Raw genomic sequence first — 72,089 nt, forward strand, 5'->3', positions numbered from 1 at the left:
CCAACCCTCCCAGTCAGTGCTGTGTGTCCTCTCCCTGTGTTGTGATGGGTGTAGCTGTTGTCCCCAGATGGACTCACTGCAGGGTGGATGAGAGCTAAATTATCATTAGATTTAGTGGAAAGCTAAACGCCGCCATGCTAAAGTCTGGAGTGAGCTTAACCCTTTACGTTTACGTGTCTTAAAAACACACGATGCAATAGATTCAAAGTTGCATGATTTTATGTGAATGAAAAATGCATTTTCACGACACTTAAAGAGGGTGATTTGCCTTGTGTTAACGGAACTGTACAGTGCTTCCTGCAACTGGCTGCTATGCTAAATGCTGTTTTTTTTCTGTATTTTGTTTTTAATAGGCTCGTTCTGTACAAATGAAAAAGCTACTTATATGGCAACAGACTCTGAACAAGAAACTCATAAAAGTTTGCCAGTTCCAAAAGGACTCAAAACAAAATAATAAAAAGCAGACTATGCTGCTAGTAAACAGTTATTCTGCCAGTAGTTGTTTATGAAGTTTTGATTTCATTCCAGTAATGAATCCAGTTTTAAATAGCAATGCTATCAACCCAAAACATTCAAAAATCATGAGTTTTTAAAAATAACTGATGGGCTCTCTGTCCTCCAGTTTCTGAACCTTGAGGGTGCACTTGCTTCACATTTTTAAGATTTTTTTCTCTCTCCATCCCTGTCAGCTAGAAATGTACTTTTTAAAAAAAATGAAAGATGAGATTCTCATGCAATCTCTTGAGTCCAACAGTTTGGGCTTTTAGAAAAACATCAATATTGCAAGAGTTGGCAACCTCTTCATTTCTCTTAAGGAGCCCTATTGAAAGACTGCAAATTGCATATGAGCTGCACAAAGAGATCTACTCCACTGCATTGGTGCACAAAGAAAGTGCTTGAGCTCTTGAGCATAAGGACTGCTTGCGGGAGTGCCTGCTACTCTAAAGAGGGAGTGGAGGGAGGGAGTAGGGAGCAGGGCGGTGGAGTGATCTCTCTAGTTTCATTTGCAATAAGCATCGCAGCAGACAGGTAGAACTATAGGAAACATAAACATGCTGAGCAGCCTGTGTTAAACACCCTGGATTAATTGTTTGCCTAGTAGCCACTTGGCCTCAATTTGCCTTCCTGAGTTGCTGTTCCCTGCCCAGTCTAGGTCACTCCTCAAACATGACCCTCTTTCTTCTGTTTCACCCATCATAGTACAAGCAGAGCTGGCCCGATTCAGAGACGCTCTGCTCCTCAGGAGCCATTCTGCCTGCCAGTGGAATGCTGCTTAGTGAATTTCATGCCTAAATGTTCCTGCTCTAGGAAGGAATATACCCCTTAAAATAAACTGCTTGCAAATAATATACATCAACTTCAAAGACCCAATAAAAATGTATTCCTCTGTTTTAAAAATAATTAGAATGATTAATTATTATGCTTTTTTCTTTTAACCAAAGAGAACAACCCTTGTTGTACTCCACATTGCTACTAAGGCAATATCAAAGTGCATTTTTATGGCTTTTATCAATCTTTCATTCATTGCTTAGTGCATATTCCTTCCACAGGATCAGCCATAGCATATCCTCACAACAAACGGTCTGATTGAGGACTGCAGTTGCCTATCATTGCTGCATGAGGTAGAGCAATGAAATGTTTATTAACTAATCTATACTGTCCTCCCGAAGCATAGATTTTTGGTAATAGAAAGTTCAGTTTAATGCGCTAATAAAGTACAATCTGATATACACTGTGCTAATTAATCTAGAAGGTTAATGTGGGAGTCGGATCTCACATTTTCAGCAACTTTTCAGACTTCATTCTGAAGTATAACTTCATGGAGAAAGGAGAAGAATTGTATTTTACAATGCAAGATACATTAGAAATAGTGGCAGTGTCTTTTCTTCTTTATACATTTAAAGACTGTCTCATATTTCTATATGTCAGTTTTCATGACAAGAGAAGGATGCAGATTTAAAGCTAGAACAGAATGCCCTTAAAATCAGCTGCCTGGGGGAGGGTAGTTTGAACTGGTCATTTTAAAATGTAGGTCTGTTGCAAGAGAAGCTAAACTGGTAAAGTTGTTCTTGTAATGCCAATATAAGCAGCATAGAGTTGCCAACTTTCTAATCGCACAAAATGGAATGCCCCTGCCCCGAGGCCCCGCCCCCACCTCGCCCCTTGTCCGAGGCCCTGCCCCCCGCTCACTCCATCCCCCCCCCTTCCCTTCATCGCTCGCTCTTCCCCCACCCTCCCTCACTTGCTCATTTTCATCTGGCTGCAGCAGGAGGTTGGGGTGCAGGAGGGGGTGAGGGCACCAGCTGGGAGGGGCGGGCTCTGGGGTGGGGCCAGGGATGAGGGGTTTGGGGTGCAGGAGTGAGCTCCGAGCTAGGGGGTGGAGCCAAGGGGGTAGGAGTGTGGCCAGGAGTACAGGCTCTGGGCTGGGGATGTGGGTTCCAGGGTGGGACCAGAAATGAGGGGTTCAGGGTGTGGGAGAAGGATCCAGGCTGGGGCCAAGGGGTTCAAAGTGTTGGAGGGGGCTCCAGGCTGGGCAGGGGGTTGGGATGTGGAACGGGATACGGGCTCTGGGCTGGGAATGCGGGCTCTGGGGTGGGGCCAGAAATGAGGCATTCAGGGTATGGGAGGGGGCTCCAGGCTGGGGTGCAGAAGGGGGTCTGGGCTGATGGCCCTCTAACACCTGGCTGGGAGTTGGTCTGTTCCTTGTTCCTGAGAAACTGGTTTGGGCCTGCTTTTCTTAAACTTGGAGCATGTTACAGCAATGTGAAACAGTAGAATCCTATACCTTTACATAGAATGATGATACACATATTTAGCAGGACAATAATGTTCAGCGAACTATGCATTTTCAAGTGATACGTCATGAGGCATACTGTGTACAAAATGTATTCTAGTTTTGTAAAAGTGGTGACCATAATGGTATAGACTGTCACAATGGGATCTGTACATCCTGTGTCAAGTGATACTTATTTCATCTACTCTCTAGAAGTCTCTTATAGTCCTCACTGTCTGTTTAGGTTTTCATACTGTACCCATTGCTGTGGTGTCTGAATGCCTGACCATTGCCTTTAGCTCTGCACACCAGCAATCCCCATTTTGCAGCTGAAGTATCACCGGACATTTGTTTCTGGTACTCAGGAGTTAAATGGTCAATGATGTTGAATAATGGAAAGCAATTTCATTAACAACATTATATTTAAAACATACAGCGAATTTAATGGTTGCGAGAGGTGTCAGACTACCAGGATAAGTAGCTTCTTCTTCTGCTCACAACATGAGCAAACACGGGACAAACTTCCCCATCCTGTGTCCCAGCCATGTGCCTCTATCTTGATCTGCAGAGACTGCGGTGGGGGTGAGAAGGTAATTCAGTCTCTGTGGCTGTTCAGTCATTGGCCTCTCTCCTGACAATGTCAATTGCAAGTGGTGTTTTTTATGTTGTCCACAGGGTGCAGGAATAAGAGTGGAAGGCTTGAATTGGATAACCCACGTCCCCAAGAATTCAGAGTCCTTGGCGGTGGGCAAGTGCTGGCATAGAGGGCAGGGCTGGCCCGAGGATTCAGGGGGCCTGGGGCAAAGCAATTTCGGGGGCCCCTTCCATTAAAAAAAAAGTTGCAATACTATAGAATACTATATTCTCGTGGGGGCCCCTGCGGGGCCTGGGGCAAATTGCCCCATTTGCCCCCCCTCTGGGCAGCCCTGAGAGAGGGATTACAAATGTACTTAAATAAGCAATCCAAGCTTTAAATCATTTCAATGGCAAGCAAAAATTTTTCCCCTTCTCCAGCATATAAAGTACAAGGGCTGGTTGGTGATTTTTTGACAACAGGATTTTCACTGAAAAGTGTTAATTAGTAAAAACTTAAACTGTTTTGGGTCTGTTTTGATGAATCTCTCCATTTGAAAACGTGTAAAAACATGAAGTTTTAATAATGCAATTAAGTTTCATTTAAAATTTGAAAGGTTTTGTTTTTACAATTTAGTTAACTTTTGCTAAAAGAGGTTTTTAAAAGGTCAGTCTAAACAAAGCATTTTGATTGACCCAATCAAAAAAATTTTGTTTTTGTTTGCCTCGTCGGTTTGTGAAAATTTTCAAAATGTTGACTTTCCAGAACTCCAAAAGTCTAACACATTTTCTAAATCCAGACTCCAAAAAGTTTTCCAACCCAGCTCTGTAAAATACCTCAGGACTTGAACTGATTTACACAAATGGAATGTTATCTATATTAATCTTTGTTCTGTTTAATTCTTTCTGCCCATCTCCGTGTGGAACAGGAGCAGTAATGGCATCGCTTTCTTGCCTACAACTCATGTTTAAAGAGATATTGCCAAGTTGATTAGACCTCAAAATCTAGGTTTTTGTTTTAAACAGACTTTTTTTTTTTAAATGCACAAAATCAAAGCCCTGGTGGTAAAACACATACGCACTTGCTCATAGGTGCTGGAACTGGGGGTGCTGCTGCACCCCCTGGCTTGAAGTAGTTTTCATTATATACAGGGTTTACAGTTAGGTTCAAGAGCTCTCAGCACCCCCACAATAAAAATTGTTCCAGCACCCCTGCATGTGCTTAACTTTATGTGCACCTCAGTAACACTATTCACATGGGCCAGGATAAAGCCCAAAGTAATTAAAAAAATTAAATCATGATGATAATTCTCCAAAAAAGAGAAGAAAAAATTAGATATTTCCCTGGAGTGTTAGAAACCCAAACACACAAGCATTTAGCTACTACGTGAAAATAAGACAGTAAAATTCTTTTTTCACTTCTCTTTCATGTTATTGTAAGCCAACAGCATACATGGTGAAAATTAGTTAGATTTTAAGATTTCTTTGGATTTAATTAAGTTTAGGGGGCTTATTAGGAAAGGAATTGTGTTTAAATGTCTGGTCTTTATTTTTTTTAAAAGCCCTTAGCGCTAGCAGTTCTCTGGAATGACAGGCCCCCAACCCTGTAGTTATAAATAACTTGCCAGAATTTGTCTAATTCTTTTTTTCCCCCCTTGCCTTTTTAGGGCAAAGTTAAATAAAGAAACTTTGTCTTTTCACTCATCAGATGTGCACAGGTGAGCTGGGCGGCTTCTTCTTTGGTGCATGCAGGAAACCCACTAAATTACCTGCTGACTGAAGTCTCCATGCAAAAATAATTCAGAGATGAATTTGTCCATGTTGGTCTGCATGTTAAGGGTTAAATAGAAGTTCTTTTTGAAGACTTAGCAACCGGGCACCTGTCATTTCTCCAGCTGGTTGGCATGTTAAGGATTATTGTCACTCTCCACTCCCCCCTCCTCCCTGTTGCACCTGCTATCACTTGAATTATGGGCATTTCATACATAGTAACTTAATAAGGTTAAGTCAGACTGTAATAGAACACGCTGACACTCCAATAGGGGATTAAAGCAGCTTTATGAGTGCCCAAGGAAAAGGAGCTACATTTAAGGGAGAGGCATGCCAATAGCGAAGCAGCTTTCGGATTTAATTACTTTAATTGTCAGTGCAGAGTGTGTAGCCATATACTATAAATGATATGAAGTTAATCTGACTGATACATTGCCATTAACAGTCCTTGATGTTTTTGATCACTTGTTCTGTTCACCAATTGATCTCTGGTTGGAGGACCACGTCCCTTCCTCTCTAAATGGTATTTCTGGGCCTGCTTGTTGACCTCTCCTCTGTTTGTGAAATTACTGTTCCATTATCCTCCTGTTTCTTCTTGGGTCTTGTTGGACATGTCTAGGAGTGAGACTTGGGTGTATGGGCAGGAGAGGGAGGATGGAAAGTCTATTGTAGACTGAACTGCTCAAAGATTTATATGGATGCCACCATTCAGGGCATTCTGACAATAACCATGACTCCTCTTCTCCAAAGAGTGACTTGGTGTTAACACAGGGGAGTGTCTCTCCAATTGCTCCGTCTCCCAACCCCAAGAGAGAACCACTTTGATCCAGATGAAGCAAACCAACCCCCAAAGAGAACTATTTTTTCATAACACTTTATTTTATGAAATACAATATACAGAGAAAATAAATTAAGACTTGAGTAGTGTTGTGAATGGGATTTGAACAGCTTGGTAGAAAGGAAAGACTTTATAGCCACAGACTGACCACAGGGATTTATTGTCACATTTTTCAAGGGGATACATTGCTTCATGGCAAACAACATGGAAAGAGAAATAATCGGGCTTGATACCTGTACAATTTATTCCATCTAGCTTGCCTCAAATGTTCGATTTGTGAAGCATGAGTATGATTGAGAGGGAGACACCTACTGATTTAAAAAAGAATTGCTGTGGTGGGAGGCATATAGTACAGTCCGGTGTGGTTTCCATATTGATGGTGCTTGATGGAGAAGAATTTTACTGAGGCAAATCTCAAGTGCATTCTGGTCTTCAGAGTCTAGACTTTTTCTGGTAAGGAGAGAAGGAAGAGTTAGATTCCATGACATCTCTTCTCTTCTAGAAGCAAGACTTACAAACTGACATGCCATGCATTTTATTTCTTAGTTTTGGATCTCAAAGTGTCTTATTATTTGTGGTAATGTTGAAGATTCATGTACTAACTGGAAATGTTTCTCTCCAATGATGAAATAACCATTGGAAAAGTTGTTTTTAAATAACTGTTTCATTTAGCTTCAGGAGCTATTATCTGTAATTCATACAGGTATTTAAAGTTCACTGCCCTCCCTTTCATGTTAATCTACACGTTTGTTGAAAGAAGAGGTAGGATACAGTAAGTCTCAAGTAGCTGTTTTTATATGTTAAGCTCTTGTATGTCACAGTGAAGATACAGGTCACTACTTAAGCCTCAGCAGTTTTATGTTAAGTGATAAGTTTGATATTTAATCATTTCACAGATTGGGAAGGCTGAGGTTAGGGGACTTGCCCATGGTCATACCACAAGTCAGTAGTAGAGCTGAGACTGGAACCAGAGAATTCTGACTCCCAGTCCCTTTCTCCTGCCACTGGACAACACTCCCTCCCCTTATTTGTATAGTAGGAGTCGGGTAGTTATCATCACTTGGGAACCACTATCCATTACTGCTGGCTGCATGCAGATGGAAAGCCACTAAACAAAGCGCTTAAGGGAGAGAAGGTAAAACATGCAAATCAGAGGGACATACCGTATTATATTTTGTGAAATCCATTTAAAGAGACATGATGTGTTTTACAAATGCTGTGGAATAATGCAGATTTGATAGAGAGTTAGTGGGGTGGGGGAGTGTTATTTTAAAGGTATTTCACAGATTAAACAGTTTCGAGGAGCGCAAGGCACTAATGCTCCATTTCTTTTAAGATAAAATGTAGTACTAATCAGATTGAGCTGCTGATAGATTGTAATACAATTATCTTAGTCTTCAATGCTGTGCAAGTCAAACTCCCCTCCCACTACACCGTGACACAGCTGAATAAGTTCCAAATCAAGAGTTGCCGTGAAGCATTGGCTTTGGTTAACTGTACTTGCAGTCAGAACTCTTCCAAAGTAAATAAGAGACTCTGGTCCAAGTTTAGTCTTGGCCCAAACAGAAGCAATTTATGTCGTTGTTGAATTTTAGCCCTTTATTTTCATATCCTGATTTCTGGCTGAGCATGTTGAGTGCAACCGTTTAGCAATCACTGCTAATAAGCTGTCTTTTGGAGTAATCCTTTTCATTGTACCTTGTCTAACTGATGTATCTAGAAGGCTCATTGACTCACTGATTATTGGCTTAAAGGATTTCACCATTAAAAACAATCAGTTATGAAACTTTCTGAAAGAAGTACCAAATGTATAGAAGAAGAGAGTGCTGAAGTTATTGACTGTTAATACCTACCCTCATAGTTGATGCAGCCATTAGAGTCTTCCTGTCCTTTTAGCAGTTCTTCTACTTCTTCCTCCGTCATCTTCTCCCCTGAAGCACAGACAGAATTGGGTTTGTTTCCACATTCCATAGACTCTCATAAATCATGTTAAACTTGCATCCATGCATCCTCTTTGCTCTCTTATCATGAGTTCCTTCTATCCTCAAAAATGTTTTTTGTTTTTGTTGTTTCAGTTGTGGTTCACCTTTCCTTGTAAGGTCTCCATCCACACACTCAAAAAGATTGTACTCACTATCCAATAAGACGTGGAAGCTTCTGCCATTGGCCAAATAATTTTGTCCCTGAAATCTACAGCATTGTCTCATGTCCTTTTTTTTTTTTTTTTTTTATTTAAATCTCTTAGACTGAGCCTAGAAATAGTAAAAATATTTTTGCCTTAGACTCTAGACTGGGTTGTTAATCTTCTGTCCTTTTATGCTACCATTTACTGTAGAATACTCGCTAGTCTCACTTTGTAGTCCTATGCCTGTCTCAGCACTGATTGTAACACCCCTTCCCTCTCTGTCTTGTGCCCTACAAACAATGCTAGCTCTTCTGAGTCCCTCGCTGAAATGAAAATCCCTTACCCAGAGTAGCCAGTACATGACGGAGTTCAGCACCCATGACTGTGCCATTGCCCTCCTTGTCAAACACACGCAGACCTTCAACAAAGTCTTCAAAGGTACCCTGTTCCTTGTTGTTGGCAGCTGCCTGCATCATGGGCAGGAATTCTTCAAATGTAATTTTCTTGGCATTCATCTCTGGAAAGAAAGTGTTAGTTATAACACTACTGGAGACAGAGCCGTTCTATAGAATTCTCCTGAATACCCATGCTGGAATAAGAAAGGCCCTCCCATCTCAAGCATCCCTTCTTTCTGCATTCCCTCTATCGTCTTTAATCCTGTTTCTTTCCCATGCCTTTAACAATCCCACTGCCATATGGATTCTAGTTGTCACTATCATCGAAGTTCCAGTTAAGGTTACAGTCTGGTGTTTGTTAAGACCACTGTTCCACCCTTCTTTTCACTTTTTTAAAGGTATTATTCTTTTGGGATGGAGGATTTCCAGCCAGTGGTGGATTTTGGCGTGGGCAGGAAGAGTATTCTGGGAGCAGGGCTGCAGGACACAGTACTGTGAAGATTCTGGGCAGCGCTGCAATTGATAGGGCAGCTGTAACTTACACAGGCCCCCAGGGTTGTCTAAATTATGCCAGAGGCCTCTCCAGTCCCCAGATCAGCCCAAAACTGGGAGGGCGCAAAGGTGGCTTAAAGCCACTTTATACCCCAACCCTGCCTTGGCCTGTGAATTCTACGGTGCCCTTCTTAGGAGCACAGCACAGAATCACCTCCTCTGTGCTTAAGTTTCTCAATATGCACAAGGGGAGAAAACACCACTCACTTTTGCAGAATGCTTACATATTAAGTATAATTGAAAGAATGGATTTGTGCTTTTGGTTGGGTTGGTTGATAATTTTTATATTTGTAGCCCAAGGTCCAGTGTGCTTGGAGTGTGGTTACATATTCAAGGGCCAAATGGAATTAAAAATAGAAAGGGCGCAAAGCAGCAACTGTAATGATTTCCAAATGGTGCTGCGCTAAGCATTTAGACCCCAATCTTGCAAACTGCTCTGCTTCGGCATATCCCCTTGGCCTACAGTGGGGCTTGAGGCAGAGTTGTCAGCACAGAGTTCATTGTGAGATTAGTGTCTCAATCAGGAAATTCCACAAGTAGAGGATGCTCCAGCGACATTAGTTTTCCCCTCTTCTTCACCTTGAAAATCCTGTGTGTATTATGGTATAAAATGAAAGCTGACATTTAATAAGAGAACAGATTCCATGTATGACATGTGCAATGAGTCCAAATTAGTGTAGCTGGAGTAAGCTAACCTTATTATAACATTATTGCTAGTCATTTTGCATCTAATGTCAAAGGCCCCAATTCTGCAAAGACACAAGCATGTGTCTAACTTTACATTTAGGAGTAGTCCCGTTAATTTCAAGTTAGTCACATACTTAAGTCTCTTTAGGATCAGAGCTAAGATTTGTTTTCTTTTTGTCAATCTGGAAGAGTTCAGTTTGCCTATATTACAGACGCTGCTGGCTTTGCTACCAGAGCTGGTTAATTTAAAAAAGTCTTATGAACATGCACCTACACAGCACATCTACTTAAGTTTATGCTCAATATGTCATTTTAAATTTCTCACAACATTAGAAAATTAAACCCAATCTCTTTTCAAACCAAGCAGAAGCACTAGTCCTCAGTGAGGCCCACATCAAGTGGTTTTTAATTAAAGCATAGCTGTAATATAGAGATTTTTGCCCAAACTTTAAAACATGTGGACGCAGGTGAAACATGGTGGATGGCTGTATATCCAAGAGTTTTGAGCATATGAATACAGCAGTGTAATAGAAACTGTTCTACTATTTCACTATGGGTATGTCTACACCCAGCCGCTAGTTCGGCGGCTGGCAATCGAAGTTCTGGGTTCGACTTACCGCGTCTTGTCTGGACGCGATAAGTCGAACCAGGAAGTGCTCGCCGTCGACTGCAGTACTCCAGCTAGATGAGAGGAGTACCGCGGAGTCGACGGGGGAGCCTGCCTGCCGCGTGTGGACCGAGGTAAGTTCGAACTAAGGTACTTCGAACTTCAGCTACGTTATTCACGTAGCTGAAGTTGCGTACCTTAGTTCGATTTGGGGGTTTAGTGTAGACCAAGCCTATAAGTCACTATCTATCTTTTATTGCTAAAGTAATTTAAAACCACTCTGAGATTCAATGTAACCTAAATGATACCTTAAGCCAGGCTATTAATAAGTAGAGATGGCCTTTCATATTCACTGCTGCCTTTATCTTTGTGAGGTGAGCAATGCCAACAGAGATGCCTAACAAAAGAAATGTGCCATTTCACTGAGTGCTGGTTAAAATAAGACTCACCATTTCCATGTTAAACTCTACAGGCCATCTCCTCAGCTGGTGTAAGTCAACCACCGAAGTCAGCGGGGTTATGCTGGGGATCTAGCCCTATGCCCGTGTGAGGGCCTCCATCTTGGCCGACACACCAGGCACTGAATTGGAGAACTACCAAAGCTCAAAGCAAGAGGTAAAGCTTGAGGTAAAGCTCTGTAGCTGGTGCTGTAACAGACTCCTGTACTCTTGTGTTCGGACAGAGAGTGGGGCCTGGAACACATACTCACCAGTGGGTTACACCTACTGTAACCTGGTATCCAAATGAACAAAAATGGATTCTCCTCAAAGCCTAAATCCCACCCCACCCCCCTCTGTAAATCTACTCCCCACCTTCCTCCTCAAACAGATCTAGGAAAAATTCAGGTTTTTCTGGTGAAGAGGTTTTTTTACCCAACTAGCAGAATGACAGCTGCCACCCCCAACCATTGTGACCAGTGGCATTTCCTAACTGGGTGGGGATGGCATTTCCTCATTAGGCGCCTACAGACTGTAGGATAGTTACCTTCCTTGCTGGGGTTGCCCAGGATCTTCTTGATCTCACTATTTGTAGGGTTCTGTCCCAGAGCACGGATGATGTCACCAACCTGGCTTAAGACGATCTTGCCTTCACCTGTCCTGTCAAAGAGGAGGAAAGCATCCTTGTAGTCTGCAAGGAGAAAATGAGAGGGTTAGATGAGATGGGTAGCTCAGTATTAACTAGCCAGTATTGACCAAGACATGGGGCCAGATTCTCTGCTAGTGTAACACCACTGAAGTCAATGGAGTTAGGCCGCAGAGATTTTGGCCCATGGTCTCAAGCAAAACTTTACATCCTATGACATTTTAGTATCACTATTTTTAACCTTCTGTCCACCCTTCATCTCTTTCCTGGTTCTAATAGCCAACAGTAGTTTTGTAATTGCCCCATGTGGTTACCTTAAGTGCCAAGGAAGATAAGCTGGCAATAAGTGTCTCCATTCATGAACAAGTTTCTTAACGTAGCCAATCAGTAGAAGGTAAAAAGTTCTTGAATAATCTATTTGATTTTATTTCACCAAAGGGATGAAAACCTTTAGCAAAAGCTCCTTGCAGTACAAGAGCTCTGCCTGCTTTGAAGAACACAGGCTGTGATTCAGCAGTATAGCTGTTAACATGAAATCTGACACATCTGAAATTTACCCCTTGCCTTCTCTCACAATGTTGTATTGCTATGAATTGTCTCTCCACATCTGTCATTTCATATTCTATCGCACCCATCCTGGGTGGGTCATTCCCATATAACAGATACCCAAGGAGTCTTTCTTTCTTTACTTGGCAGCCCTTGTATAGTTTTTCATGCCAGTACATTCTGACTGAATCAAATCTGCCCCGAGATGACAGATGTCCATTTGTTTTCCAATTGCCAGTTGAGATCTTGGAACACCGACACTTTTTCCGTTAAAAATTAATGTGAAAAATCCTGTTCACAGAATTCTCGTCTTCATATTCAACTGCTATGCTCTGCTTTAATAATCTTTATGTTGTACTTTAATAGCATTGTAATAAAGAACTTAGCTAAAGATCCATCTCAATTGACTTTGTTTTGTCAAGAACGCATCGTCTATGCTATAGATCTACTGTAGTTTAACAGCCAAAAGTTTGACCATCCTGTGTGTTAAGTGCAATGTGGACTAATTGTGTATTTCACTACAGCAGCTTATTCATTTTGAAAACACATTTTGGAGGAAGGCATCAATTGTACTGTGTATGTAGGTGGCTGTCCTTTCTGCCTTGGGACAGACTTAGGTCAATAAGCCAAGTGCCAAATTATGTCTTCATTCATCTTTCTCGGGGACACGTGAAACTGATGTATTTTGGTGCTAGCTCCATATACAGTCTGTCTGGAGGAGTCTTGCCACCCAGTAAAACTGCTGATGCAGTATGTGGTTCTGCTAGACTGTAATATAACACGTCTGGAATTAATCCCCTTACTGTCGGATGTGTTGAGACCTACAACACATTGCTGCTAGCCCTCTCCCCTTACTCCCCTTTTACAGCAGGCTATACAATTTGGGCCTTTTAGAGTTGTACAAAACAGCATCTTGCAATCTACAGACTTTATATTGGCTGTTTCCGAGAGGTGGAAGTCAATGGAACTTGACTGATTTATGCCAGCTGATCTGGTCCTTCATCTTGTGTGTTAAAGATATTTATCCAGAGCTAAGTTTAAAACGTGACACTTTTTTTGCCTTTAGCAAGAACACACAGTGTTCCAAGACCAAATTTTTTCCTCTCTTGATGATTTTTTTTTTTAAATGTAAAAAGGATTTAATATTCATTGATGCAGCTTCCCAGTTCATTGAAGAGGCCCAATTATAATCGCTCACTGAGACTGCCCCCCCCCCAGTGCTCCTCCATTGAATTCTATGGAGCCAGTCCTGATTTATACTGGTGTAAGCATGTCCAAAATCTGGCCCTGAACAGTGTTATGCTCAGCTGCTGATTCTGTAACATCCCTGAATAGTTGTAATGGGTAGGGTTAATGTATTCCAAGTGAGTTCTTCTGTTTCTCAAGTCGCCTTTAATTGCTCCATTACTTGGATCAGTCATCACAACTTTGCAACAGCTGGCTACTTTGAAATAGCAGGATGGAGGCTGGAAAAGCTGCTGCTTTGTTATACACACGCATTCTAGTTGACGCGATTTTTCCATAACCATTCCCAACCCCTTTGTGAAAGTTCCCTAGTTATAATTAGAGACGAGTCCAAATCAACCCACTTAATGATCAGGAGTGTTTGGAACCAAGGAGCCTAGTTCTGATCTCACGCTGGTGTCACTCAGTTGACTTTGATGGTAAAACCAGAGTTAAATGAGAGTAACTGAGAGCGGAATCAGACCCAGGAAGTTCAGACTGAGACTTCATGATTTAGGTCAGTCTTTTTAGCTGAAAGCTCTGATGAATTTTCCCTTTCTGTGACTTTTGATTTCTAGTTGGTCCTTTGTACCTCTCCTCAAAACAGAAGCTAGTCACAGCAGGGATCAAATTCATTCCGTACTGGGTTTTTGCTGCTGTTAATCTACATTATATTATGTAACATAACCAAAATGTATCCATTAGGATATTTAAAAAACACCCCTGGAGCAGATTTTAGGCCCTTCAAAGGGGAATTTCTAAAACGTCAGGATTTGAGCCTAGGGTGACCAGATGTCCCGATTTTATAGGGACAGTCCCAATTTTGGGGTCTTTTTCTTATATAGGCTCCTATTACCCCCCCCCCCCCGCCCCATGTCCCGATTTTTCACACTTGCTGTCTGGTCACCCTATTTGAGCCAGACCTGTTTAGGAAGACTACAGGTTTAACTGAATAATCCTCTACCTTGCTAGCTACTGATATAGAAGCAGGAAATACAGCAGCAAGCATAGGACAGCAATACATCCAGATTATACGCACCAGTATACATGAGTAATTTGCTAACTATTTCCACGCTTCATAAGCGTATTTACAGCAATATAGCTCTCTTTTCCCGCCCCGTATCTCCCAGCCAAGAGTGACAAGCAGGTATTTCATAGGGCTTTTTAATCTTCCATTAATGTAAATAACAATCCCCGTGTAACTGCAGCTAAGTTAATTCAGCTTCGCTTTCCCCCTCTCCTGGTGTCAGCCTAGTTCCTTATGATTAAAAACTGCTTCTCAGCATCCATTTGACACATCAGTGACACACTTTGAAGAAGATGTACCAGGTACAGCTGGCAATATGAGAGGTCCTCTTGGGTCTGTGTACCTGGCAGATTAGCCAGAATGTAAGCATTCAAATAAGTGACCTGGAAATCTAAGGTCAGATCCTTAGCTGTAGAAGTCAGAATGACTCCTGTCTCATCAGTGGTGCTATACTGATTTATATCAGCTGAAGATCTGGCCTCCTGTCTTCCTTAAGGTTAAACTTTATCAGAATGCATGTGCAGGTATATTATTGGCTGACTTGTGACTTACCATCCTGCTGCTCCCTGGAGAACTCGATCTGTTGGAAAGAAATCAATCACAAAAATAGCTTTTAAAAAAAGGGGGCGGGGGACCTGTTGGATTTTAAAGTAGCCAACTACCTCCACGAATCATCTTTCAAAGGGACAAAAAAATGAGCTTGTTTGTCCAATTCTCAGGAGTCGCTTGAATACCAACAGGGCTAGCAATGGAGAAAGTTCTGGTTAGACTAGGGTACGTCTAGTATTTGGTAGTCTATTACTTCAGGACTATGGCAGTTAAATTCCTGTTCCACTTACCGGCAACCTGGTCAGCACTGAAGGACTGCAGTTGGGAGGGAAAAAAGAGAGAGAGAAAAAGAGAACTAGTACTGTTGAAAATGCATTGACAGAAGAAAGAAGATAGCACAAGGTAGCTGAGCGTTCTAGCATCCCTGTCCTGCCGAATGTAACTAGGCCATGACAAGTCATATTAGCAAGTGTCTGCTTGGTGGGGGTTTTTTTTTTTTTTTAAAGCATCATAAGACTATTTAAAGATTCTGTTGAAATGTATATCTAGGGCAAAACCAGGGCTGCAGCTTAAGCAATGAATCAAGTGTCTCTTAACAAACAGAGAAGTTGTTAATGTACTTCCAGGCCATTTATCATTTTACTACAGACACACAACATTAAGATCATTTGACGTATCATTGCTTAACCAGCAGCTCAACATTAGGATAACAAATAAACCTATACATTAAAGCCTCTTTGTTTTTAAATTAGTTGTTTATCAGCACTTTGTTCCTAAGGTAATAATTTATTATATGGTTCCTTTGCAACCACATCAGAGTGCATCATATACAAAAAAATTAGCATAGAATACTGCAATAGTATCTATTCAATGTAAAGTTATAGGAACTACACTGCTACCACTAACTAGTGTAAGAGACGAGACCAACCGGACAGCCTAGCAAAATCCATTAAGCTTCATTTTTCCCCCAAGGCCAAAATGAAACTTTAGAGGTTCCTGCTTGCTTGGCTCCCTGCCTCAAACTAAACACTTTTTCTGGCCTTCTTTCCTCCTACGACTAACCCAAACTAGAAGCTAGATACACCGATTAAAATGATTGGCTCACTATTAAGAATTATCTTTCCTGCGGACCCACCATGATTGAGATGGTTGGAAAAGAAGAAGAGCAGACGGGCTGGAGGAATTGGCCGAGGGCTTCTTGAGTCCCTGAGAGAGTGGTCCTTCCTCCCTCCCTTTTCTTCTTCTTATATATGTGAAGGGTGTGACATCACAACCAGCTCGAGTGTCAGAATGAAGCGGCCACTCCCCTTGTAGAGTTCTTTAGCTTTCTTAGGGCAAAGGGATAGAACCATTTCTTGACAGACATTTTACTGGGGCTATTTTTAGGTGGCAAAAAGGGGCAGGGAGTGACAAGATTCAGTGAGGTTTGACTCTTGTCAGCACTTTCTAGAGCTGTAATGTAAAGAAGGAATATTCCTTCTCAACCTACTTGGGGCTCCTCTTTCTGAGGCGCTCCTATTTGTTCCACAGGCTATAAAGTCAGCCACAGAGAGGGAGGAGCTCTGTGTTTGTCCATCTGGCTGGTTTTACATTTTCATGTACGGATTCTTGACCCCCCAGGAAGCTGTGGGTACTTGAACTGGCTGAGGTTTTCCAGCCAGCAGACTTGGTGCCTGTTCCAAAGCCCATTGAAATCAATGGAAAGACTCCTATTGACTTGAACTGGCTTTGGATCAGGCCTTTCTTATGCCAGTGTGGTGCTGCAGGTGGCCATTATGATGTGAAAAGAGGACTGGTCTGTAGGACTATTATTGATTTAGTTCTGACTTTAACAATGTAAATGTTGATTCTGAATGGCTAGCTGATCCACCCCGTCTTCCCTTGAAAGGTTGACTTGACCTACTGAGCCCAGTATTTCGATAAACATTTTTAATGGAAAAACTATCAGAATGTTTGGACCTTCTCCATTGCTGAGGCTGTAATTGAAATTAATTGTTTGCATGCCAATGGGTAATTCGTTTTTAAGGCACTACAGATTTCCCAGTCTCTGCTTCTGTTGAGGTCTGTATTCTACAGCAGTGCTTCTCAAAGCCGATCCGCCACTTGTTCAGGGAAAGCCCCTGGTGGTCCGGGCCGGTTTGTTTACCTGCCGCGTCCGCAGATTCGGCTGATCGTGGCTCCCACTGGCCGTGGTTTGCCACTCCAGGCCAATGGGGGCTGCGGGAAGTGGCATGGGCCGAGGGATGTGCTGGCCGCCCTTCCCGCAGCCTCCATTGGCCTGGGACAGTGAACCGCGGCCAGTGGGAGCCACAATCAGTCGAACTTGCGGACGCAGCAGGTAAACAAACTGGCCCGGCCTGCCAGGGGCTTTCCCTGAACAAGCGGCGGCCCGACTTTGAGAAGCGCTGTTCTACAGGACTTCTTCTTTATGCACAGCAGAGTGAAGCCAGGTTGGAGCTTGCATGGCTGCACTAACTCCTTCCTAATGACATTACAGGATGTGATGGATGTATATAGTATGTTGCCTGACCCACTAATGTGGAGGGAATGGGCAGACTAGATGGTTCATTTTTTCTCTGGCTCGTTGTATCTGTTGGGCATGAAGAAAACATTAAGGGACTATGTGACCCTAAACCCCGAAAATGATATTTCCCGACTGATCGTTTTATTTCAAAGCTAGTTAAAGGTGACATCAGGCCGAAGGTTCCCCCAATGTCTTCGGTTGTGTGTGGAAAATGATGCTTGAGAGTGTGAGGAAAGAAAAGACAAGGGGGAAAAATCAACCTGATGAGATTCCACCCACCCACGGAAGCAATGATGGGTTGGAGCCTCCCCCACTGAGTGGGGGCAGGAATCCCTCCATCTGTTAGGAGGAATACCAGAAAGCAAATTGTATAGTTCCCTTGTGGGGAAAGGGGAGAGAGTCTGCTGCTGATGGGAGTGAGGGAAGGTTTTGTTGTATGCAGGGGGAATTAACACACTTTTCCCGGTGATGGGGATGAGGGTCTGAGTAAGATTTTTGGAAACTAGTGGAGTGCCTGTTAATGGTGGGATGGAGAATGGACAGGAGAGGAGAGGACCTCATGACAGGCTAGCCAGTGGCGCAGTCCCAGATGTGTACTGGGAAGGGGTGGTAAGTGGCGCCGGTCTAGTCACCCTTGTGACTGTCTCCATAACCAGAGGAAAGACTAACCTATATCTCCAAACTGGAAGTTTGAGGTGCCCTAAAAAGACAGGGAAATTTAGCTCTGAAGCGCTCCCTTCACCTCATGGGAGGTCCTGTGGGTAAAGTTATGGGACAAATGGGACCCGATAATCTAAATTCAAATCCTGGCTCTCACTCTAACCTGCTGTATGGCACTGAGCAGGTCCATTGAGCTTTCTGTGCCGCTGCTTCTCCACCTATAAAACGTGGTAAAGGTATTTGCCTTTTTTCACCAGGGAGTTAATTAGTTACATTAATGATGAGTGTGACTTTGTGTCTGAAAAGTTTCCTGAACATGAGAAGTGTTACACACATACTCAGTTACTATGAGTTATTATGGTATATTATTTATTTTATATCAGTGGGGTCGGGGGACAGAGACATACCCACGATAGATAGTAGTAGTGTTTGGATTGTGGGGAACTCATTTGCATGATCTTCCCATGGCCAATCAGCTCTGTGAATCCCAAGTGTGGAGGTTGGATTGCCCTCGTACACTGGGTGGATGCTCTTGTTTAGCTTAGCCCAGTTTTCTGATGCACTGAGATGCTGTCAGATCCCCAGCGGATGTAAACTGGCGTATCTCTGAGGTGGAGCTACACTGATTCACATCGGCTGAGGATGTGGCAGAAGAAGCGAGAAAGCTGTGAACAGAGCTTAGCTGTAGATTCTGATTGGTTAATGCGGATGGGACAGGGTGGGGGCGTATGGGAACTTTTAAAAGATTATTACAACCCCTAAATATTACTCAGCGGGTTACCTCAGCTAGTCTCAATGCAGTGTGTTGCCACTTATGGCATGTAAATTTCAGTTCCAATCTTAGCCCTTCACTGCCTAGCAGAGTTGGCTGGAAAATGTTCCACTGAAAAGATTTTTGCCCTGGGAAAACATGGAGTGTTTTTTCAGTGAAAATATTAATGAAAACGTTATTGCTTTTTCTGACCTGACCTACGGCTGGCTTAAAAAACTCCATCCTAAAATATTTTTGATGAAAACTAAAATAGTTTTGGACATAAATTTTCGTATTACATTTTATTTTCAATCCATTCTACTTCCAGAGGCTGAGAGTTATGTGGAGAGGGGATGGATGCACATGTAACCATTGATCCTGCAATCAGATCAATGGAGGCATAAGGGTGGCATCTTATGGAACTGACTACCAGATTGGCTTTGATGGGCTCTGAAGGATGCTGCTGAATGGCATGGGTTGATATATGTGTGGAATAGGGCCCGATCCAAAGCCCCTTCAAGTCAATGAACAGACTCTCACTGAGTTCAATAGGCTTTGGCTCAGAAGGGGAAATATTGGTATGCCAGAGACGTTCCCCATATTGTTACAGATTCTAGATTAAAATGAACGAAGGAATATTTTTGATTTAGAGACAGATTCTGATATCTTCACTTATAGTGAGTATTGCCTTATGCTAGGGTCAGTTCACCTGACTTTAATTGGACTGCTCCAGGAGTAAGATGCTACTCTGTGTGGGGAAGGGCAATGGAATATGGCCTTTAGCGTGAAAATATTGCAAGAACATATTAAAACAAATTAAACATTGATTTTTTTAGTTTATTTCTCTTCACTTAACATGCTCTGTGGTCCTGTTTCTAATTCTGTAGTGATGCTTGGTAAGGTTTGCAAAATGTTCTCTGGCTTTTGATAGATCAGAACTTTCATGAATGACTCTTTCTGTATTGTCAGACTATGTGATGACCACAGGACCCAGGGGAAGATACTCAAATTGCAGGGAAATTCAGAAAACAACAACAAAAATAATGAATGGCTGGAGGGATTGCAATGTATGGAAAGATCAAAGGAACTGAATTGTGGTCAGTTTACTCAAAATATTAATAAGTGAATAGATCACTGTCTAGATATAGATGAAGGATTTTAACACCAAAAAAGGGAAGGACACTGTATAGGTCAGGGGTTCTCAACCTCAGGTTTGTGATCGCCCACTCCAATGTGGGATCCCGACTAGATCCCATATTGAGAGAGTGGGAGTGCAAAGGGGGATGCAGCGTAGAAAAGGTTAGGAACCACCTGCGCAGTATTCCAAAGAGGAGGTGGGGGTGGGGGTTTTACAGTGCATGAAAAAGAGCAAAGGAAAGTCCTAACACTGAGGTCCGTTCGATTGGGAAATACCCTCCCCAAGGCACAATGGGAGCCCAGCCACTTAAATAATTTTAAATCCAGATTGGACAAAGTGCTGTAGGAACAAACCTGAACTGGCCAAGGGGGGTGGACAGATAAGCTACACCAATGCAATAGGCCATTTTCATCCCTAATGTCTGTGATATTCTCTACAGGCACAATGGCTGCTAAGTAGCATATTTGCAGGGTTTGCTTTTTTCTGACTTCCTAAGAATAAAAAATGACTATTGGCATGAAAGCAGGGAACCCAATGCCCCGTGGCTGCTACCGTGCAAAGCCATTTACACTAGTGCAGAGTGAGGGAGAAACTCTACCATTTTTGATCTGGTAGCACCTGCTTTACTTTGCACAGGGATAAATGCCTGCACAAGGTGAAAAGTCCTGGGGGATGAGGCTAAGATCTTTGTATGTGGAGAGTTCATCTACTCCTCCTGTGTTTCCCCCACTTTTGGGGGCAGGATCCATCTCTTTGTTATATTGATGTACGGTGCCTAGCACAAAGGAGCTCTGATTGAGGCCACTAGAAATTATGGGCTGGTCTACACTGGAGACACTGCAGCTGCAGTGCTGTAGCACTTTAGTGAAGACGCTATCTGCCCTGACAGGAGGGGTTTTCCCGATGGCATAGATAATCCATCTCCCTAAGAGGCGGTACCTAGGTCAATGGAAGAATTCTTCTGTCAATTTAGCGCTGTCTACATGGGGAATTTGGTCAGCTTAACTATGCTGCTCAAGGGTGTGGATTTCACACCTCTGAAATCTAATTTTCTAGTATAGACCAGTGACATTGGTTTTCCACCAGCATGATTTCATTGATTCCAGGAGTGTTAAGGTGTGGAGAAATCAACTCATAAAACTCGGAGACATTGAAATCACTAGAACAGGATTTGATAGGCGGCCCATCATTTTAGTTTAAAATGCCATGTGTCTGGCAATGGCCTACCATATACTGGATGTCTCAGAGAAAGTTCTAAAGCCCTCAGAATATATTAATTGTTCAACACCATATATTGGGGGGTGGGGGGAATTTCACTGGACATCAGCTGGCAATCTGCTGATGCCCTGTAGCATGATAACCAATCACCAATAAAGTTTGACACTAACTGGTGTATCTGCAAATACTATCCTCTCCACTGCACTTAATTGTCAGATACACAGAAGATTACATGCCTTACTGAAGCCACAGTAGCCTCACTAAAGAGCAAGGATCTGATTCTCCTCGCAGTTACACTGGATTCAAACTGGCATAACTCTGTTGACTTCAGTGGAGTTACTTCTCATCACCAGTTCAAGGGAGAGCAGAATTAGGCCCAATGGATTTAGCTCTCTGTCTTTTATTTGGGGAATAAACATCAGGAGCAGATTAATGCCCAAAGAACAAAGGTTCTGGTTTTTTATAACAAGTCCCTGGTAATACAATAAAAGAAGGAAATAAAAATGAATGCATCTGATTATATCATCAGGATTGCCTCTATAAATATAAAAGGTCAGATGCATCCTTAATTCTAATGGACTTAAGTACAGATGAATTTATTTTTTAAAGTCTTTGCATGCAAAGTCAGTAATACATTACAATACCGACACGGCTACAACAACACTGCATATTATAATACTTGGCAGTTATGGAGCAACTTTTGGATGAAGCTAACTGATTAATTCATTTGCAGTCCTAAAATGCCTGCAAGCGAAATGTGGTACAGCTGCAGTGTTGATGGTATCATTTTGCATAGATTCCATTAGCTTTCCAGAGGGAAGTAGCATTCATTTGGGCTAATTTGTAAAAGTGTCCCTTTTCTAATTGCATTTGGCACTGCATGAAAATCTAGAGGATGTGAGTAGGAAATTCAATGCTGTTGACATCTAGTGATAGTCTCAAATGGATTAGTTGTTTTAATATGCCTCCCAGTGATCATGTTAGTATATTAACGTTACTTGAGCTAGTGCTGCTTGACATTAAAGTACTATGTAATAGAGCTGGTCGGGAATTTGTTGACAAAAAAAAATTTGTGTCAGAAAATTCTGATTTGTTAAAACTGAAACTTCTTATGGGGAAGGTTCACGTTTGATATATTTCTTGACTTGTAAAAATTTTGAAAAAATAGCTGAAATGTTTTGTTTTGACATTTTCAAAATGAAAAATTCCAACTTTCCCATTCAAAATGGCTTTGTAATTCAAAATGTAAGCTAATGCTACTATAATTTTTTAAAGTCAAATTTGAAACAAAACTCTTCTTATTTTTTTTCGTGGATTTTCAGTTTGTAAAAACTTTTGAGATTTTTGTTTTTTGTCCCCATTTGGGATGTGAAAATCTTTAAAATCTTCACGTCCCCCAGCAGCTGTCCAGTATAATAAACCAGACAGTTGAAAGTTGCTATTTGGTAACTAGCGTAAGATCCAAATATAACATCAGGGAAGTTGAGGGAGAATTTCTAGCTGTGGCTATTTCATATCTCCTTAGAGATTACTTGTTTCTTTACTACTCATGGGCTAAATAAGTAACCTTCCTTCAACTAGCTTATGTGAGCTAAGCTCATTCTTTTTGCTTCTCTCACAAAGGATGTTACAGTAATATTCCAGTGAGTGGAGCTGTTTCAAACTACTGATTTGCTTTAATTGCTATTATCAGCAAAACAGGCTATTTTGAGTTTTGGACAATTTAACCCCCTGTGTAATTTGCCTTGGCACAAACTACTTTTCAAACAGTTTTTCAGGTTAGCAAACATGGGAATGAGAAATTTGCTACAAGTAAAACCAGGTTTCACCTACCAGAGGCTTCTTGCACAGATGAAATTATGAAAAATCTGAGTTGAACTCGGCCCCCCTCCTAATAGTATTGTCAGTTAAACTTTTGTTTGGGCAAAACTAGGTAGTCTTCAACACGCAGGGCCAGTGCTTCCATTTAGGCGACCTAGGCGGTTGCCTAGGGCACCAGGATTTGGGGGGCAGCAATTCTGCGGGGGGGGGGGGTCCTTCCGTGCTCCGGGTCTTCGGCGGCAATTCTGTGGCGGGGGGTCCTTCCGCGCTCTGGGACCCGCCGCTGAAGTGCCCCGAAGACCGGGAGTGCAGAAGGACCCCCGTCTAGGGCGGCAAAAACTCTGGCGCCGCTCCTGTCAACACGTCACCAGCAGTAAACTTTGTTTTTCACATGACGGGATTTCAGAATCTATTTGATTCTGATGTCCAGGTTATCCTCTGCACTAAGGCCGCTTTGTGCAGTGCTACTAGTACAAACCAGACTTAAAGCTGGCATAGAGAATCCTCTGCGCGTATAAAGCAGTTATAACCTGGTGTGTGGGTGTGGGACAGGGCATGGCTGAGTCTTCCCTGCCCCACAGTGGTCCCTATATGCTGCAGCATCCCCGTGGTCAGACTTATACCAGGGGACTGGCTTGGTGTGGAGCTAGCATAGGATTGGGGAGTTCAAAAGTGGCTTAGTCACCTTTGAACATCCGCCCCCCCATCCCAGCAAGTAGCACTAGGCACTAATGGCTTGATCCGATATACAACTGAGTCAGCGGCAGTTTTTTTCATAGACTTCAGTGGGCATTGGATCAGGTCTTTGCTGAGGACCTGGACAAAGAGTGCAGAATCTACTACACCTCTACCCCGATATAACGCGACCCGATATAAAACAAATTCGGATATAACGCGGTAAAGCAGTGCTCCGGGGGGGCGGGGCTGCACACTCCGGCAGATCAAAGCAAGTTCGATATAATGCAGTTTCACCTATAACGCGGTAAGATTTTTTGGCTCCCGAGGACAGCGTTATATCAGGGTAGAGGTGTAGTTGCAAAGGAAATCCTGAGCTGCTATTAAGATTCCAGTTCCTTAATCTGCAGCACCAAAGGCAGTGAGTCTGCAGTGTACACTCTCTCACTCAATTGGCATTTGCAATCACATTAACCACGTAGTGGTTGATGTACTGAAGTTCTCCATCCTAGATGCTTTCTGTCAATGCATTTAGCAGTTACCTCTCTTGTTATACCCCTGGCAATGTCCATTCAGAGACGACCTGCTTGAGTAGTGAATGCAACAAGAGATAAAGAAAATTTGAGAAGCACTTTATGCCATCTTAAGAGTCATCTATACAAATAAATTCACAGTTCACATCCATGCAACAGGTTTTCTCATGCGTCATGCAGTAACCAGTTACCTAGGATGAGTTGTTGTTTTTTTTAAATTTGAAGATGTGCAGTATAATAATGCTCACCAGGCTGGGGTTTCAGTCCTGATAATGTCATGTTTGGGAAGCCATATTTCCAAAACAGAGGTCATTTATAATGCTATAACAGCAGAGAGCCTGATTTTCCATTCAGACAGTGAAGATCCTGGGACTGGTTCTCCGTTGCCTTGAACCTTATGTAGGGAGTGCTTGTATAATACTACCAGAGAATGGTAGCATTTTACGCTCACTCTGCACAAATGGAAATGTTTACATAGGGTGCAAGAAAATGGAGAATCAAGCCCACGGTCTCCAGCACCTGGATACAAAAAATATTGAAGTTGGGAGCTATGCTGGTTTGCACCAGCTCAGCATCTGGCTCACTGATTGCTGAGACACTCTTGGAGGGGCATTTACAATTACAATTAAGTCAGAACACTAAGGCAGGTGAAGGTGAGGCTGCACAAATAGAACTCCACCCACCTGCAAAGAGGGCCAAAATCTGTCCTGGGTAGGAGGGGGTTGCCGAGTTGGGCACAGTGGGTTTATCAAACAGCATGTTGGCAATTCTGCACTTTCCTGAGGACTAGCTACAATATGTACAGTTTTTCCATTTTTTTTGCAGTGTAATAATATACAAGACAAGAATTTGATTTTATCTGGCACCTGTTATACTTTAGATAGCTCAAAATGCCTCTCAAGTAACTTAAGTACCACTACTGCAAAGACTGTAATACCATGCCAGTGAATGTACACATAAGCAAAGCATAATGTTATGCTGCACATCTTAAACCACGATTCAAGCCTTGTTTTCATTGGAATGGCTAGGATAGAAAGTATTTGATATAGCAGAAGCCTACTCTTTGTATTTAAGCAGTCTGGTTGGTTGTATTTGTTTTAAGGCATATATTCTCCTCTTAAGAGAGAGAGCATGAGTCAGCTAAAGTACCTCTACTCACCCAGGCCCAGATCCACAAAAGTATTTAAGCTTCTACTTCCACTGCAATAATTGAATATTGAATATCTGTCCTCGCATCCATGACTGCAAGGTTACTGGTATTCTTATGGAATTGACAAAACGCAGGACCGCCCGGGGGGGAGGGGGGCAAGTGGGTCAAGTGGGTCAATTTGTCCCAGGCCCCGGGCCCTGCAGGGGCCACGAGTCCCCACGAGAATATAGTATTCTATAGTATTGCCACTTTTTTTTATGGAAGGGGCCCCCGAAATTGCTTTGCCCCAGGCCCCCTGAATACTTTGGGCGGCCCTGATGTCAAAACGTGACATTCTTTTCCTTAATCACTACTGGTTCCTTTTGTGCACACTCTTGTAATTCTCATACGCATGCATCATCACTCAGTATCTCTGCCTTCGCGTATACATTCATATTATGTTTTCTGTATCAACCTGTACACCTGAAAATAAAATCATAAGTGCGGTAGTAATAAAAAACTGTAATAAAATTCCATCATTGAAAGGTTTTGGGAAACTGGGCTCCTGAGTATTTGTTGTTCTCTGCAAATAGAGGGGAGGACAAATAGAACTTCTAACATCTGAGCTGGAACAAAGTATGTCCTCATCTTCCTAACCCGACTTCCCCCATTTTTTCCCAACCTTTCTCCCCTCGGTCATCATACGCTAACCTGCTATCAGTCAAGAATGGGGCAGAGCTTAAGGAATATTCCCATCTTAGACCAGCATCAGTGCTAATCAATGTTGTAGTCGATAGGTGGTGCTAGAAAGCAGTAAATTTGGCACCAGCCCCAGACAGCTCAAATGAGCTGCTACATATTTGCCTTTAACTGAGTTAATGTAAGATGAAAGGACTGCTGAGGTTAAGGAATGGGGTGAAATGTGTGCCAAGATTTTCAAAAGGGATTTTGGGGTGCTTTAATTTTTAGGTGTCCAGTTTAGGACATCTTAAAGGGGGCTGGTTTTTAGAGGGTGGGTGCTCAGCACTTTCTGAAAGCCAAGTAGGGTGACCAGATGTCCCAATTTTATAGGGACAGTCCCGATTTTTGGGTCTTTTTGTTATATAGGCTCCTATTACCCCCCACCCCCGGTCCCGATTTTTCACATTTGCTGTCTGGTCACCCTAAAGCCAAGCCACTTTGAGGTCTCAGATAAGGTGCCCCAAAGTCACTAGTCAGATTTTGAAAATCTTGTCCCGAGTCATTTTAAAATAATACTTACTGTATCTGATGCATTTTTAAAGCAATAAACATCTGCCAGCTTCTGCTTCTTGGCCGTATCTCCTGATTTGGGGCTTAGTTTTACAATAAAGTAGGAAAAGTACAAAAAGTAGGTTTTTCATAAGCTCTTGTTAAGAGTCTAGGTGGGAATTCTTAATTATAGAAGTATTCTTTTAGCTAAGCAGCTTGAAGGACAAGGGTGCCACGCTTTTCCTGACATTTCCCCTGTTGTACTAGAAGGAGGCAGTATGTTCTTGTGATTAAGGCACTAGACTGACTCAAAGGACCTGTTTTTAATTCCTGTCTCTGCTACAAACTTCTTGTCACCCTGGGCAAGTCAAGCTCTCTATGCCTCAGTTATAGGGAAATATTTCCCTGCCTCTGTGAGGTTGTTGAGAAGTTAAATACACTAATGACTGAGAAGTACTTTGGTGATAGGAGTCATAAGTACTTAGCTAGAGGGGAAGAAAAAGAGGGAGACACTTGTAGGAGTGGAGTCTATTGGTCAGAGCACAGAACTGGGGCATAGAAATGCATTAGATCCATTCCCATTTCTGTCACATATTCATTCTGTGGCTTTATGAAAGTCACCTAACATCTTTGACTCAGTTTCCACATTTGTAAAATGGGAATAATAATACATACATACCTCATACATCCTGCCTTATTAGTATTTTTATTTTAAAAAGGAGGAGAGTCTTTTTATAAGCAGTCAGGATTGTTTTATTAAGGAGGAAAGATAGAATTCTTTTATTCTAAAACATAACAAGGCCGAGTACGAATGAGCCATACTATGTTACCAATACCAATCAGACAGAATGCAGAGCCGTTGCTTCATTACCAATAACAATTTATCTCCAGTGTTAATACAGAACTGTATGAGCAAAGAACGGGATCATGCTGAACTGGGGCAGGTGCCTGAGAGTGCAGCTTCCATTTTTTATATGGCAATACACTATTGTCTATTTATGCAAAGATAGTTTAGCTAAGATCACTGGGGTTGAAAATTCTATTTTCTCCTAATGAACTGGACACATGCAGCCATCAAACCAACTTAAATAATTTAGTAGAAAATCCATCCCATGTTCCTCCTCATAACTGGATGTTTGTAAAGTGAAAGGTTTAATCTAGTTTTAGAAAATATTGCCAAAGAGGGTGGGGCTGTATTCTCATCCTCTATTATGACCATTCTGAGTATTTTCAAATGGCTTTCAATTTTTGTTTCATTGATCAACTCAGACTCAATATTTTGAGGAATGTAGTAGGTGTGTATTATTTTATCCTGTATGGAACTTTTTTATTACTTAATATTGACTTAACATTTAAGGTCAGGCTGTGAAAATTAAAACTTAAACGATTTCAATAAACAAATAGATCATCACATTGAAAGTGTCTGAATAGTCAAGTGTCAGGGAAACACCAAGCTGTATGTGTTGAGTTAACCTAAACAGAATTCATTATGGGGTTTTGTGGCTAAAATGAGAAGGGTTCTCAGAATTGTTTCTGTATCTCCTACACTTCAGTTCTCCATATTAGGCAGGATTTCTTATGTAGAGTTTCCCAAATTGGTAATCTGACAAGAAGCTTCCCAGGTAGGTGGGGAATGACTATTTATAATGTTGCTCAGAGATACAGGTTGATCTATCTCCTTCCTCTTCTCCATCTCCCCTTTCCCAAATACAGAATTCCTCCTTGCAGCCAGTTCTCTTCAGAGTGTCACGTAAAAAATCAACAACATTCAACTTATCTTAATATTAGCATGCAAAAGCCAAAGAAAACATGAATTCAAATTAATCTGCAATCTTAGAAAAAGCTCTGAAAGGCTTTTCTTGTTTGTTAGTTTCACTTTGCAGCAACTAGCAAATTCTGAACAAAAACATGTAGATGAGAAATATAGTCACTGAAACATTTCCCTTAAAGGTTTTTCACCTCATGATCTCATTTTACTATAGTATCAATGTTTGTAGTAGCAAAGCTAAAAGGAAATTGATGGAATTGCCAAAGTTGGAGGATAAGCAAAGCAGCTGTCAAACAAATGCACCCAGGACTAAACAGGCAACAGCTGCTTCCAAAAATTTGGAAAGGAGTTCAGAGTGAAAGTTGCAAAGTAATGAGTCACTTTGAAATGGCGGGAATGAAGGAGTGGAGTTTCTAGTCTTACTAATTTAGTTTTCATGCATCTAATTGTGTGTGTGTTTTTTTCCATTAAAAATTCCTTACATGCAGCTCCACTGATTAGACAATGACTCAGGGCCAGGCTGATGTTGATAAGATAAAAGCTATACTGGCCACTTGGTTACATTTTTTTTTTTTTTGGAGCTTGCCAGGCTTTGCTTTTGCATTAAAATGTGTGCCATGCCTTAGATATCTCCAGCAATGTAAATAAATAAAAAGCCCAGATAAACCAGAAAATCCATTCAGGTTACTCATTCATTTCACTGCTGTCTCACACCCACAAACAAATGCAAATGTTTACTGCAGGGATCTGCTAGATTTTCCAGCTTGTGTTCTGGGAGCTCTTTCAGTGACCACACAAGTTCAACCATTTACCTTGATACTCTTCAGATCAATGACTGGTTCTTTGGGTTTAGTTGGTTCTGGGGCAGGCGCTGGGGCAGGAGCTGGTGCCGGTGCCGGTGCTGGGGCAGCTTTCTTAACGTCCTTCTTTGGTGCCATTTTGTTCGTTTAAAAAGTAAAGGACCCCAAAAAACCCTTCAAAGTGATTCCTGGGTAAGGAGCAGTGGTCAAGATGATCTACAGCCCAGAGCCTTAGAGGAGGACCCAATGTGTAAAACACTAAAAGGTCATATATATATTTCACTTAGTGCCTAATACAATCTTGACACATGCAGCTGGATTGGACAGTTTGCTAGTAAGGGGGATGTCATTCTCACTCAGACTATAAATGGAATATAAAGGGTCAGGGCTACGTCAGATCAGGGGACTTCAGTGGCCTTTTTTTTAAAGCCTCCCCTGCATTTTTTTTTTAATACATGAAAAGGAGAGAGAAATATGACAAAGACAGTTCCAGATCTCTTGTTGACATTCAAATACAGATTGACTTGTACTCTTTCTTGGTAGAATTTCAGTTCTGCTGAAGTAATAAATCTCCCCCTCCTCCCCATCCCCCCATGCCTATGTGTCACTATGAGAGGATTGTGTTTCAAGCTGGAATTTTTAATTTAAGGGTTGGGAAGATCACCAATTTCCATCCTCCTTGACCTCCTTCCTGCAGCCCCCTTTACTCCTCCTCCGCTTCCTTCTTCTGCCAGAAAGTGCTGATCAAGGGAAGACTTGGCGGGTGTTTAAAAATAAAGCAGACGTATATGGAAAACCCCTCACGCTTTCAGCCACCGTCTCTCCCCAGAGAGAACAGCCCCTAGGAGCTCTCCTGCTGCTCTGCCTCTTCCTTCTTAACCTAAAAAGCTATGATAAAGTTGTGTCTAAAATTCAAAATCACTTCCTTTAATCCAATGTCATGTTTTAGCTGATGGACTGAGCCTCAGATAAAATGAAGATTCTCTGCATGATACGTTTTCCCATGCTGATGCTTCCCCTCCCCTATTTATAATCACAAACTATTACTCAAAGGAAGCATTTATATTTTCTCTTCTAATTTAACTGCCCATCTTAAGTCTCTTATTTATCTTTCCACACTTCAGTCTCCATAGAGACCTTTCCTCTTCCCATGCTCTCCGGTTTCTTTCACGGTGGAGAAGACAACTGAGTTTTTGTTGGATCCCTGATATTTTATTCAGCAGAGCAAAAAGGCTCCCACTTATGCTTAATTCAATTACTTCACCTCCAAGTCCATGGGATTTAGAATTCCTGCAGCCACCTCAAGGGTAGAATATTTTTCTCCTTGTCTAGAAAACTCCTGCTGATAGAGGCTTCAGACTCCTGCAGTTTTATACTAATAAGTGCAAGGCTATTAACAGAGCCATTATTTATGTCCTTGAGGATTCCAGGTTGGAGAGTGTTATAATTAGAAATCATCCAAGGCTCTTACAGAACCCTCCTAGGCAGGAGCGGCGCCAGGGTTTTTGCTGCCCTAGGCGGCAGCGCTCCTCCTCTGAGCATTCAGGGGGCCTGGGGTCTTCGGCGGCAGGGGTCCTTCCACTCCGCGTCTTCGGGGCACTTCGGCGGCGAGTCCCGGAGCGAGTGAAGGACCCACCGCCGAATTTCCGCAGAAGACCCGGAGCGGAAGGACCCCCTGCCGCTGAATTTCCGCTGAGGGTGGCAAAATGCCGCCCCCCCCAAATCCTGCCGTCCTAGGCGACCGCCTAGGGTCACCTAGTGGAAGCGCCGGCCCTGCTGCTAGCTCCTTGTCTCATCTTGTCAGCCATGGAAGCACTTACGTTATTTTAAAATTGGACTTTCAGAAAGATAAATGTACAGACACACCAATAAGAAGAAAACCAACAAAGAGCTGGAGAAGGTTGGCACCAGACCAGGACTCAGGAAATCTGCGGTCAGTTCCTGGCTCTGCCATAGACCTCTGGTGTGATCGAGGGCAAGTGACTTTTTTGGATCAGCTCCTTTTAGTCAATAGAACTAGGCTGTTGTACACCAGTTGAAGATGTGACCCTTAATCTCTGTGCGTCAGGCCCCCATCTATAAAATGGAGATCAAACTTCCTCTCTCCTGTCTTTATCGTTTTAGTCTGTAAACTCTTAGTAGCAGAAAATGTTGTATTTAGATGAAAAATATGGGCCAGAGGTGTTAACATAACCCAGTCACCACAGCAAACACACCATTAAACAACCTTTTAACCTTTTATTAAAAATATGGAAAAGCAGGAAACCTAGTTAAAGCCTTTGAAATGTAAATTGTTAAGTAAGGCTTTCATTGTATCAACATTGCTTGTTCCCTTTCCCTTTAGCTATAGAGTTTTAGAAGGAACCCCCCCCCCCATGTCCCCGTTTGACAGTCTCTTAGATGGTACCAAAGATGGTGGTAACTGTCCTTTTCGGGGAAAAGAGAAGTTAGTTGAGATGGGCTGGAGCTGCTGCTGTTGTTGGTCTGATCCCATTTCATCCCATGGAGTGGTTGGGATTCAACTGGAGCCAGTAGAGGTGGTGATGTCATCTGGGTCCCTCTCTCTGGCCTGGTCTGATCAGGACATTTCTCAGCATCAAGATGACGAAGGCCTGGGGTCCCAGGAAACAGTGGGGATGGCAGACAATGATGGACCTTACTCCAGTAGCCTCCATCTGTTCTTCTATATTTCCCTCCACTCTCCCCTCTGAAGTCTCTTTCTTTAAGGACCCCCAAAGGGAGTGATGGGTGGACTAGCCCATCTCCTCATTATTTTGTCCACCAATTAGGTCTAATATCCAACACAGAAAATTTGGTTCTGCTGTTTTTTTGTTTTTTTTTTAAACCAAGTGTGATTTCAACATAGTTCTTGAATCATCTCAACGTGGCGTGTTTGTTTGTTTGTTTGGGCTAATTTAGTGTGTCTCTCTGATTCTGTTGCACCTGTTTATAGCATTCATTGTTGAAAGCAACTTGAGTATTTCCCATCAGCATTTGTTGTTATAGGTTATTGTGTTATCTTGTAAACATTTCACATGCTTTTTACAATTGTGCTCACAATTTGGGTACATTTTTTTGGCCCAGTTATCACAACAGGATAGGGGATGGATCACTCGATGACTGCCTGGTCTGTTCACTCCCTCTGAGGCTCCTGGTATTGGTCACTGTCGGAAGACAGGATACTGGGCTGGATGGATCACTAGTCTGACCTAGTGTGGCTGTTCTTGTGTTCTCTCTCACTATGTGTAAATGCAGCCGCTGGCACAGTAGAACCCTGGTCTTGGTTTAAACCGATAGGCACTACTGTAATACTTCTGTTATAATTACCAACAGCCAGGGACAGATTAACTTTTTGTGGGCCCGGCACCAAATATATTTGTGGGGCCCCCTGGGGAATGAAGGGGCCAGGGGCAAGAGCACAGCGGGCAGGGTGGATTTGATTTAAATCATGATTTAAATCACTAGTCAGGAAGACTCGATTTAATCATGGTTTTCTACATAAAAGTGCATTCTTGTTGGTTGTTATAACCTTAATACATATTCTTCACAACTCAGAGATAGATGTAGGTTTCATTTTTAGAAGGTACACACTATACATTTTTAAACAGTGATTTATTTAGAAAACTTTTCAGATGAGTTTTACAGCTATATCAGAAAATAAATGATTGTTTGGTTATTTCATTTACCAAAGGTAAGTGAAGCAGATATTTTTGAAGTCATTGGGAGGTGAACTATCTCCAGTTCAACAAGTTAATCATTAATATTTGGAGGATTCTCTTGCCATGTTTATTAGGAGGAGAACATCACCAGACAGACATTTAAATTGTTTCATTTAACTAAAACAACAACGTTAAGTATTCTGGATTTTTTTCTTCAACAGCAAACATAATATTTTAACAAAAATGCATAGGTCCCTTGCTTCTCACATTTACCTCCAGACTTCTTCTTCTTGTCCAGATCTATTCCACCCCCAACAATCTTCTACTCATTGAACTTTTTGAAACTTTTCACTTTTAGAGAGAGGTAAGGGATTGACTCTCTGTACACAAATTTGCAGAGGGACAATAGGGTTGAGGTCTGTTATTTCTCACCTCTATATATTATTTATTTATTTAAAAACATTTTTGCTGTTAACAAGCATGTTACTTCTGGAGACACAAATCCACAGTTTGAGAACTGAAAAACCAAGCATCTCTGATGGTATCTTCTAGACTGAGCACTGAGTCCCATTGGGTAGATAAAAAGATTAACCTAAATAATCTATACAGAAGCCTGTGGAACCCCATAAAATTGGGTCCCTAATCCATGAACTATTAGAACTCATTTACAAAACTTTTCTTAAACATTACATGAATATATTGTCTCATACTATAGAATTAGAATTTATAATCCCTATTCCATGATGAGATATAATGTATCTTAATTAAAACTATCTTTAGATAGGTTTTTTCCTCAAAAAGCATTTTATCAAAAAAATCCTATTTAAATAAAAAAAATCAGATTTTTTGATTTTTTGATTTCTTTTAAATCATTGATTTTTATCCACCCTGACAGCAGGGCATGGGGGGAGGGAAGGATTGGTCCCCAGCTGGAACGAGGCAGGTGCCGGGGCAAGACAAGCACAGTGGGGTATGAGGGGAGGATTAGTCCCTGCTGGCCTGGAGCAAGGCAGGGGCCGGGGGCAAAAGCACAGCGGAGCGGGAGCTAGGGTTGGTCCCTGGAGCAAGGGGAGGGACCGGGGGTAAACTGCAAGCACAGCAGGGCTGGGGAGGGGGTAAACAGGATCCCCCCTGCCCCTGCCCACATAGAGCGGGTACCTACCTTCTCCCTGGTTCTAGCTCATTCTCTTCGTCTCTCTCTGCACTGAGCTGCCCCTCTGCCAGTGTGATGAAGTGGGAATGTTCTTAATGTTTTCTCTGAATACTGTGTGGGTTCCTCAGTTTCCCCTATGCATTTCTTAAGTATCTAGGTGGTGGGATAAAGGTGTGTGATTGTTGCAGAGCCCTAGGCAGGTGTGATGCTGTCTGCATAGAGAATGGCTGACAGGGGTGCAGAGTCTGGCCAGGAGTTAGGGTGAGGGAGGGGACTCAGGGTTGGGGCAGGAGGTTGGGGTGTGGAGTGCTTACCTGGGGCAGCTCCTGTTTGGTGCAAGGGGTGCAGGTGGGAATGTGTGTGTGTGGGGGTGCAGGAGCTCCCATTTGGTGCTCAGGGTGGGGATTTGGGGGGGGTGGAGGAGTCAGGGCTGGGGTTGTGGGGGCGTGTGAGGGGGGTGCAGGAGTCAGGGCAGGGGGCTGGGGTCGTGGGGGTGCTCCCAACCCCCTGCACTGAGCGGCTCACGGCAGGTGGCTGGAGGGGGTATGCCCCGATTCCACCCCCCTTCCCCAAGGCTCTGCTCCTGCCTCTTCTCTGGCTCCTCCCCTGAGTGGCGAGCGCACTGCGGCCCCGCTCCTCCCCCTCCTTCGCGCCGGCAAACAGCTGTTCGGCGGCGGGAGAAGCGCGGGGAGGAGGGGGAGGGGCGGGAACACCGCACATTCAGGGGAAGAGGCGGGGGAGGGGGAAGCTTGGCTGCCGGTGGGTGCGGCAGGAGCCTCAGGAGCCGGCAGGACCAAGCTTCTGCCCCCACAGGAGAGAGCGGTGGGCGGGGAGTGGAGAAGAGCAGGCCGGGCTGGGGCCCCTTTGGAGCGTAGGCCCAGCGCTATGGTAAACCCGGTACTGCTAACAGCTGTGTATATAGATGCATGTATCTTTCATCTATATACACACGTGTGTAGTAAGGGTGATGGCCACCCTCTTGGTCGACACACCCAGGATTGAATTGGCAATCTCCAGAACTAAAAGTATGACATGCTCAAGTTTGAGCTAAAGAGTCAGGCCTTTGGAGGCGAGGGCTGTAACAGCTCTTATCCTCTGTGGATTGGGCACAGCGGGGCACCTGTAACACACCAGTGGGTTGCATAAGCAGTGTCTGCATTTCTGGTATATGCACCATAGTGAATGTTGTGTGTCCCCACAGTATAAAAAAATACTGTAAGGTTTTCTATACTGCTTAACATGCCGAAGGGCAAGAGTCTCCAGCACGGGCGGCTCTATGTGTTTTGCCGCCCCAAGCACAGCAGTCAGGCGGCTTTCGGCGGCGCGCCTGCGGGAGGGCCGCTGGTCACGCCGATTCGGCGGCGTTTCTGCGGGAGGTCCGCCGGTCCTGTGGCTTTGGCGTACCCACCACCGAATTGCTACCGAATCCGCGGGACCGGCGGACCTCCCGCAGGCATGCTGCCGAAGGCAGACTGACTGCTGCCCTCACAGGGACCGGCAGGCCGCCCCCGGCGGCTTGCAGCCCCAGGCACGCGCTTGCTGCTCTGGTGCCTGGAGCCACCCCTGGTCTCCAGTGACTAAGCTACCTTTGATGTAAGCACAACTGTAGTGAAGACCACTCACCACTCTCAACCAAGGCAGCGTCACTTGTTTATGCGGGAACAATTTAAAGCACAGAAACACACCCACTGAAATGGACACACATTTCTAGGACTGTTAGAATTCACCCCATGAGGTCTATGCCAATCAGGTATTCATAAGGGCCCCAGCACTTCTACAAGCCCATAGACTTTAGAACAAAATGAGATGAAAACTAAACACATTTAAAAAGAAAAGCTAAACTTTGGAATGTGGTAACATTTTGAGCCCAATTCCACAGATCAGGGCCTATGTGGAAAAAAGGACTGATCTAGAGAGGTTTCATATTTCCTCAGGCCCCTCTTCCCCCCACCTCCCAAAAAGGTTAGCTATAGTCAGGAGTTCAGGCAAAATAATCCTATAGATAGAACTTAAGAAGATAAACAGCTATAACTAATACAGAGGAAGGGTGGTCCAGTGGTTATGGAGACCTGGGTTTAAGTCCTTGCTCTGCCACAGATTTCTTGGGTGACCTTGGGCAAGTCCCCGAGTGTCTCAGTTCCTCATGTGTAAAGTGGGGATAATAGTAAAGTAATGATGATATGGCCCCCAGGATGTTGTGAGGATAAACGCGTTAAAGAGGTGCTCAGTTAGTTGGTAATGAAGGCTATATCGGTACCATAGATACGCCGATGCCATGGAGCAAAAGTCTGAGAGACACTTAGGAATTGCATTTCACGTACGTTTGGCTGGCGATGAGTCTGTACACTCTGACAGCATTGTTTCATGCTACACTTAAGTCAATAGTGGCAGACGCAGCTCCACTTCCAGGTGTTACAGCAACAAGGCTCCTCTTCTGCTTTTGACCGTGAATAACCCGATGTGGTTGTCAGTGTCAGAGCGATCTTTCTCCTGCTGCTCCCTAGCACTGGATTGACAAGACCCACTTGTGAGGGAAAGCAACAGCAGCAGCTGAAGATTTTTGCTTTTAGTGGCAGCTGTCGCTTTACATGTTCAGCTTCTAGACAGTGTTCGGTTCCCGTCCGGCTTGCTGCGAGCCGCTTTAGGTGTGTTTGGGGAGGAATTTTACCCCAGGTTCTGAATGTTTACTCCAATTCATCCACCTGAGGTTTAGTTTGCGCTCTTAAGAGGGCTGTTTTCACCACATATTAAGACTTGCAGGATATTAAGCTACATCCTCCTAATTGAAGGTTGCCTTTCTCAGCTCTCTAATGTGCTTCCTTTCCCTCCCAGAGGACGCATCCTCTCTTTCTGCAGCTGAGCTCTGAAGAGTTTAACATTTTCTTCCATTAACCTCACCCCCACTCCTACGCCAAAACTTGATCTATCCGGCTAGCAAGAACGAGCTAGGACTCCCTTCAGAGCCCAGCTCCAGGCAGAGGGGCCACTGTAGAACAATACAAGACACTCTATCCCTGAACAACTGACCATCTGGGGAAGAGAGACCAGGAACCCACCTAGCTCCCACTGTAATTAATGGGGAATTTGCCATTGACTTCAGGCTCCAGGATTTACAATCAAGGCTCCTGAAAAGTGTAGAGCATAAACATTAGGCCTATAAGGCTGGGGGTGTGTGTATAATATAATAATAATAATCTCCTTCTCAGTTAAAAATAATAAAATGGCTGGAATGCATTTGCTAGATCTTCACGACTTCCCCTCTTCCTGTTGCCTTTTATCAAGCACTTTTCACCTTGATATCCAAGTGCCCTATATGGACTAAAAGCACACCGAGAGTTGCCCAAGTTGGTGAGTGGAAAATGGGTCTCTGTCCTATTCTGGATGCAGTTCTGTAATTTGACCATGATGTCTGTTCTGGTGTCATTTTGAATGTGCGTTGAGAAGGTGATCCGTTCTAGGTGCAGTTGCTTTTGAGTGAGCCAATCCAATTTTCTTTGTCTCTGATGCTTGGGGGATGCTGTGACAAAGAGGTATGTCTGAGAGTGTCACCTCAAGACTTGTGATTGAGGGAAGAACTCTTCCTGATCTCTTTGGAAGGATGTTCTAAAGCCTTGAGCTCCAACTTCCTTGAGTCTATATCTCTAGCTCTTTTGATAAGCAGTTCTCCACATTTGCAGGGTTGGCATTGCTTAATTGAAGTTACTTGACCTTTCTTTAAAACATTTACATTTTGTTTAATCCAAAGTGCTTCCCCAGCAGAGTGGGATGAGATGGGTGGGTGTATTTAGAACTGGAACTGATCCAAACCTTTTGCTTTCATCTCTTGAACTGAGATTTGAAAAACTTCGTTAGTCTTTTTTGTTAATATCCCATCTTTATAGCTTGAGCCAGTCTCTAGAAGACAGATCAGAACTCAGATACTGGATCCCAAACCCCTCAAAGGGGATGTTCAGATAGTTATAGGAGTTTGAAGGATTTAGATGTTGTTTGACGTTATAGGAGACTTTGACTGCTGAAGACCCAGGCTGCACGCTTCCCTATGGAGCCTCCTAGCCTGCAAGCAGGAGGAGGAAACACCCTTACTCATTAGCATGATAGCTTGCAATTTTAACACGGTTTTCAATACACCACACTGAGGATAACCCACGTGCCAGGGGATGCCACTATGGCAACTCTGCCACCTGAACTCCTATGACATGCCATCTTCCAGTCTACAAGATAGGGTGTGTGACTGGGAGAAAGGGGGCATAACTGGGTAGTCCCTATGCCCTTGCAATCCCTGACTGCCCAGAACAGCCCCTTAGGGCTGTGGGCAGCTGGGCCCCTGTGTCAGTATTAGGCCTGCAGCCACACTACCTCAGGCTGCAGTCTTGTCAGCTGTCAGAAGCTTTAGTGAGCTGGACCAGGCTGGCACTTAGCTGTGAGACCTCAGAGAAGTATGGCTCAGGTACTGCAGGAAGTGATGCTGGTAATTCAGAAGGAACCATTTGCCTCTACTGAACTAGTCCACCAGTAGCACTGCTAGAAATCATACTCAGCATTAGACTTTCAGATGAGATTGTATAATGCTGAGATCCTGAATATATGAGGTTATTAAAATCTCCATGGTACTTTTTTACAAGGGAAAGAACAGTTTCCTTGGTCAAAACCCAACTTGGATAATTATATTTCCCTCTTGTCACTTCAAGTGGATAGCATATTCTTCATTCCCTCTCCTAAACTGTTACTCAAAGTGGTGTGCTGTTAAACACTTGCTGTGGTCCACTCCAGAGGGTTAGGTGGTTTGTATTTCAACAACAAAAAGCATTCTATCTAAACCTAGAATATTTGTGACGCTAATACAGTTTTAAAGAGCATTAGGATCCATTTGGAACTGTATACATGTAACATCATCAACGTTATTATTAATACATTTAATGAATAAATGGGGATATGATAAAGGTTTATAAAATAAACTATAGAGGAGGTAGGTCAGGAGCTTCTGTTCTCTGTCTCTTAACACTAGAACGTGGGGGGGTGTCAATGACATTAAAAGGTGCGAAATTCGAAACTGATGAAAATAGATGCTTTTTCACACAACATGTAATTAAACTGTGGAACTCATTGCCACAGGAAGTTGTTAGGCCAAGAACTTAAAAAGACTCAAAAAGGGATTGGATAATTATATGGATATCAAGAATGTGCTGCATTATCATGATTATTTATAAGCCAGATTTTTATAAGGCCTATAGCTTGACTATGAGGAAGACTTCCCCATAATACTTTGGAAATCATGCTGAGAAAAACAGCTTGCTACGAATTATCAATAAAAGATTTGACAACTTTTATAATAATGGTAAGGGATATAATTTTTATAAGAGGTCCTAAGAAATAAATAGCAGACCCGTAAGCTAGCAAAAATCTGATGTACCAGACAGATAAACAGATGTTCAAATATATTGGGAATTTATGGGTACAAATAAGAGTTCTGTCTGTGAAAAAGAGGAAATGGGTGAAGGTGAAACTGTTTGCAGCCGTATAATTGTACCAAACTGTAAACTAACCTTAGAACCAAAAGAGACAACCGTGCAAAGAGGGCCCTCCAGAAAAATCATACGTATAGACTCTTCTGTTATGCATCCAATAACAATATTGTAAATGAAATCGATGGAGCTGGCTGATTTCAGGTCTCTTTAATTATTAAATAAAACCCTTGTTTGTTCTAATCCAAATGTCGGGCAATGAAGACAACATTAGCAGGAACATTTTGGATACACTGAAGGGGGCAATGTGTATGTGTCCTTCAGGGAATATTTGCCCAATAGCTCTCTCCGCTCTTATATGTTCCCTGCCAGCTGGTCTCTAGCCATGGCAGTAGACTAGCAATGGCTACACCCAAGGGTTGAAGGTAGGTGCCAGAAAGAGAAGGGGAGGAGGAATTATTCTTTAAACAAGGAAGAGAAATAAAATCAACCTTGCGAGTTTATGAAAAGCAAAAGTGAGAGAGGACGGGCCTTAATTCCAAACGAGAAATTTAAGGAGTGTTAGAAAAAGTGCGTATGTTGTGTCCATCAGTGGGGGAGAAGGGCACCAACTGTCGCGCCACATATAGCCTATGGCTGACTTTGCACTTGTGGCTTATTGCCCTCCTGCTTAAGGCTTTCTAATTCTGTCGCAGAGCGATATCAGTGTCTCCAGGCAACCACTAGTGAGGCATGCGAGACATTCCTCTGAGACCTCTCCTGCACCTTAGCTTCTCTCCCCTTGTGAGAGGGACCTGCCAGGGGAAAAAATAGTCTCCTAAAGTTGCATTTGCCTCTTGACACTCACAGAACAATCAAGAGGCCACTTCCCCTGATCTTCAGGCCGCTCTGAAAAAGAAATCCAATTGCTCACATGCTTTTCAGTTCATTTTCCATCCTCCTATGTGGCTTTTGATATCCTTCTGGTGGAGATTGAAAGAAGATCTTTTATGCTCGTGCAAAATTGAGCTTATAGGAAACAACCCCACCAAGAGTACAAAATGCAGGTGGCTGGTAAAATGTGGCTGAAAAATTAGTGACAGCAACTTCCCCCTGCATCTGTTCATAGCTCCTTTGGCGAGCTCTGTAGTTAAGGCAAGACACATGTATCGATTCTCATCAGGCAGGATTCTTTACAGAGGAAAATGTGAGCTGACAGGGCCGGTGGGGATAATTCTCACTACTGGGTTTTAAATATAAAGATTAAGCACCACACAAGATGCTATTCCCAGTCACTCGTCGTGTACATATTAAAATCCCCTTGGTGCGACTTTGGGCAATTAGAATTCTTGTAGCGTCAATGCCCCACAACCTGTGCGCCAGCTGTAGAGATTCACTGCCTCTCCTTTCTTGTCTCGTTGCTGGAATGTGTAATGAAAGAATATTACTGTTCATTTAAATGAGCTGTGTCTTTCTCGAGTCCCATTTCAATAATCTGCTAGAAAACAGAATGACTTCAGAATTGGAAAGGGCATTAAAGGATGGCTAAGTAAATAGCACCAAGTCCCCAAATACCTGAATAGTCTAGTTTCAATGTGACTTACGGCACAGCAACCTTTTCTGGACAAACACAAGGTTTTGAACCAATTCAGAATGTATGGGCCAGACCCTCAGCTGGCATAAATCAGCAGTCATTTGAAGTCAGTGGAGCTCTGCTAGTTTACACCAGCTGAGGATCTGGCCCGAAGACTCTAAAAATTCAGGAAATGCGTCCTTTTTGACTGTGTGGTAGTCTATGGAGCTTTGGGGAAATCTAGGATCATTACCATCTAAACCTGTTTCCTCTCCAGCACTTCGCAAGCCTTCTTTCCAGTGACTTCTAGCACTGATAACGTTTCGAACCCAAAGCTAAGAGATACATATCTCAGACTTTGCCAATGTACTTTTCTCCCTCTTTTCCAATGAAAACTCCTAGTTCTGCCAAATGTAGGATGTACATTGCTTAAAGTATAGCGGCGCACATGGGACTCTCAAAATATATTGGAATAACCAAGTACAATGTGGTGAGTTACGGCCTGAACCCCATATTTTCCAGCAGTATGCCTGATTCCTGGTGTGATATTAGATCATTTATTTAAGTATGCCTATAGCTACAGTAGTTTGCATAAATTAGAACCTGCTTGCAGGGAAACAAGGTGATGGAGATTGGAATTCTTCAGCTGTTTCTATGCATTGCAATATGCGTATTGACATTCTGGTTCTAGCAAACATCTGCTTATAAGGCTTCAATTGATTTCACTGTATTTTGGAGAAGGTCCATAGGGGAGATATTCTAAAAATGCCTACATGAGGCTCCTTTGTAACACCTTGCTATTCAGAATTCTCTACCCTTGTAAATGATCTGTTGTGTTCTGCATGGCTCAGCAGCTCCCTCTAATAGTCTAGGTACCATACACAATGTTTGGAATTAGCACCCCCCCAACAAAAACGAATAAAGGTCTATTTGGGTATTTTGAACACATCCACGATCATGGCACACAGATGTATGTAAAGCACAGATTTATGTATGTGTTAACCTTATTGTCCTACTCTTCCTCGTGTAACACGGTGACAGCGTGCTTGAGAACATTTGTTGTATCTTCTGAATTTATGTATTTGGTACCTGCAGACAGGGTATTTATTGGAGGAGTGTAAATGGAAGAGGTGGGTCTGAGTGGCTTTTGCAAGTTGCACCATGTGAAGCTTCTTCATGGAATGCGCTTTCAGCCCCAGCTACACTCTCCTGCAGGGGCAGTGCGTGGGTGTCCTCTTCCAACTGGAAGCTTCCTGGTTAAAGGCATTTCTGGCTACTGATACCACTTGGGCATTCGTGAACAGTGATGAGTTTTTAAAGGCCTCGAGACTACCTAGCTTGGCGTGGAGAATCCTGGGCCCTGAGATCTATATTCATGTTCACTGTGCTGGTCAAGCCACTGGGCCTGAGCTGCTCTGCCACCCTGGCTGGGCCCCTGGCCTGCCCCCTGGACCAATCTCCTGGTCTCTGGTTCAGGCTGTGCTCCCGCTAACAGGGGCAGTGTGGGCTCACTGACCAACCCACCTGGTCTTCTTCCAGCGTGGCCCCTATGCCAGCTGTCTGGCCCAGAGCCAACCTGATGACCTGCAACCAATCGCTTGTTCCCGCGTGAGCAGAACTGAGTGCCCCCTCTGGAGCATCATTCCTCTTCTCCAATGAGAGGTGGGCTGGTAGCAAGAAGTCAGGGTGGGATTTCCCCCCAGTCCTCTAGCCAACCAGGGCTCTGGTGGCAGAAGGGCCTGTCCCTAATCAGTGAGGTCTAAGGGAAAAAGAACTGTCTCTTTCACACTACTGACATAGGGAGTGGAGGCTCTGCCGCCTTGATCAAGACTGGGGCCCCATTGTCCTGGGGGACTAAAGGATCCAGCCCTAGGAGTGTTACCTGGCGCTTAGGGCAGGAAACGGGAAGGAAGAACTACTGGGTTCAGGTCCCAGCTGTGCCATTGACTCACTTTGTGGCCTTGGCCAATCCACTTCAATTTGTTGTGACATAGTTTACCCATTTGTAAATGTTTTTAGCAACACTCGTGCTTCACACATATGTTAGGAGAATTAATATTTGTCAAGCACTTCGAAATCCTCAGATGGAAGGCTTTATGCAAGTGCAAAGTTCTGCTTTTGGAGGAGTTTCAATACATTATATTTTAATATTTTTCCTCCTCCCTCTTTTTTAACTTCCTCCCATCTCCTTCAAGAAGACCTGTTAACTTTCTTTAAATGGCCAGAAGGCCCTGAGACCCTTATTTAGAATTAGGGAGTCAAGTGACATGATGTGTAGCTTAAGTATGTCATTTTGCGTCTCATATGACCTATGAGATCAGAGGTTGTTATAGAGACATATAACTGCTCTGATAGAAAGTTCTGTTGAAGCAGAGATCCATAAATCTTGGTGAATCAGGCAGTATTTAAAAACATGGGTGGGGAGAGACTCCAGAGTCAGGGATCATATGAAGTGTTTCATATATCTCTCCACTATAGAAATGACTTGTACCCTTTGCATAGGGGTAATTTCAAGCTGCAGCTTTTGTCATGTGGAACATTTTTAATAATTAAAATGAAAGTGACTATTTCCCACACTATATCCAGGATTAGGGGCTTTAGGGGGATGCTGAAGGAAGTGACATAGGCCAAGCCAATTACACAATCAGAGAACTTCATTTTGTGCTTAAATATTCAACACTGAAATTTTTCTTCTGCTTGTCAAACCAAAGTACAAAATGCTTTCCAATGTCTTATGGCTCCAAAGTTGCCAATTTCAGAGGCTGGTGATATTCTGTATGAAGATGGCTACTACTGAAGGGGAGCTCAGAAGTGTCTATTTATATAATTATTAATTATTAAATACTTTGGGCCAAATTCATCCTGGGGACAACTCCACTGAAGTCAACAGAGCTACAACAGGGGTGAAATTTTGCCCTTTATTTTTAAATTGTATTTCAGTTTTTTGTGCCAAGTGCTTTCTACCTGGCGAAGTTTTAGACTATTGAACTGGGCAAAACGAATACAGTTGCCCTGCATGTGTGGGGAGATAATTTGGGTGAATGTATATGGAAAGGGGAGTTTGAGATCACAGTGGTATTTTCCATCACTTCTATCATTGTGAAAACTTCATTATAAAAGGGTTGCAGGACAGTACACAACAGATCTGCATTTCTTCCAAGTCAACACCAACATGAACCCCAAATTCTTAACCCTCAGTTATAGAACTGGGCAAATAATTAATTCAGAAGTAATAACTTATTTAATGAAGTGTGCCTCTTTTTCTATTTAAGAATTATCCTAGTCAAAGTTTATTTGCCCAGTAATGATTTTTAGCCTTTAGATATGTCATGAGTGGTTCATTGCGATTATTCAGTATTTGCAACTCAGGCTGGTTTGATTGGACACACGAGCCATTGAATTCATTGCCCAGAGAAAAGTCTTGTGATTACAAATTCATAATGTGCTTTCAGCAAATATTCTGCAATATTCACTGAAAGTGAGCTCTTCTGGCAAACATACCTGCCAATAAACTCATTTGCTCTCCTGTTCATAAACAGCAAAGACAGAGGGATTTCAACAAAGTTGAAGTGAACTTGTTTAAAAATTAATATGAATATTTGCAGTAATATTTGCATTATTCACTCAGCTCTGTTACCCAAAGGGAGGGAATCCAGTGCGATTTGCCTAATTTTGAATTGTTTTTACTTGTTACTGTTATTCGCCTGCTGTTTCAGCTTTCAGCAGTGATTCCTCTATCAGCCCAAGGTATCAGAATTAGACTAACCATGCAATAAGATCAAATGAAGGTCATCCTTCTACAGGGGAAACATACCAGAGAAGCTTACTCTGTCTGCATAATCTCCATGGCATTATCTTAGCTTATAGTATCATATCAGCTACATGGCAGGGGGGGAGATATGGTAGTTCCTCTGCATATATCAAGGATATCAGAGCTGAAATCAATAGTGCTACTTAGTGCTCATGATCTATCATAGAATCATAGAAATTTAGGACTGGAAGAAATCTTGAAGTCATCAAGTCCAGCCTCCTGTGTTGAGGCAGGACCAAGTAATCCTACTCCATCCCCGACAGGTGTTTGTCCAACCTGTTTTTAAAAACCTCCAATGATGGGGATTTCACAATCTTCCGTAGAAGCCTATTCTAGAATTTAACTACCCTTATAATTAGAAAGTTTTTCCTAATACCTAACCTAAATTTCCCTTGCTGCAGATTGAGCCCGTTATTTTGTCTCCTACCTTCAGTGGACACAGAGAATAATTGATATCCATCCTCTTTATAACAGCTCTTCACATATTTGAAGACTTATCAGGTTCCCCATGAGTCTACTTTTCTCAAGACTAAACAAGCCTATTTTTTAAAACCCTTCCTCAATAGTCAGGATTTCTAAACCTTTTATCACTTCTGTTGCTGTCCTCTGGACGCTCTCCAGTTTGTCCACATCTTTCCTAAAATGTGGTGTCCCAAATAGGACACATACTGCAGCTGAGGCCTCACCAGTGCTGAGTAGAGCAGGACAATTACTTCCCATGTCTTACATCTGACACTCCTGTTTATACACCCTAGAATGATATTAGCCTTTTTTGCAACGGTGATCCACTATATCCCCCAGATGCTTTTCAGCAGTACTACCACCTACCCAGCTATTTCCCATTTTGTTGTTGTGCACCTGAGTTTTTATTCCTAAGTGAAGTACTTTGAACTTGTCTTTATTGAATTTCATATTGTTGATTTCAGACCAATTCTTCAATCTGTCAAGGTCATTTTGAATTCTAATCCTGTCCTCCAAAGTGCTTGCAACCCCTCCCAATTTGGTGTAATCTGCAAATTTTATACGCATACTCTCCACTCCGTTATCTGAGTCATTTGTGAAAATATTGACTAGTATTGAATCCAGGACTGATATCTGTGGGATCCCGCTAGATATGTCCTCCCAATTTGACAGCGAACCATTGATAACTATTCTTTGATTAAGGTCTTTTAACCTTGTTGTGCATCCACCTTAGAGGAATTTCATCTAGACCACATTTCCCTAGTTTGCTTATGAGACTATCATGTGGGAATGTGTCAAAACCCTTACTAGAATCAAGATATATCACATCTATTGCTCCCGCCCACATATACATGATGAATTTGTTGTTTGTGAAAATCTGCTGAATAGTTTGGACAAATAATTTTCAGCCTACGGGTTATTGAACAGAGCATTTTGGCTATTAATTTTTCATGTTGTATTGTTTCAGATTCCCCATTGGGCAACTTTCAGAATTGGCAAACAATTTCACAAACACTCATCAGTTGCTTGAATACCCCATGTAGCATAGTGAACCCAACTTAGTGTTTTTCTTTATGAAAATACAGTAGAACCTCAGAGTTATGAACACCAGAGTTACGAACTGACTGGTCAGCCACACATCTCATTTGGAACCGGAAGTATGCAATCAGGCAGCAGCAGAGAGAGAGAGAGAGAGAGAGAAAAGCAAATACAGAACAGTACTGTATTAAACATAAACTACTAAAAAAGTAAAGGGAAAGTTTAAAAAAAAGTTTTGACAGTGTAAGGAAATTGTTTCTGTGTTTGTTTCATTTAAACTAAGATGGTTAAAAGCAGCATTTTTCTTCTGCATAGCAAAGTTTCAAATTGGTTCAGTTGTAAGCTTTTGAAAGAACAGCCATAATGTTTTTTTCAGAGTTATGAACATTTCAGAGTTACGGACAACCTCCATTCCCGAGGTGTTTGTAACTCTGAGGTTCTACTGTATTTTCCAATCATATTTTGTTTTGTTTTTTGTTTGATTCACTCTCTTGAAGATTATAGATGACGCTGCATAAAGCGGGTGAAGACTAGCCATGACAGTCTGCTAATTTACCCTACAACACATCTAACCTAAGTGGCAGGAAAGAAAAATATTACTTAGAATTACTTACATAGTAAGCTGTTTGATGAAGGGACCATCTTTTTTCTCTGTATTTGTACACCACCTAGCACAATTGGGTTCTGGTCCATGACTGAAGCTCCTAGGTGGTACCATATTATAAGTAATAAATAATAATATACAGGAAACAAATTTTATTGATATAATGCTGTAAAGTGCTAACAATAAAATCCCAGTGCGATGGGGTGTGCTCCCCACACTGGCCCTGAGAGAGTTGAATTAGGCCAGGTGGGGCCAATTAAGCTGCAAATGGGGGAGATTTAGGCTGTGGAAAGAGCACTAATTAGAAGGAACTCATCTCTGAGGGAGCAGGCAGGGCTTCTATAACCCAGGAGGTTGACAACAGGTGGGGAGAGGAGAGGCAGGCTGCAGGGAAATAATCTGCAGTTACTCCCAGGGGAAAGGGAGGTGGGTTTGGGCCTATGGGGTTTTAACCTGTGGGGGAGAGGGGGAGAGAGGCGGAGGGTCTTCAACGAGCAGCAGAAGGGGGCACAGGACCCAGAAAGAGCTGAGCCCCAGAGCGGCCAGGAGGAGGCACCCCTGGTGGTGAGTGGACCCTGTGATACCCAGTAAAAGAATGTAGAGTTTTGGGGTCCAGTCCAACTCCCAGTGAATCCAATGGGGAGTCTTTCTACTGACTTTGATAAGAATTGGATCAGGCCTTAATACTGTAGGATGCATTTCACGAGGGATGGGAAGTGACCTAACTGAAACAACTTCATGCTGATGCATCTCTTCGCCTCCCCACCAAATATCATAATATTGCCTCATGGCAGTGCTATATTTTAACAGCCTCACAAATACAGCTCCTAGAGGGTGGTACTTCTGCAAGTGACAGTTCAGTGCTAACCAATCGGTGTGGTTTGAGCCTGTGATGTCATCTCTCTAACCATGGCTTTCAATGGTAATTGATGTCAGGAACATTGACAGAGTCCAAGATGGTGGAGCCACTGTCCCACTGGCACAGAGGTGGGTTGAGAGAGTAAAATCTCTGACTTGATTGGAACCCTCCATACTCTGGACTGGAAGGAGGTGCCTAACGTTTGCCTGAATGGCTGTGCCTAGGGAAATACTCAACAGAACTAGAGTTCTTAATTCTGTCTGGAAATTGTTTTATTTTGGCCTGGAATGTTCCTCTGCCTGTTGGAGGAGGTAAGGAATAAGAATGGCCATACTAGGTCAGACCAGTTGTCCATCTAGCCCAACATCCTGCTTTCTGACAGTGGCCAGTGCAAGATGCTGCAGAGGGAATGAACAGACCAGGGCCATTTATCAAGTGATCCACCCCCTGTCATCCAGGCCCAGCTTCTTCCATTTACAGGCTCAGGGATGCCCAGAGCATGGGGTTGCATCCCTGACCATCTTCGTTGGAGCCACTGATGGACCTATCCTCCACGAATTTACCTAGTTCTTTTTTCCATCCAGTTATACTTTCAGCCTTCATGACATTCCATGGCAATGAATTCCACAGGTTGACCGTGCATTGGGTGAAGAAGTACTTCCTTATGTATGTTTTAAGCCTGCTGCCTATTCATTTCATTGATTGTTCTCTGGTTCTTATTTTATGTGACGAGGTCAATAACTCTACCCTGATTCACTTTCTCCTCACCATTCATGATTTTATAGACCTTTGTCATATGCCCGCTTAATTGTCTCTCTTTTCTAAGCTTGAACAGTCCAGTGGTTTTACTTTCCTCATATGGAAGTTTTCTTTGTTCCTTCTCGATACTCTTTCCATTTCTCATTTTTTTTTTGAGATGGGGCAACCAGAACAGCATGCACTATTCAAGTTTAATATAATGACATTATGATATTTTCTGTCTTACTATCTATCCCTTTCCCAATCGTTCCTAACATTCTGTTTGCTTTTTTGACTGCTGCTGCACATTGAGCAGATGGTTTCAGAGAACTATCCACAATGACTCCAAGATATTTCTTGAGTGGTAACAGTTATTTTATAGACCCCATAATTCTGTATATATACTTGGGATTATGTTTTCCAATGTACATTACTTTGGAATTATGAACACTGAATCTCATCTTCCATTTTCTTGCCCATTCACCAAGTTTTTGTGAGATCCCTTTTTAACTCTTTGCAGTCACCTTTGGTCTTAACTATCTTGAGTAATTTTGTGTCAACTGCAAACTTTGCCACTTCACTGTTTACCCCTTTTTCCAAATGATTTATGCATGGGCAGCGGGTAAATGTGCTGTTGGGGGAGGCTAGTCCCCGACCCTCCCCCGCTGCTTGAGGCCCCGCCCCTCTCCTTCTGCCCCTCCTCACCTGCCAGAGCCCAGAGCGCACACCCCCCCGCGCAGCCACTGTCCCCCTCCCACCCACCATGTGCTACTAGTGCTGGGCGAGCAGTGTGGCCAGAGCGCCACTGGCCCCAGCGCGCTGGACGGGCAGCGCAGCCAGAGCGCCCCCGGCCCCAGTGCCAGGCAAGCAGCGCGGTCGGAGTGCCACTGGCCCCAGCGCGCTGGATGGGCGGCGCAGCCAGAGCGCCCCCGGCCCCAGTGCTGGGCAAGCAGCGTGGTCGGAGTGCCACTGGCCCCAGCGCGCTGGATGGGCAGCGCAGCCAGAGCGCCCCCGGCCCCAGTGCTGGGCAAGCAGCGCGGTCGGAGTGCCACTGGCCCCAGCGCGCTGGACGGGCGGCGCAGCCAGGGCACCCCCGGCCCCAGTGCTGGGCGGGTGGGCAGAGCAGCTGCAGCAACCACAATTCCGGAGTGCCAAGCAGGCGGCACAACCGGAGCGCCCCAAGCCCTGGAGCGCTGGGTGGGCAGTGTGGTCCCAGAGCCCCCGGCGCTAGGTGGATGAATGGACGGATGGCACGGCATGGCCCCAGTCACAGCGTCCCCAGCCCCCTGACCTTGTGTGCACTAGCCCCAGCCTCTTGGCCACAGAAGAGTTGGAAGGGAACTGGAAGCAGGCAGAAGGGGGCTTCGGTGCGGAGCGTGGGCAGGGCCATTCAAGGCTTTTTGGGGAGGCACAGCCTTCCCCTGCCTATGCTACCCGCTGCCCATGCATTTATGAATATGTTCAACAGCACAGATGCCAGTACAGATCATAGGGGGACACTAGTATTTACCACTCTCCATTCTGAAAACTGACCATTTATTGCTGCCCTTTGTTTCCTATCTTTTAACCATTCACTGATGCATGAGAGGACCTTCCCTCTTATCCCATAACTCTTTTCTTTGCTTAAGATCCTTTTTCAAAGTCTTTCTGAAATCCAAGTACACCGCTACCTCGATATAACGTGACCCGATATAACACGAATTTGGATATAACGCGGTAAAGCAGTGCTCCGGGGGGCGGGGCTGCGCACTCCGGTGGATCAAAGCAAGTTCAATATAACACGGTAAGATTTTTTGGCTCCCGAGGACAGCATTATATCGAGGTAGAGGTGTACCACTATATCACTGGATCACCCTTGTCCATGTGTTCATTGACTCCCTCAAAGAATTCTAATAGATTGGTGAGGCATGATTTCCTTTACAAAAGCTATGTTGACTCTTTCTCAACATACTGTGTTCACCTATGTGTCTAATAATTCTGTTCTTTACTATAGTTTCAACTATTTTCCCTGGTACTGAAGTTAGGCTTACTGGCCTGTAATTGCCAGGATCGTCTTTCACATAGAGTGCCACTCCCTCACCAGTGCGACCTACTATGTCATTCCTATATATTTTATACTCTGGTGTTACCATGTCCCATTGATTGTCATCATTCCACCAAGTTTATGTGATGCCTAGCATATCATTATCCTCATTTAATACCAGGCACTCAAGTTCACCTATCTTAGTATTTAGACTTGTAGCTCAGTGGAGAATTGGCCACTATTTTAGAAAGAGGGCAAAGGGAACATAAGGGGAACCAAAAAGAAGATGTAGTGAAAAGGGAGATGTTTGCTCAGGCCCCAATTCACCAAAGCACGTAGGCAAGAGAGTTTAAATCCCATAGAAGTCAATAGGCCTTAAGCACATGGCTAAAGCGGAGCTTTTGAAAGCTTTGTAAGGGATTTAGAAGCTCAATTCCCATCTAAATGAATATACTGCCTGGAAAATCTCAGCCAAAGGGTACAATTTTCAGAAGCACCTCAGTGACTTGGGGTAGATTTTCAGAGGCTCAAAGGGTCCCACGCCTAAAAAAGTCAGTGGGAGTTAGGCTTCAAAGATTGTCAGACACAAACAGGCATTAGGTAGCTAAGGTCCCATTTTTCATGTGCCTAAGTCACTTGAGAGTTTTGGGGTATGGCTACACTGGAGCTGGATGTGTCATTTCCAGCTGGAGGAGACGTACCCGTGCTAACTCTGATTGAGCTAGAATGCTAAAAAAAGAAGCCATGGTGGTGTGAGTGATGGGAGGGGCTAGCTGACCTAGTCCGATCCTGTCAGAGACACTTGACATGTACTCAGGGCAGCTAGCCCAATACCACTGCTCGTTCCCGGCAGCTACATTGCCATTTTTAGCGCACTAGCTCGACCAGAGCTAGCGCAGGTATGTCTGCTCAAGCTGTAAATTGCACCTGGCAGGTAGAACTTAAGTTCCTAAGTCACTTTTTAAAAGGGTGTTTTGTTGAATCAGGATCTTATTTGATAACAAATAAAGTAATGACTCACTGCTACATATTTTTCCAGGTTAAAAAAACCCAACTTTTATTTACTCTTAAAAATCTGTCTGGTTTTGTCAATTCTTTTTGAGACAGAATTTGCATCTCCACTTACTGAAAGGTTTTAAACAAAATTTTCCCAAAATCTTTTTTATATTATTTTTATTATTTGATTTTAATGATATTTAACAGATGAAATGTAAAGTCTGACAGCCCTGCTGTGGGTCTTGAGATTAAATACACAGTATGAAGCTTATCCTGTCATGTGCATTTGCTCCTCTACCTGAGGGCGATGAATGCTGAAGAGTACCTTTAAAAAAAAAACAAAAAAACAGCAATTTAGCAGAAGATTTGTTTTATTTTACAAGAGTTTAAAAGTGACATTTCTGTAATTAACTGTAAAAGTGTCCTACTGTACGGTGTCTTCAAAGGAAAGGACAACCGCTGCTTGTCTGGGTATTAAAGCATAAAACAGCAGAATAGTTCTGAACCACTGTTTTCTCAGTCTGTTTGTTCTCTGTGCTCTGGGATCAGATAAGCTGTGGTCTTTCTGCAGCAGCAACTTCGAATTAGACAGATGAAGGGAACAGTCAAACATAACAGTGCTGAGAGCTTTCAGGATAAGAAGACATCTGTCAGGAGGAACGTGTCGCTGGAACGTTTGTTGGTTTAGGATTGCTTTTCCCCTTTGTACACTTCAGTTTGGAGTATAGCAACTGCCTGGGTTCTCTGTCCTCCTTCACATCAGTAATGAAGATGGTAATTCTTATTTATTGGCCAAGGATTTCACAAATGATTTTGGGCACCCAACTCGAGCCCACTTATCAGAAAGTGTCCAATACCCATGCACTGAAAATCAGGCCTCTCTAATGTATGTGAAGCTGAACACCAAAAAGTAAAGGGGACACAAATTATGTAACTTTTGAAAATTTCTGCTCTTATGGATGGGATTTTCAAAAGCAGCCACTGTTGGACCAACTTTGCTCCCATTTGAAGTCCATGGAGCTACTTACCTGTGTGAAGTTACTTGTGTGTGTGATGTGGTTGTATGATCAGGGCTTAAGACAAGAAGCAATGGAAGGCAAGAATGTGGAGATGATAGAGGCAAAGACAATGGGGGCAGGCGTGGCAAGACAGGACAAGGGAGGGAGTTCAAGACAAAAGGGATAATGTGAAAAAACAGACAGAGGCAGTTGTGGTACTTAGCACTTAGGGGTATCATCACTGTCCGTGATCAGACACTGAACTAACACGAACTAGTTAGTGAGACCTCGCAGATGCTAATCCCCGAGGGGCAGGGATTGTCTGTATTTTACCTCTTTTCAGCACCCAGCACAATGGGGACCTGATCCCAATTTGGGGCTTTGAATGCTGCCATAAATATTTGTTGTTGCTAATACCCCTGCGAGAGAGGTGGGGAAATATTGCAAGTCCCACATTAACAGATAGGGAGACTTGCTCAAGGCCACATAGGGAGTCAGTGGCAGATCCAGGGTTACAATTTAGGAGGTTCACATTCATTCCGTTAGATGGCACTGGCTCACAATTCAGTGTACTTGCTAATTCTCTGTTTCAGGATCCGAGGGGATTGCAGGCACGTGGCTTATTTCTCCTTTTTTCGTATTCTGTTTGCTGTAGCTTTTTGCCTTGCCAGAGGCCCTGCAATTACCAATCTGATTTTCCTATCTCCTGCCTGGGATGCTTGAGGACCCACATACATTGGGCACCCAGCTTCGTATTCCTACTTAACGGTTACTTCCTTCTGAAGAAAGTGTGCACATCTCCTGGGACATCTGGCCTGGGGTTGGGTTGGATGGCCAACAAGCTCCTGCTGCTTTTAATACCCCCACTGCAGTCTGGCCAATAAATAGAGTGTATTTATTACAATTCAATTTCCATGCAGGCAAATGACCTTTTCACTGTGTACTTGCTGCAGAGTTTGAGTCATTTCTCCTTTTAAAAGGCTGACTGCCCACCCCAAATCAGTCGATTGTAGGCTCTTCATGGCACCGGCTGTGTTTGGGAAGCACTTAGCACAAGATGGGCATTGTTACCATCTAAATAATACCTCATCATACTTAGCACATGTGTGGTTTTCTGGGTTTCACCTGGTTTACCTTAGCATGCTGCCAACTGGCTTTTACTGCTCTCTCACAACTAGGACAGAATTCAGACATAGGGGCTATGCAAATTAAAGGCTCAATTTTGAGCATAGCCACACAGAGCTCTCTTACTTCCCTCTACGGGCTACCTGGGTCGCCAGAGCTTGCACGAGGGCGCGAGAGCAAGCACTGCCAGGCTGTTACTTCCCCTCCTGTGCAGGGGACAGCGAGTGGATGGGAAGGGATGGCAAGAGGGAGGAGCATTGGATCTGGTCCAACACAAGACCAGTCCACCCGCTAGCGCACCAAAGATGATGCAGAGGGTGATCTGCAGGAGCAAAAAGGACAGAACAGATTACTTCCCTGCTGAAGCAGGGAGGAAGCAGATTGCGGTTCTTGGAGTTCGCAGATATTCAGTTCTTGGCTGGCTGGACAGATTAGCAGTGAGACCTAGTCATAGCAGCGGGCCTATCTTTTTAACGTTTTATAGAGCAGGGAGAACTGCTGGCCACGTTTCCCCCTTATCATTAGGAATTCCCTTTGTTCCCTAACTGATGTCTCATGGCGCAACTCAAGGATACTGCAAGTAAAGCTAATATTATTGCCCCTCTATTTTACAAGAAAATAACTCAATACTTGAGTGCATAGACATGACAGTGGAAGGCTAAGTAATTTATCAGAATGAATGAATCAGTTAATTGCTGATGAAAGCCAAGGGAAGATATTATTATTGCTGTTGTAATACAAGCTAGAAATCGAATGCCTTGTTTTTAAACGGCCCAGACCAAAATTCTCTGATCCATTCACCTTGGAACTTTGGGTATGTTTGTCTCCAGATCTGTACCTGGCCTTTATGGCTGGCTTCTTGTAAAGGGCTGAGCCAGACCCGCTGGAATAAGACATTTCCAAACTTTCCTGATTGCTTAATAACTTAGATTGGTTAATAATTAAATCACTCAGTGTTTTTAATATGTGCTGATTCTTCTTTCACCTGAGCTGGTTTTACCCAGCTGTAATGCTACTGACTTCAGTGAGTTACTCCTGTTTCCCACTGAAGTAACTGGGATCAGAATCAGGTCTTTAGCTTTTAATTCCTAATAGGGCACTTGGGGACACTTATTATTGCAGAAATTGATTTTTGTTGTGATCTTATGACAGAATTTAGGCTCAGATCCTCAAAGGTATTTAGGTGCCTAACTCATTGATTTCAACAAAGGTTAGGTGCCTAAATACCTTTGAGCAGTGATACTCAGACCTCAGTGGTTCAGCAGTCAACGTTACCGAAAAGAGACACAGTAGTGTGAATTCATTGCTTCATTTACTATTTTATATATAATATATTAATCTCACAGCAAAATGACTTACCAAGTATAATTATTTTATCAACTACATTTGGTTAATAACATAGTAAAAGCCTCCTGATTGGTTAGTAACTTAGATTGGTTTTAATATGTGCTGCAAAGAGCGCCATGAGACACACTAAAGAGCCATTTGTGGCTTGTGAGCCTCAGTCTGAGTATCACTGCCTTTGAGGATCTGGGCCCAAACGACTATTCTTCGATTTGAAGCTTCAATCTCTCATTTTGTATAAGAGTCTTATTTTTATGTCGCCCATAACAGCTGACAAACCGCCACCACATTTTTTTCCCGAGTCCCACTAATCTCAGGGAGCAGGAAAACATATCATCTGAGCGATTATAGCAGATCGTTGTAAAACGTCACTGCTAGGCTGCTGTAAATGGTGAATCAATCCATCACAACTGCACCCTCCTCGCCAGTGGAAAAGCATGCTTTACAAAAAAGAGGCTCCGGGGCTATAATAAAACTAAGCCAAATGCTGGAAACATGATCAACTCCTCAATTAATCTGATTAGATCAACAGCCGCTATGTGGAACATTTGTTCCTGTTCTACACGCTGTTGCATACTGCAGTGGAACTATTTATGGGCCCGGCTCCAACTGGATTTATGGACGATTATGAACCAACGGTGGATTCAATTACAGTCTGGGATCACTGCAAAAACTGCGGCAAACTGCAATCACTGCAAAACAGCCTTAGCACGAGAGCCATGCAATCTGAATTCACCCCGCCAGCCAGAAATTTTTGAGCCATGAGGAAACATACTGCATGGGTTAAAGGCATCCTTACCCAGCTTCTCCTTTTTCCCTCTTAAGACTTTCATAGTTGCCTTTGATCTACAGCACCAGGGCTCCTGCGCCATCGCAGGCTCCTTCTCCATCACTTCATTAGCTTCAGTGCAATAAGAGAAGCAAAATCACACCATTGCCATCCACAAGCTGCACTGATGGCTCATTTATATCAGGATCCAGTTCACATTTGCCCTTCTCTGGCCAGATTGCCCCCTCCCATAAAAAAAATCCATTGGGCAAAACGTCTTGAGGTTCATTTTGCAGGGCATTCGTGGATTCCAAATTCAGAAGGGACCGCAGTGATAACCTAGCTTAACCTCCTATATAACCCAGACCATTCAAACAGTAAGGGTTTTCTGAGGGGCATTCCTTCTAGTGAATAGGGTGCCAGTGGACTTGACAAAGGGGGATAACTCCTGACCCTGTAGAGAAAGGGCCTTCTTCCTCCAGCTCTGATTGGAAACTTGCTTTATAGCTAAGGGATTGTGATTGGGTGAAGGGTTTGTTCCAGGTTGTTTGCATAACTGTATTTTTTAAATGTGCCAGGGATGGGTGCTCCTTTATATGGAATGTGCACAGAAGCTCACTCTGGGGGAACGTTAGCGGGAGCAAAGATGCGCTTGCACCAGCGATTGTGAATGAGAAGGGTTGTGAATGAGGTCAAAGCAAGCTCTATTTTGAGCTGGAAGGAATGTTGGCAGAGTGTTGGTCCTGCCTTTCCCCCAGGTGTATCTGGGACACAGAGCTGTGTTTTTGTTTTGTGTTTTACCCATGAAGGAAGCTGTTGAAAATGAAGCTGTACTATAATGCAATGGTGCTCTTTGACCATAGGAGTGGCAGTGTTTGCCACAGACCTGAGCTATACTACCCCAGTGGGAGGGAAAGACAGTACTGGACTTGCATGCCCATTCTCAAGGGCCCATTATGCTAATTAACTGAACCATACTGGGGAGGGTTCATCCTTGATGCAATTTCCCTGCCCCTCCTTTACCCCTGACAACCATCAACACGTGCTCTGTGTTCGTGACACTGCCACACTCTGCTCCTCAGTTAGCTGGAGAGGATGCTGTATGCAAACACATTCCTTCCCCCACCAAAACGGTCACACAGGTTTCCTACCACTCTCTCAGCCACTCTGCCTTTGCTATGACAGTGAATCTAATCCAGATTTCCTACCTGGACTTGCACAGCATCAGCCCCGGCTGACTGCAATGATGCAAGTTCTACGGTAATATATTTCCCCTTTTTAGTGGAAGGCAGTGCTGTGTTATGGGCTAGCACCCCCTAGGCAATTAAACTAGCTACTGTCGGGTCTTTCATAAAATCGCTTGTTTTAAATCAGTTCTAAAGTCAGACCGTGGCCAGGCCTGAATTCCCTTATCTTGGTAACTTGAGAAGGAAAAGGAGCCTCAAACTAATTATAAATCCATATATTTTAGAAAGATGCACTTCTACCAACCTTCCAAATTGTTGTCAGAGAACACAGTTGTGGTCCTCTAAAAGGAGGTGCTAAATGGTAAAAAATGTGCCCATTCTTTCCAAAGAAAAATACTGTCATGTCCTCGTTAGTGGAAGCCTTTAATTAATATACTAAGACACTTGTTAAGGTCAAACACAACCAGATTTAATAGATAGTGTTGGACTTTGATCATCCACTCAGAGTTAATTAAACTCCCACTGACTCCTACTTTCAGCTGTTGCAAAGGGTGCAACACTGCTGTAAATCTGCATAATCCATTGATTTTACACCAACTGAGAATCTGGGCTCTATAAGTGATCTTTCTAGAACATCTCCCCTTCAAAAAAAGCTAATGCAAGGTACAGGCTAGATTCAGAACCAAGGGGGGGGGGGGGGGAAACAAACAAATAATTCTTGTTTAAGAGGTTTAAATGAGAAACTTTTGGGATTAGCCGATAAAGTCAACCCCCAGATTTGTTTTCACTTTCTAAAATTTAAATGAGCTGCAGTTGGAGAGCTAAATAGACATAGTCATAAACCAGCAACACTAAACACAACTACCATCCGCTTCAGTGATGAATGTAGCCCTACCAAATTCACAAGCATGAAGAATGCGTCACGGACCGTGAAATCTGGTGTTCCCCCATGTTCGGTCCCTAATCTGTAGCAGTGCATGGGATTCTTCCGTCCTAAGTGCAGGACTCCTGGCCAGCAGCTGCACCTCTCCAGCTACCCAGCTCTGAAGGCAGCGCTGCCGACAACAGCAGCCCAGAAGTAAGGGTAGCAGTACCACAATCCCCCCTTGCGACCCCCCACAACTCCTTTTTGGGTCAGGACCTCTACAGTTACAACACTCTGATATTTCAGATTTAAATAGTTAAAATCATGAAATTAACGATTTTTTAAAATCCTATGGCTGTGAAATTGATCAAAATGGACTGTGAATTTGGTAGGGCCTTAGTGATGAAGCTCAACTATAACAGTTTATTGTCCTGAACCTACACTGCCTTCTGCAGTCATTCGCCCCAGAGCAAAGTCAGTCAGAATTTTGCACAGATATAGATGATTGCACAAGGCGCAATGGAGAAGCCGGCCTTATGATTCCCCTCTATTCTGGGGTCTAAGGTGCTCTTTGACACCATGTCAGGTAACATTTAAAAACCTTTCTCTAGACAGAGTAGGTTGTATTTTAATACATGTTAATTGGTCAGGGTGGACCCTAGGCTCCTGTAAGCAATTACCTCAAACAGCCAGTACAGGTTAAATACAACATGCCCTGTTCACACAAGGGCTTTAAAACGTTAGCAAAAAAAAAAAAAAATACCCCAACATCTTTTATTCTAGTTTAGGTACAATGTATTGCTAGGAGATCTTCCACTATCCCTTTCTGTCAGCTCTGGTGCACTGGGCTTTAAATTAGATACACATTGATGTTAATTGCACTCCTGCTCTCCCTGGCAGGCCAGATTCCCCTCTGCCTTATGCAGTCCTTCACACCTGTGTCCAGTGGGTGTCACGTGCTCCCAGGATGATCTCACAAGGGGCAGCGGAATGGAGAATCAGCTTCTGATGTCACTCAGCCTTCAGGCTTTGTCCTGTCCCTTCAAGGGACTGGCACGAGGGGCTGCTGGGCTCTTCCAAAGGCAGCTGCAGCCCTGGATTGTGCCTTTGCCTTATTCTTAATTTTAAACCTAATTAGGGAGAATCTTTGCCACCTTCCCACATGGGTCTATGTGGGTCTTCTAGAAGCTCTTGCTCTTTGCAGTCCACCCTCCGCCCCCCCAAGCCTTTGGCTCCAGGGGCATCCGGGGCTGTCTTCTTTCTGAGTGGAGTCTGCTCAGCAATGAAATTCCTTACAAACAGCTGGTCAGCCTGCAGTTTCTCTAGTAGCTGCTGCCTGGGAAGGGAGGGTGGCTTGCAAATATGTTTGCTTTTTTGTTTAAACCATCTCAGTTATCTTTGCTAGAGAAAACGGTTACGTTTTACGCCGGGCAAAATATGGAGAATTTTTTTGAAAATCTGTTTTCATGCATGCAGGTAACTGTGAATATTCTGCCCTTTTTGTAGGCTTTCTCGGCATTAAGGGGTGCAGATTGGCCATGCTGGACTAAGGCAGAACTGAATAGACTGGGAAAGATGGTCTAAGCCTCCCCCCAGCTGAGGCTTCCAGATCTTGTGATTGCACTCCCATTGGTATACATGAGTAATTTTGGAGGTCATGCACTTCTGAAGGGCCTCCATATTTTCACAACTCCAACTTCCCAGGAAATATACAAGCAAGACTCAGTCCCTGATTTAATCTGGGCCATATCCGATGTTAACCTATCCCTGAAAATTAGGGGCTGGATTTTTCTACTGACCCGACTATGTGTAGTCATGTACTCTGATGCAAAGAGAGTGCAGAACAGCACCAGGGTAACCTGGCAGCCTATGGCACCTGCTGTACTGTAATGTGAATTGCTACACAAACTTCAGGGCCATGGAGAATCAGGCCCTTGGAGTTCATATTGAGAAAATACCAAGGTTTAGAGCTTTATGTGGGGGAAGGCAGCTCGTCTTTTTGCTACAACTCTTATCTCCTAAATCATATTGATAAGTAGAGAGATTATATGTGGGACTGTAAAGGCCACAGAAGGTTTCCCACTGGAGCTTCTAAAACTAAGGACTCTAGCAAAATAGATGGTGTCTAGTACCAGTTAACTTCCTAAAGTGAGACTCCTCCTCTCCCTAGGAATGGTCCCCTGTCTCCGTAAAGTGGGCTCCAGGCAGGATTCCATTTGTGGTCATCACAGCTTCTGCACCTTTCTGAATGCTCCTTACTCTGAATAATGGACATTGGCCATCAGCTTTAAAGCAATGCTGTTTCCTTCTGCCCTGCTTGTCCAGTAAAATCTCACTACTAAGGTCAGAGAGCAGCAGTTAGCAAGACACTGTCTCGCAACCTTCCTTCCAAGGAGCCCCAGTTATTGCTTTAATCTCATTCATTTGGAACCCTAACCCAGTCCATGTAAGAGAGGTCATGTGGCCATTCTCCAGGCTGCGATGGAGAAGGCGATGGTGGAGACACTGACTATCTGATAAAATGGTACTGTGTATCTGGAACATTATTATTTGGAGGCTTGGCAGAATTCAATTTTTTTTTTTATAATTTCAAGATGCATCAATGTTTGTTTTTAAGCATTTGTTTTATTTTTATCAATTTTAAATGTTCAGAGTTGTGGGATATCATAGGGGGTCAGACAGTGGTGCCGGTCGGACAATATCTATTTAATGACAGTAGATGTCGAGATTCAAAACGTTGAAGCTTTACAACCATTAAAACACGAATTGTCAACATCATATGTCAAAATGTGCAAAGTAAATAGCCTTAAATCAAACGCTAATAAGTTCTCAAGCCCCATTTTCCTTACTTCGCCCGTGTAAAATTTGCTTATTGATGGAAATATTTTAGTTAGCTTGTGTCTGTACAGTGAAATCGACATTTATCAATATTTGCCATTAAACATCTAATCCTTCCAAGCCTAATTATTTGTAATACAGCCGGGCCTAGGGACTCTAACTGAGATCAGAGAGTCACTGTGCTAGGAGCAGTACAAACACGTACTATGAGGCAGTCCCTGCCCCGAAGAGCGAACAATCTAAATAGAGAGAGAAAATATAACTAACTGTTACAAATAGAGGAGTAAAGCACATGGAGATGAAGTGGCTTGCTCGAAGTCACTCAGGAAGCCTGTAGCAGAGCGGGGTATTCTAGCACCCAGATTGCCTGAGGCTCATTCTAGTGCCGTAACCACAAGATCATCCTTTCTCAGTTTCTGGAAATGCTGCTGTTATCAACACACTGAATCAGCCTGTGTCACCCGGTTAATTTATCCGAGGTTTCTCTTTTACCGAAGGAGTATGTTGTATCTGCCAACTAATTGCTAGACACTAATTGTGATTGGTGGTTACATAGACCTGTATGGCCATGCTGGGCGTACGCATCTGACTCGTTGTTTGTCTGTATAAGACATTTGCCTTAGCCAAGGCTCTGGTGGGGACCCCTATGTGTTTTAAAGGCACAAGCCCCCTCACCTAACCCAAAAGGGAACCTCCCTTTAGCTAAGGTAGCTGCAGCAGGGCTGAGCTTGTCTCAACTGGAAATGGCTTTCAGCATAGCTCACGTTTGCCTCCCCTTTGGCAGTAGCAAGTGGGAGCTAATCCCGTCCTCGCTAGCTATGGTGCCTGTCACCTCATGGTCAGACACTTTAGCAGACTTAGCCAATTAGTGGAGGCGCCTGTCTGGTGACGGGACTCAGTCCATGTGCGTTCTGTATATTACTGCAGCTAAGACTCAAAGACGGACTATGGTGTGCAGTAGGCAATAGCTAGCAGGTAAGCCGAGCCAAGCTTCCCCCCAGTCAGGCCAGTAGAAACAGTGAGAAGCTCATCTCAGCTGGAAGTGGCTCTCTGCATATCTTCGAGACCACTGCCTTGTGAGACACGGGAACATTGATTAGTGAATCTTACAATCAACATGGGCAGCAGGATTGCAAAGAGTTCCCAGGTCCCTTTTCAGAGTTCTCAGGCTGTTTGTAACTCCTACAATGCTTGCTGCACTTACAGAGCGCACAGCCAGCCGCTCAGCAATTGTCACATGTGAATGGCACACTTATGAAAGGCATTGGCTCGACAGACTGAATCTCTGCTTATTGATCAGCAGCAGCACAGGGAATAGCCAGCCGTTCAAGCTTCCCCCAGATCATCCCACTCAATGGGCCTGTATCTCCTCTGGAGAGACAACCCCTGGCCCAAAGAAGCCATTCAGGCTCTATTTCCTTGTTTGAATCTTTGGCCTCTTTGCTGAGGTTACTAACATGGATGCTAATGGTGATAGTAGTTTCTGTGATGTCCATTAGGAAGTGAACTAAGCCCTGCAACTCCTTGCACCTGGGCTACCCCACAGCCATTGGATAATATACCTATTTTTCCTGGCAGTTCTAGGAACATCAACCGACTCAGAGCCAATGGCAGGGCTAGATTTGGGTCCTCTTGGGGTGACTGATTAAATCAATCCCTTAACCCATAATAATCTAATGCAGGAAAATCATGTCACAGACCCATTTGAAACCATTAATAACTATTATATCAATGCCTACCGGGGCCCTGCTCATGAATTCCTTGAAGTGAATTCTCCCCTGTCTTGTTATCTCTGAGAGTATAGGAGAGTATAATAACAAGGCAAAGTGGGGGCAACAACACTACCATTCTGTTTTACACCCACTTTCAGTGCTGCTCACTCTCCTGGCTTTATTGTGCGTCTTGTGATAGTTGGTATTTTTCTCAAAGCCCCAGCTCCTGGAGTCATGTGATTTTGCAAGAATCTCAGCTTTCTTTCCTTGTACTTAAAAAAAAAAAAAAGTTTCCGTCCCTATTGGTTGAGGAGAAAATCTTGAAAACGTGAACCTGTGAGTCCCAGAAACTAGAAGTCAAATAAAAAAGAACCACCAAAAGCATTTATTTTTAAGAATTCATGATTTTTAAGCCATTCCCATGATAGCCGAACTCTTGGGGTTGGCAGTACTGCACTTTGCACTCACTGGGCCAAATCCTCAGCCTGTGTAAATCAGAGTAGCTCCAGTAACTTTGCATCAGCTGATGAGCTGGCTCAGCCTAAGTAGAGGTGTAAATAATTACACCAGGTGCCAGGCAATGGAGAATCAGGCCCCTTGTGCACTCCAGTTGTCCAGAGACGTTTTTTGGAGTTCTGCATGAGCTCAGCTTGCAGATGTCACTATGGATTGACCAGGCTCACTCACCCAGGGTTAAATGTGTAGATTGATTCAACAGAAAATAATGGTGTCTGAAATCAGGACGGATTAAAGTAAAGGTGTATAGGCATGTGTGTAGGGCCCCGACTCCGGGAGTCACATGATGAGTATAGAATATTTTGTGTGTGTGTGACAGAGAGATTTTGATGAAAGCTAAGTACCCTGCTGAATCAGAACCTGAATCAGGATTAACTCCATTGAAATCAAAGGATTTACACTGGCCTAAATGAGAGCGGAGTCAGGCCTAGTTAGTGCTGCTCCTCCAATTCTTGTGTTCCCTGGTAACGTGTTTCTTCTCACTAATAATGCCAGTCACCATTGTACTTCTCAACTCTCCTATAGTCTCAGAGATAACGGGGATGACAAAGACCCCAGTTCTCCATTGGGATCTTGTGGTGCTGGCTGCTTCAGAGCCTCAATGAAGTGAATGCAACTGCATGATGTGGGGGTCTATACCAGTGGATCCTGATGCAGAATTGGGGCCTCACTTCTATAACATCAGTGGGAAAACAACAGTAGACTTCAATAACTTCGAATCAGTAACACAGGAAAGAACATTTACTCTAGTTATCTAGGCCCTTTCAACTAGACAGCTATGAGTGTGCTCCTACCTATTTCTTCAGTTGGTGCTATTGGTTTTAGTTCTCTGCCCTTAGTGTTTCGAGGGTTGTAATCATTTTCAAGAAATCAGGACTCGGAGTTTCTGAAATCAGTGTTGAAGGAGCAGAAGAAGGAATTTAAAAAAATAAAGTATGGTAACCAGAGGCTAAACTGTGCCATCAGAATTCCTCATTAAATGTAGCAATTGGCATATTATGGTCCCAGGATAACAAAGTAATTACATTCTTCACTATTCTCCCTCCTAGGGGTATGTTTTCCCAACAGAACTCCCATTCCCGTCATGTGTGTGCAAAGGCAGGGAAGGAGAAAGAGCGAGATTAAGATGGGAACAGTCTTTCTCTAGGAAGTACAGACATTTTCAAAGGAGTATCATCAAGGTTGCCTGTTGTCATCCTTTGTTAGAACAATCGGAAGAATTCAGGGATTTGAGATGGAGGATGTTCATGGCAGCACAGGAAAAATCTTGCATGCATGTAGCAATTGTTTTTGCCAATTTAAGACAGCAGGCATTCATCCTGTTTCAAGATTTAAAGAGAACCCAACTCTTCTTATTTTTGCACAATTCAGTATTGGGTCATAGCCTGGCTTTTGCCTTTGTATATCTAATCTGTTAAATTAGTTTCTTTTAATTTTCTTTTCAATGTGACAGCTGCTAGGGGGCAGAGTTAGAGCAAAATTGATTAGGTTATCAAAATAGAAGAGAGTGGTATACAGTGGTTAAAAGAAACTAGGATTTAAAACTCATAGGTTATATTGCTAGCTCTATCATGCCATCTATCCCTCTGCAAACCATGGTTTGATGCTTAATTAAATATTTGTAAATGGTTTGGACATTCCTGGATGGAACAGACTAGAGAGATGAACATTCTAAGCCATGTAATAGACACTCTTTCCCCGCAGCAAAATTTTTATTTCCATGTGTCACCAATCTGTGTTGACATGTTTCCTGCTTAGGACTGACCCAAACAATGTATAAATTGGTTCATGGCGATCCATTGTTTCAGTTAGTGGGATAAATTCAACCTCACTGGAAGGAGGAAAAACTCCCATTGAAGTCAATGGCATCGGACCTGCTTACACCACAGCTGATTTCCCCCGGTGGTTATTAGTGATAGCAGCACTTTCTACAGAATTCACAAATGCACAAACATTATTTCCAGTGCCACAGGGTATTTTTTGCAGCAAAAAGCCAAATGAACGTGGCAAGTTCTTTCATTTTAATTGTGAAATTTGCAAACCAGAATAGCAAACATTGTCCTTGTGCTCAGTCATAGCACTAAAACAATTGAACTCTATTGCCATCTACTGGAGGGAAAGCTTCCCTCTTCTATAATCACCCCTGCTGATATTTTAACATGCCTTCCATGAAACTATGCCTTTTTACCTGTGATATACCCCCACGTACAAGGGGTGTATGCGTTTGCAGAGCAAACCATACAATTCTCCATTCTCCTCTGCATTTTAAGAACAATATACAGCCTTGAGGCCTTAACATCCATGCTGTGTAGAAAGCCTCGTAACTGCATGCCCAGTGTGTGCTGACTTGTGAAATAAAACAAAGGTTAAAATGTCTTTCGAAGTTTGGCTCTTTTGCAGAATATTGACGTGCATCAATTTCCAGTCTCACCTTATATGCTAAGAAAGAGAGAGCTTCTATCTTTTTAAAAATAACACTTCTAGATTTTTAAGCTACTGCTGTAGACAGATATGCAGCACAATAGAAATATGAACACACACACACAAAAAAGGCAAATGATATACATACCGCTATTTTTAATAAGGCTTCTCCAAGAGGGTGAGCTGCACAATTCTAGCACCTCAACAGGGTGCTTTCAATACTGGGGATGAAATCATGATTCCCCTGAAGTCAATGACAAAACTCTCATTGACTTCAGTTCAGGCTTTAACCCCTCATATATATTATGGCCAGAGCTGGTATCATTGTCTAGTTTTAAGATTTCATGGCATTTCCCAGTATATGACCTTGTTTTCAGTTGCCTTTGTCAAACTTTAACTATTTGGGCTGATATTTTCCATGCCGGGTGACTGCCTCAGGTTTACCTTTGTTTGGAAAGCTTCAGCTAAAATAGTTCAGCCACATCAGAGAATTAATGGGGGGGGGGGGGGGGGGGGAAGGAGGATGTTGCTTTGTTCATGCTAAAAACAAACCTCTTGCAACCTTTTGCTGTGAAGGTCTAGCACCCCCATGTTTTGGAGTAGGGATTTAATTTGGCAGGGTAGTTGCTGTGGTGTCAGGGATATTCCATTTGTTGTTCCTGTGAAAAACCACTCACATTTGACCAAGCTATAGCGTTTGAAAAATCTCAGTTTCTACGTGATAAGTAGAGACTTGTTAGGTAGGCTGCTAAATTCTCTGAAGAGTCCATCTGCAGTGTGCAAGCTGCAGCCCGGGGCTGCAGGGGCTGAGCAGGACTTACCCTGTAATTGAGACTCTGGGGTGTGGCACCGGGCACAAAACTGAGAGCAGGGAGTCTCTCCTGGGCTCTCAGGGCTTCCCTGGCTGGGAGGAGAACTTTGAGTAATTCATTTAAGCTACAATACAGAAATGTGTTTCCCGCACCCCTCAGAAGCAGTGCAAAGGCTTGGGGGAGTCAGGGGTAATGGAGGAGCTGAGGGAGAGGGATGGAGCCTGGGAGTGAACCTGGAGGGTTGTTGGATGTGGGATGTATGGAACAGGTTTTTTTTGCAGGGGAGGGATTGTTAGGTAGCTGGAGAGTCTCCCCTATGCAGACCCTGGCTGACCCCAGTCTGTCCCATTGTCAGGCACAGCTGACCCTATCCCCGTGTGTCCCTGCACCCCACTCCCCATTCAGCCAGGCATATCTGTACATGTCCCTGGGTTGTCCTGCACCCCCACTCCCCATTCAGCCAGGCATAGCTGTCCCTGTCCCCATGTGGCCCTGCACCCCCATTCAGCCACCTCTTATCCCCATATGGCCCTGCACCCCCACTCCTATCCAGTCCCTGGCTCATTATTGTCACCCTACTAGCTCCTGTGCCTCTGCCCCAGTCTGTCCCCCCATTAGCCCTTCTGGACCCCAGTCTGTGTGACTCCCCCCAGCAGCCCCATGTTCCCCTCCCTTTGTGCCCCCCCATATCCCATGCCTCGTCGCCTGACCCCATGAGCAGGGAGCTATGAGGAAGGCAGCCTCTGCTCCCTACCTCTCTACAGCTGGCTGCTCTGGCCAGTGAGCCAGCTGCCCTCTCTTCTGGCACCACATCTGCCCCTGGTGGGCGAAAGGTGTAATTGGAGCTTTCCTTCACCTCCCAGTCAGAATCAATTATTGTGCGGGGGACGTTAATTCTGCGCTTGCACAGTGGCACAGAATTCCCCCAGGAGTAGAACATATAAAGTGCTAAATAATACTCAGTGCTCTGAGAAAACAGGACTTGAGCATCTCAGCTGGGCACCCAAAATTAGTGGACACTTTTGAATGCTTTGAGTCTCTGTCTCAGTTACCCATCTGTGCAACAGGGATAATACCACCCACTCATCTCATGGGGGTGTTCTGAAGTTAAATACATTAATGTTTGTGAAGCCCTAAGATACTGTAGTGATTGTGCACCAGAGAAATGCCCATCAGGAAATTAATAATTCTGTCTTCAGAGCCAGGGTTTGAATAGTGAGCAGTAAATAAGACCCAAAGTCATACATTGAACAATGAGAACACAAAATACCAAATCGCTGCTTATTTAGGGAGCACCGTCCAGCCTGTGCACTGAATGAGGCAGGGGTCCGATGGAAAAAATAGTATGTGACCATGTAATTGAAGACTGTGTCATAATGCAAACACAAAGGGGGCTGAATTAAGGGTGCACAGGCATTTCCTAACTTTTGAGTGTTTGACTCTGTAACCTTTATGTCCTTTAAACATAGCTTTGGGTGTGTAATATGTAATTCATATTGGTAAATATATCAATATGATTGTACAAAATTTAAGGCACAAAATTTGCTGTGGACCATATTAGTCTTAAGTGTTTTCAAAGTGAGTCAAGCTTCATCACCTAAAATATATTACACGATTGTGGTGCTGGTTTATAAACTAGTTTATCAAAGGAACTATACCTTTGACTGCATAATGATATGATGCCTCACAAACGTTTCTCTAACCCTTATTCATGTGGTGCTAGAACATTAACAGTTGACTTATTGTCAGTACAGATTGTAATTTATGTGCCTATGAAAAGTTAATATAACGCAGAAATGGGAAATTAAATTAGTTGGCCATGAGCAGCAATCGGTCTGTCCCTCCCCAAGACGCTCCCTCTATCTTTATTTCACCTCTTTCATAATTGTGCTTGCTGCTTTCTAACAGCAGTGATAGTCTAAGAGCTAGTGATAGTTGGCTCTTGATGGGGGATTGGACAACCAAGGATGGTTTGTGGCTAACAATACTACATGCATTTTTCATGTTGACAGCACTGGTCATACATATAAGCTGAACACAAGTTAAGTTAGGATGGAGGCCAAGTGAAAACCAGAAAACCAGTTGGGTTTTCTGAATGGGACATTCCACTTGATTTGTTGGTAAACTAACTTGTTGAAGTTTGTGTATCTGACCAGCACGCTCCTCAAGTAGCTTGCAGAGAAAACAGAAAAAAATATTTTAAACAGCCCCCGTTGCCCAGCGCGCAGCTTTGCTGCTGAAACTACCGCTACACACTTTCCCCCAGGCCCTGCAAGAGGGCATGAGCAATGCCATGGTACGGCATGAGACAGGAAGTACAACTGACAAGCACCAAATTAACTAATATTGTCTGTTTTCTCCTTTCTTTCAGTTACGGGTATCTTAAGCATTACTTTAAACGAGGGCTGTCAATTAATTGCAGTTAACTCACGTGATTAACTCAAAAAAATTAATCACGATTAAAAAAATTAATTGTGATTAATCGCAATTTTAATTGCACTGTTAAACAATAGAATACCAATTGAAATTTATTAAATATTTTGGATGTTTTTCTACATTTTCATATATATTGTATTCTGTGTTGTAATTGAAATCAAAGTGTATATTATTTTTGATTACAAATATTTGCACTGTAAAAATGATGAACAAAAGAAATAGTATTTTTCAATTCACCTCATACAAGTACTGTAGTGCAATCTCTTTATCATGAAAGTGCAACTTACAAATGTAGATTTTTTTTTGTTACATAACTGCATTCAAAAACAAAACAATGTAAAACTTCAGAGCCTACAAGTCCAGTCAGTCCTCCTTCTTCAGCCAATCACTAAGACAAACAAGTTTGTTTACATTTACAGGAGATAATGCTGCCCTCTTCTTATTTACAATGTTACCAGAAAGTGAGAACAGGCATGTGGATGGCACTTTTGTAGCCAGCATTGCAAGGTACTTACGTGCCAGATATGCTAAACATTCGTATGCCCCTTCATGCTTTGGCCAGCATTCCAGGGGACATTCTTCCATGCTGATGACGCTCGTTTAAAAAAATAATGCGTTAATTAAATTTGTGACTGAACTCCTTGGGGGAGAATTGTATATCTCCTGCTCTGTCTTAACCGCATTCTGCCATATTTTTATATTATAGCAGTCTCGGATGATGACCCAGCACATGTTCATTTTAAGAACACTTTCACTGCAGATTTCACAAAATGCAAAGAAGGTACCAATGTGAGATTTCTAAAGATAGCTACAGCACTCAATCCAAAATTTAAGAATCTGAAGTGCCTTCCAAAATCTGAGAGGGACGAGGTGTGGAGCATGCTTTCAGAAGTCTTAAAAGAGCAACACTCCAATGCGGAAAGTACAGAACCTGAACTACCAAAAAAGAAAATCAACCTTGTGCTGGTGGCCTCTGACTCAGATAATAAAAATGAACATGTGTTGGTCCGTACCGTTTTGGATTCTTATTGAGCAGAACCCATCATTAGCATGGACACATGTCCCCTGGAATGGTGGTTGAAGCATGAAGGGACATATGAATCTTTAATGCATCTGGCACGTAAATATCTTGCGATGCCGGCTACAACAGTGCCATGAGAACACCTGTTCTCACTGTCAGATGACATTGTAAACAAGAAACGGGCAGAATTATCTCCTGCAAATGTAAACAAACTTGTTTATCTCAGCGAGTGGCTTAACAAGAAGTAGGACTGAGTGGACTTGCAGGCTCTAAAATTTTATATCGAATGCAGTTTTTTTGTACATAATTCTACATTTGTAAGTTCAACTTTCATGATAAAGAGATTGCACTACAGTACTTGTATTAGGTGAATTGAAAAATACTATTTGTTTTTTTTTTACAGTGCAAATACTTGTAATCAAAAATAAATATAAAGTGAGCACTGTACGCTTTGTATTCGGTGTTGTAATTGAAATCAGTATATTTGAAAATGTAGAAAACACGCAAACCTATTTAAATAAATGGTGTTCTATTATTAACAGTGCAATTAATTGCAGTTAATTTTTTTAATCACTTGACAGCAACAGCACTACTTTAAACTAGAATGGGAACAGGCTATTCAAATGGATGGAGTCCCTTTAATAGAGCACACCCAGTCTGTAAAAACCAATGCTGCTTACAAGGGAGTTTTGCCAGAATAAAGACTAGTTCAGGCCTGGATTTTATGTGAAAGCCACAGGGGGTACAGAATACACAGAGCTGAAATGAGAGCGTCGTCTTAAGGATAAAATAAAACCCATGTTTTATTTGGCGGGGGCAGGGTGGGAGATGCTCAAGAGACAGAGAGAGCAGTTCCATCCCCCCTTCACAAACAGGACAGAAAAGGCCAGGCTGGATAAGAGGCAAGCAAAACAAAGCCCCAGAACATTATTTATCACCAAGGAAAAAGGACCAACTACTCGGCTTTTGTTTTCTCCAGTTTAGATTGCAAAAAGCAACAACCAGCAATGGGCCTTATGGTTACTGGAGCAAGCCAAACTAAACTGGGGAAAGAGGAGTTGTAGCTCAGCCATGCTAATCTCTTGTCAGCTGAAGTTGGGCCCCTAGTGGCAGTGATGGGGACCGGTACGCAGATCCATGTGGGTGCTGTCTCTACAAACCAGCGCTGTTACGGTCACAGTGCTGACAACCCCAAATGTTCAAAAATGAGTCAGACACCTTCTCCTCCCCCTAGCAAATCAGGACAGTAGCGTTGAAACCGTGAGATTCACAACATAAGTTTTAGGTTCCTTTTTTATTTGCTTTCTGAGCCCTTTGGTTAAACTCAAGTCATGTTTTCAGGCTTTTTGACAAACCACAAGGGCTAGAAACTTTTCAAAATGAAACCGGAGATCTCTCAGCTATGGGCGCTGGGGCTTTAAGGAAAGCGAGATGTGAGATAATTGTGAGTGTTGGAAATGCTGTATTCAGAGGCTCACAATAAAGACAACGTTTGATGGCTGTGACCAGAGCGCCACGGCGATGGGAGTTAGCCAGCAAAACTGACAAATTCACACACTTCTGTGAAGCCACAGGTGGACTTCTCTTTGCAGGCATTCATACCATGTCTGCAGCATGCTACAAACAGGTTCCATTTGGGTCTTTCTGACTGCGCCCACCAAAGTGGAGTCCCAGCAGCTGCTGGCATACGCTGCCCTCTCAAGATACAATGATTGGGCATTATCAGTGAACAGGATTAAGGAAAAAGGACCTGCACCTTGTTTGTTTCAGCATTTTATTAAACAGCTTTCAACCTAAGAGTTGTACATGTCCCCAGCGCGTTTCAAGTAGTACATGTACAAGCACAGTCGCATACATGCTGCTGGAATACTCTGTGCAACAGGCTGCATGAACTTTTTCTTTAATAGGAATTATGTTTAACAGAAATCCAAAAAACCAAGACGGGGGTCTCAAATCAGTTGTCACTACAGGCAAGATGCAAGTTAACTTACAGTGGGCTTCATCTATAGGACTTCCCCAGAACTATTCAATTACTCAAATCCTCCTTCCTGGAGGTCACTTTTTTTTTTTTTCCTCCGGGTTATTCACCGCAGTGTTAAAAGCTCAGAAACACGGCAGAGAGAGTCTTAGCTAGTCCAAATGAGCTTGATGCTTTCAACTGGGACACCCAGCGAACAGCAAATTCGCTGCACTGTGTTTCCAATTTTTCTAATTAGCTGTCCACACAATCAATGCTGAAACCTGTAGTGAGAAAGTCAATGAAAGCACTGCCTGCAGTGGCAAAGGAGTCTATGCAGAATACAGTTTACGCTGCTTGCTCAGGCAGTTCACGTAAGTGAGTTGGAGATGATTTTCTAAGAGAGATGCAGTCTTTAGGCTCTATTAGTGTTTCTAGCTACTCACTGTCCGCAGCCTTGAAATATCAAAACCATTTCCACCCTTCTTCAGGCCTGGGGCAAGCTGAGGAGTAAGAGGTCGCCTCCAGCAGCCAATGGAAGAGCCAAGAAGCGGGTTCAGGAACTCCAGCAGCCAATGGAGCGTGCTCCTTTACCAGAGCACATTCGTTAGCAGGACAAGAGTTTACTAGGACAGATCCTCAGCGGGTGTAAGTGAGTGAAACTCCATCAATGGATTAATTCCGATTTACAGCCAACAAGGATCTAGCCCATTGACTGGACAAGGTATTCGATTT

The 72,089-nt window shown here is 43.3% G+C and overlaps 2 protein-coding genes across 5 annotated transcripts in view; both read right to left on the minus strand.

Moving 5' to 3' along the window:
- Positions 1 to 6,097: 6,097 nt before the first annotated feature.
- Positions 6,098 to 29,261, minus strand: MYL1 (myosin light chain 1). 3 transcript variants are annotated; one of them, XM_024214462.3, is made up of 7 exons: positions 29,009 to 29,261; positions 14,753 to 14,780; positions 11,305 to 11,448; positions 8,423 to 8,596; positions 7,808 to 7,885; positions 7,118 to 7,170; positions 6,098 to 6,404 (listed from the first exon to the last, which is right to left on the minus strand). In XM_024214462.3, exons 1-6 carry the CDS (start codon positions 29,132 to 29,134, stop codon positions 7,142 to 7,144), a joined length of 579 nt encoding a protein of 192 aa, XP_024070230.1. In that variant the 5' UTR covers positions 29,135 to 29,261; the 3' UTR covers positions 6,098 to 6,404; positions 7,118 to 7,141. The 3 variants fall into 3 exon arrangements, with proteins under 3 accessions (XP_024070230.1, XP_024070232.1, XP_024070231.1); XM_024214464.1 differs by lacking the exons at positions 14,753 to 14,780; positions 29,009 to 29,261 and adding exons at positions 15,040 to 15,064; positions 15,885 to 15,988; XM_024214463.3 differs by lacking the exon at positions 29,009 to 29,261 and adding an exon at positions 15,885 to 15,921.
- A 41,907-nt stretch (positions 29,262 to 71,168) lies between these two features.
- Positions 71,169 to 72,089, minus strand: part of LANCL1 (LanC like 1) — a 29,737-nt gene continuing 28,816 nt past the window's right edge. For both annotated transcript variants that reach the window (XM_024204904.2, XM_026647709.1), the window contains exon 10: positions 71,169 to 72,089. This exon is cut by the window's right edge and continues 1,141 nt beyond it. The gene's annotated coding sequence lies outside the window, so the exon portion shown is untranslated.

The sequence above is a fragment of the Terrapene carolina genome, unplaced genomic scaffold (assembly GCF_002925995.2).
Source record: "Terrapene carolina triunguis isolate 2854851 unplaced genomic scaffold, T_m_triunguis-2.0 Scaffold62, whole genome shotgun sequence".
Classification (NCBI taxonomy): domain Eukaryota; kingdom Metazoa; phylum Chordata; order Testudines; family Emydidae; genus Terrapene; species Terrapene triunguis.

What these genes read in the sequence shown, in the direction of transcription:
- MYL1 (XM_024214462.3), bottom strand. Translation starts at nt 29,134, where the DNA reads ATGGCACCAAAGAAGGACGTTAAGAAAGCTGCCCCAGCACCGGCACCG. An exon ending in TTGATCTGAAGAGTATCAAG is followed by an intron (nt 14,781 to 29,008) that starts GTAAATGGTTGA and finishes TCTTTCCAACAG; the next exon opens with ATCGAGTTCTCCAGGGAGCA. An exon ending in GGGCAACCCCAGCAAGGAAG is followed by an intron (nt 8,597 to 11,304) that starts GTAACTATCCTA and finishes CTTTCTTTCCAG; the next exon opens with AGATGAATGCCAAGAAAATT.